The sequence below is a fragment of the Osmerus mordax genome, chromosome 19, assembly GCF_038355195.1.
Source record: "Osmerus mordax isolate fOsmMor3 chromosome 19, fOsmMor3.pri, whole genome shotgun sequence".
NCBI classification, from domain to species: Eukaryota; Metazoa; Chordata; class Actinopteri; order Osmeriformes; family Osmeridae; genus Osmerus; species Osmerus mordax.
Window position 1 is genome coordinate 10,134,864 of NC_090068.1, and position 70,939 is coordinate 10,205,802.

At 52.4% G+C, this 70,939-nt stretch overlaps 2 protein-coding genes across 3 annotated transcripts in view; both read right to left on the bottom strand.

Annotated features, from left to right (window-relative positions):
• Nucleotides 1-6,094, bottom strand: part of cdc42ep2 (CDC42 effector protein (Rho GTPase binding) 2) — a 7,944-nt gene extending 1,850 nt beyond the window's left edge. Inside the window, exons 1-2 of one of the 2 annotated variants that reach the window (XM_067257798.1) lie at nt 5,888-6,094; nt 1-1,594 (exon numbers count right to left, since the gene is read on the bottom strand). The exon at nt 1-1,594 is cut by the window's left edge and continues 1,850 nt beyond it. In XM_067257798.1, the coding sequence (XP_067113899.1) occupies nt 523-1,281 (759 nt within the window). In that variant the 5' untranslated portion in view covers nt 1,282-1,594; nt 5,888-6,094 and the 3' untranslated portion in view covers nt 1-522. Of the gene's footprint in view, nt 1,598-5,887 lie in introns of both variants that reach the window. The other variant, XM_067257797.1, reaches the window with a different exon arrangement.
• Nucleotides 6,095-11,143: 5,049 nt separating this feature from the next.
• Nucleotides 11,144-44,874, bottom strand: sptbn2 (spectrin, beta, non-erythrocytic 2). Its single transcript, XM_067257624.1, has 38 exons — nt 44,724-44,874; nt 30,530-30,681; nt 29,921-30,094; nt 28,273-28,364; nt 28,037-28,117; nt 27,121-27,236; nt 26,591-26,703; nt 26,260-26,447; nt 25,967-26,084; nt 25,697-25,855; nt 25,064-25,366; nt 24,097-24,250; nt 23,397-23,791; nt 23,026-23,289; nt 22,705-22,916; nt 22,324-22,461; nt 21,994-22,213; nt 21,271-21,807; nt 20,921-21,123; nt 20,685-20,775; nt 20,433-20,579; nt 19,981-20,244; nt 19,425-19,649; nt 19,100-19,189; nt 18,667-18,957; nt 18,388-18,518; nt 18,018-18,222; nt 17,542-17,916; nt 17,196-17,440; nt 16,904-17,042; nt 16,687-16,771; nt 15,770-15,966; nt 15,436-15,560; nt 15,147-15,222; nt 13,387-13,565; nt 13,045-13,218; nt 12,792-12,834; nt 11,144-12,666 (listed from the first exon to the last, which is right to left on the bottom strand). The coding sequence occupies exons 1-38, from the start codon at nt 44,827-44,829 to the stop codon at nt 12,448-12,450; spliced, it is 7,026 nt and encodes a 2,341-aa protein (XP_067113725.1). The 5' UTR covers nt 44,830-44,874; the 3' UTR covers nt 11,144-12,447.
• Between the last annotated feature and the right edge of the window lie 26,065 nt (nt 44,875-70,939).

The window sequence follows — 70,939 nt, forward strand, 5'->3', positions numbered from 1 at the left end:
ATCCCCCTGTCTTTGAGAACAATAGCACCAACAGAACCAAGCAGAGCTTCGAAAATGGGTCCCGACAGAGCTGAGCGAGCTGTGTGATGCAGCACAGGCCTCTGTGTTGCCAGGGTGCAGACAGGGAGGTTAGGAGCTGTGTAGCGTCTTTACACGCAGTAAAAAAGACACATGCTTGCTAACGTTTCTGACCCGCAGTGCACTCTTCGTAGTTGTCTGTGAGGAACGGGAGAAAGGACATACTGTACTGCAACCGTGTCAGCTCAGTCTGAGTCATGTGTTTACCGAAGACATTTCACATGAGGGAAAAGTGTAGAAGATATTTAGCATCGCTTAAACACTAACAGTAACTAAAGCAAAGTGCCAGGTGAATGCACTTAATATGAGTGCTCTATTACCCAGCCTTGTGATCCTGCAAGGGTGTCTGACTTCACAGTCCCTTGTCTCATCTACACTAAGAAGGACTGGAAGCAGACAGTGAGCAGAGGGGGGTGCAGGCAGGGAGGAGGAGGGTGGATGTCGTCAGGTGTAGATCCCCTGCAGGCCCCCCTGCAGACAGGTGCTGTTGAGCCCGTTCAGACGGTGGCTGTCCATGATCTGCAGGACATCGTCAAGGATGGAGGGGCCCAGGTCGAGGTGCAGGGAGAGCAGGGAGCCAGCATGGGACATGTAGGAGTGCTCCTGGCTGTCGTCCTCCACATAGGGGTCCTGGATGCACACGTCATCCACCGAGGAGACCCTGGGCAGGGGCGGGCTGAACCTGGCCGTGCTGCAGGGCGACTGGGTTGACGGTGAGGAGGGACCCTGGCCAAGGGGGAGGGCCCTGTCGTCCAGGTGCAGTCTGGGGGGTTTGGGCGGAGGGGCTGCACTCTGAGGCGACTGGGGGGCAGGGGGGGGTGCGGAGGTGAGGGGCAGAGTGATGGCCTGCACGCCCCCGATGACGGGCAGAGAGAAGGCGTTCTTCAGCAAGGGGGAGCTCTCCGAGGAGGGCAAGTGTCCGCTGACGCTGGCCGTGCGGCTGAACTGGAAGGGCTCTCCATACATGCTGGAGCGCTGGGACAGGCTGTGGCCCTGCTGGCCCGGGAGCAGGTGGAACTTCCCCTGCAGGAAGGACAGGTCCCCGAAGAGGTCGTCCTCGCCGCCGCCGCTGCCGATGTGGATGGTGTGGCGGAAGTCCCCCAGCGGAGGACTGATCATGTCCGAGGACAGGATGTCCCGCAGCTTCTCCTTCTTCCCCTTCCTGCTCCGCCGCTTCAGGTAGATGGGGGCCTTGGTGGACATGTCGGGACCCCTCCCTGGGCAGCAGAGATTCAGCCCTGGCAACAATGTGAGGGGCGTGGCTGGGAGAGGAGGCTCAGGAGGGCTCCTCTCACACAGAGCTTCAATAACTGGACTGGAGGACCGCACTGCTGCAAGCACCTTCCTCTGGAGCTACGTTCCCGGAGGTCGGTTGTTATTCTGAAGGAAGTCCACGAGAACCTACTCCTCTGTGAGAGATCTTCAGAGTGGAAGGAATGTCGGGCGGATACGCTTGACGGCTGGGAGACGTCTCTGTGAGGTCAGAGGACCGTCCATCCAGACTGCTCACCTCCAACTGCTGACAAAGGAGTAAAGGACATGTCACCATACAGGCCTCTCAGATCATCCAATTGCCATCACTTGAGAATTACAGAAGGAATAGTTATTTCCTAATTTACTATTAATATTTAAAATCATGCTTTGAGATGAAATTAGATCAAAAGCTTAGTTGTGTCTGAAGGAGAAGCTAACACTGGTGACGTACTCGAAAATCTTCACAGCCCAGAGACCGGTTTGATTAGCCTTTCTGAGAAAGCAATTTAACCACATCAAATACATCCAAGAGTTTAATGAGTTGAGCTAAAAGAAAAATAAATCCATATTTCCATCGAATCATTTGGGGACAGGACATAAAATAATCACACAGTCTATTGTTGTTGGCAGTGCAGTGTGGGAAAATACGCTCTTCCCCTGAGTAGTGTGAATCCTGATCCGCTGAACTGAAATCACACACTTTGCTGGAGGGTGACATGGTCACAAAGCGAGTTCAATCCCCACATTTTACTACTCCACCAGACGTGAATGAGATACGCTCCCGCTCCTGAAACGTCTTTGAGGAGATCATGTGGACCAGCCATGTGAGGCGTGGACAGAGCAGGGAGGGGGAGACGTCGGGACTGTGAAAGTGTGAATTAGGAAAGGACATTTGGAGGAGGACACCGGAGGGGGTTAGCCTGATATAAACAGCTTTGGGGCAGCTTTAGCTCGGCGGCGTGAGGAGCGGTGACAGGCATCAGGTCTGAGGGAGCCAGATTAGCCTCCATCAGGACTCAAGAGAGCCATGACCTAGGGGCATGACTGGGCTGGGCTGAGCAGCAGCACCTGGAAAACACAAGAGGGCCTGGCTCGCATGCCACAGACATGAACTCATACTTCTTTGGTTACAACTATGAGATAAAGCGCTAGAGAGAGAAAGAACGAGAGAGAGGGAGAGGAAGAACGAGAGAGAGAGAGAAGAAGAGAAAGAGAGGGGAGAGGGAGGGGCCGCTGAACACTTACACAGGCACCTAAGAGAGATTTCGCTTCAATACAAAGTGGGATGGTCCTTCACTGTGAGCAAGATCTCTCAAAAAGTAACAAAAGGCCAACGCCTCTTATCTGACAGCGCTCAGAAAAACCAACCCTCACCTCGGCGTGAATGGAAACAATGGTCGCCTAACTGTATTCAACCACAAAAGGTGCCCATATGATGTAATGTGATGCCAGCTGTGCTGAGCAGGAGGAGCTGGTCCAACCAACTTCTGGGTGTAGACAGATGCCTCTCACAATAGGACTGATATACATTGTTGAACAACAGAAATAAGGGGGGAAAAAGGGAAGGGGGGGGGTGAGGGTCAGAGACCAAGACAGACAGAGAGAGAGAGAGAGAGCAAGACAGAGAGAGACAGAGAGAGAGAGCAAGACAGAGAGAGAGAGAGCAAGACAGAGAGAGAGCAAGACAGAGAGAGAGAGAGCAAGACAGAGAGAGAGAGAGAGAGAGAGAGAGAGAGAGAGAGAGAGAGAGACACACACAGAGCAGGACACAGAGCGACACGAAGGGAGTGAAAGAGAGAGAGAGATGAATCGCTGGTCTGTGGAGATAAGGAGTCGCTGTGGAACACAGGGAGCGCTGGGTCCGGCCTCCTCTCCTGGCTGCCCTCTCCTCCATTTGGCCGGAGCCTGGGAGCCTCTCTCAGGGCCACCATTGTGGACCTGGCCTGTGGACGTGAACACTTTGAACACTTTGTTACGGTCTGAAGCGCACATTCCGTCTCTTTCATTTGAAAGGGCAGGACAGAGGCAGCAGCATCTAAGCGGCTCGTCTGAACCCTGACAGTGTTCGTGGACTTCTACATTAGGCTACTTCTACACAGCCAAAAATGTGTCCACATGCCTCCACAAAACACTTTTTGTTAGTCTGAGCTGACAGATCAGTCTTATTAGCAGTCCATAGTAGCCTCAACACCTGACATCAGCAGGTTACTAATGGATGAAAGATTTAGTCTTTAAACATTCCTCTCCTCATCACACATACACAATCATGCAAGCGCAAACACACGCACACAATCATGCACACACACACTCCATCATCCGCACATGTACACACAATCACACACATGCACGCACACACACAATCATGGGCATGTGGATGCACGTGGACACACACACACACACACACACACACACATACCTTTAAAACTCTCCATGCACTCTCCTCCCCTAAAGAGGTGGTTTTGATGGTTCATTGCTTCATCTTTCACCACAACAACCCCAGCCCAGACCTCTCCAGCCCCTGGCTTAAACAAACTGGTCACATGACATTAATTGGTTGTTTTGAAAGAGCTTTAGACATGAGGGGAGACCACTGGTCGAGTGCAACGGTCTAGAGGAACAGACAGACCACCAAGGTCGTCAACCCAGATCTGGATACCACAGGCATGGGTCATATTGTTTAGTTGAGGCGTAACGGCTAGGTTCATCGCATTTTATTCATTCAATTATCAGAGAATGGGAGTCCTCACATGAAAGTCGTATAACATGCCTCAGTTTCCTCCCGAAAACAGTCCTCCAGTTAGTTTACTGATACCAAGGAACAGCACGTTCATCCACACATTCACCCAGATACAGGATAGTTCTGATGTATAATATACATCATATAATATATTTGTTTTTTAAGGTCTTTAGATGTTTTTGTGTATTAAAAAAACATTAACATAAGACAAAGAGTATGTCAGAGTACTTACATAGTCATTTTGTTTTGGTGCACCATATGTGACCTAATTTCCAGATATGAGACTATCTGACCTGCATCTATGGCTGCCGACTTTAACGACCATAATCTATACCCTAATGCTGGATGAAGCCCTTGAAAATCTTCCTTGTTTGTTACGTCATACATGGAACATACTGCCACAACATTTTGGGCTCGAGTATCCATTGAGAGCTCACACAAAGAGCACAGTCAGAGGTCTAAGGAGGACATTGTTCACTATGCACTACCGTTCACTGCGACTGAGCACTTTTTAAACAATGCCAGCACTGTCACTATTCAAACTCCTGTCACACAGGAGGGCAGGGATAGACACGGGCATGATGGGAGGATTCACATCGGTACTTGTTGGTGGGAATTTCACTCCACCAGGGCTGTTGAAACATGGTCTGGTTGAAAGATGTCAGGTGTTAAACCCTCCCCGAACCTGACCGACTTTCCTTTCACGAGCCTGTACTGAAAGTGATTAGTACAAGATCTGGATCTGAGATGTTTCTGGATGACATTTCACATTCCTTCCTCCTGAGATAAACATAACCCAGCTAATCATTTTGAGAAGGAAAAAAACACACCTTAAATAGAAATGGTAGAGCTTTTTTTGGGGCCAGAGGAGGAAAGGTTGTGTTTAGTCTAATGATATTTTACGCCAAAAACAGCACAATGTCATTTATTGTTTTGGGGTTACAAAACATTGTAGACTCTTTCTCCACAATCTGTGGTCCTGGACATCCTACAATGCCTTATGGACCTAGACAACAAGGCACATTTTGGTCTCTAATGCTCTCTGATGGACCACATGCCTACTTGACCATCCTGTGGCTTTCTACTGATCCTGTACTTCCCAGCACAGTAGCTGACCACTGCACACACTGACACACACCAAAGAGCACTGCAAATGCTCTCATTCATAACTCTGAATATATGTGTTTCATCATCCATTCACTTGGGCATTTTTACTGTTATCTCTATTCTCATTGCATGTTCAGCCTATGGTCTGCACCTCTCTATCACCAAACGTCTTTGGAAGAGGGGATCCCACACTGAATTGCTCCTCACAAGGATCCTTCCTTTTTGTCCTCTAAGTTTGCCTGGGAGTTTTTCCTTGTCTTCTTTTACGTTGATTTAGATGCAGTTCTATGGGTTTATGCGAATCTCTATGTGACATTGCTTGTAAAAACCGCAATGCAAATATATTGTTTTATTTTTTTGATAATTTCAAAGGAATGAGAAAACAAATGTAGGTGTATGCGTCATTTAATGACGCATTTACAGTTCCTGTGTAACCTGCTCGTGTAGCCTATCCCAGTCTTTTACATCAGAGGTAACATTAATAAATGCACAATACTTCGTCAACCTAATTCATGAACCAGCGGTCATGTTTTAGGAATATAACAGTAGACTAATGCAAGACCGCAGGTAGGCTAATTTCACATAGAAGTGGCTTACTTTTACCGAGGCGGCACCTCACAATACTGTACATGCGAGATAAAGCTTATCTTAGTAAGTTGTAGTTAAGGTGCGCTATTTTAGCAGCTAAAAATAACATAGTTAAAGACTTACCGCGTCTCTCCAAGATAATTCCGACATCCAGTAGTGTCAGTACCATAGGCTTGTAAAAACTTGAATAGGTTTATGGTACAGAATTATAAAACAATCAGGCCACTGAAAAAATAAAATGTTACGGCTGTTAACTAGGTCTCCATGAGTGCGGCGATGCAGAGGTGCCTGCACCACAAAAATAACCTTCTCACTTGAAACCGTGCTCCGCAGCCTACAGTGGATGTGCTGATACAGTGGAACCAGAGATGCGCTTCATATGACACCCCCTCGCGCGCTCTCCTGTACGCATGCTTTGCGGGTGCACCTCCTCAATTAGTGAGGAGTTGTAAAGTGCGGCACCGGATTTTTGCAGAAAAAGGCAAACGTGTGGAAACGCTCGTGGCAGGCTCGTAAATCTATATGGGTTCATTCAGGGTCTGTAGTCCACGCTACATCAGTGCTACATCAACTACCATACATCGTGGCCTGGTTTGGCTACGACTATTCCTCAGAGATGCAGTGATCCATACCAGGCTTTGTATGTCTCTATAGGAATATTTCTCTTCTTCCTTGTTGCTCCCAAATTCCAACCCAGGCAGGCGCTGCCGTAGATGGGCGCTGCCGTCGCTGTTCAAATGTGCACGCTTCGACGGGCGCGCGATTATTGACTCATCGCCGTTTACACCCCTAGGCAGGGCTATGATAGTTCTGCCAGAACTACCTTCCATGGAAACATGTATTATTATCTAGTTCACAGTCAAACGTGACAATCCAGAGGGGCATATCATGATTGAATCAAGTGATAGCCTACCATAACTTTGTTGTCGCTAATCGCTTTGTAATCACCTAATACAAGAGAATGCAGTAAACACAATCACAATAAAGTGCTTGAAGAAAAAGAGAGGGAGTGGGTAGTTGTCAAATTTATCTAAACTTTCTTGGCTTTTGCAAAAAATCAAGTCCAAAGCTCTATACCACCTGCATGGGGTATAAAGCACCGTGGACATTGAATTAGAGTTACAATAGCACGTGGCATCAAGAAGAGAGGCACCATGACAACTTATTAAAAAGGCAGATATCCCTCACAGCCCCCCCTACAATCTCCTGCTAAAGCTATTGACCACTTTGAGTCAACAATGTTGAAAATCTGTCTCAAATTTCATCAACATTTAACGAGATTAACTTCTACCTAACAAGGGGTGTGAATGCCTTCATGTGTAAAACGTTGCGTAATCAACACTGAATCAAGTTGAAGCAGGTTTTGGTTGCGGGCCCACTGATCCAGCCAGAACGAGCAGTTCCGTACCGGACACAGGCACACACAACCATTGTCGTTATTCCTTCCTCTCCAAGCTCTAAATACGGCCCAGATGTTATGAATGTTTCAGAGACCTGTATATTCCTGAGATACAACGAACTTTAGTGTTATGAGTTCACTTGCACCGTGTCCTTGGACTGCTAAGTGGAAAAAGCAGACTGTGCAGTCAGCTCCCCAGTGTCCAGGACGCATCCCCCACAGCCGGCTGTCATGCATAATGCATGGGGCTTAAAAAGCAGGGAATCAATGCAATACTACCTACAGCCTCCTTCAAACTAGTTCATTAGTTATCTACTTGCATGTGGCAGAGCAAGGGGTGTTGTGAACTAACTATTTGGTAGATAACATTTTATTAGGCAGCATTCAAATCACCAGTTGGAATATGAATGAATATGGGTGACTCATTCGTGTTGCCTTAGCATCTAAGCAAAAGAACAACCTAAAAATACTAACAAGATACAAGAAAACTTACCAAATGGGACATCATCCTTTATCTTCATTCTAGTTCATTCTAGTTAATGAATAAAACAACACTGTATAAAAATTTTACTCTATCCTGATATTAGACAGAGGAGTAGTCTAGCATGTCAGAGACACTTGCTACTGAAGCGAAGGGTTCCTAAAAGCATTGTGAACTCCTTGTCTTTTCTCTGGGAGCTTCAACGGTCGCTGGGTAACTGGCTATTGTTAGGTTAGCCGTTAGCAGAAAGGGGAGCCTATTGAAAGGGGGCTCTGACGCTTTTGAAAACTGCTTCAGTATATCGCAGTTGCCAAGTTGTCCAGGGAACTTGATTAATTGAGGTCTGTGAGGCCATTTACACTTCTTGTGCAGAGAATGCGGATTTGAAAGTGTCCGTTACTATTTAGATCAGAGTATTTGTCATTCCTTCAAACCGTGACAACACCACATACGTGCTTTCTATTGAAGTTATAAAGCAGGGAATGACATTTGAAGTCATTTGAAAACACAAAAGGTCACACCAGCATCCATCCTCTGTAGTTTAATGTTACGAACAAGCTGCTAAACAAGGAACATTTGCATACCCTCCCCTCCCCCCTTATGTAACATGCCAACTACCATTGAATCAACTGAGATACAGGGGATGATGATGTGAAGGATGCCAATGCCTTAGCAGGGTGTGGTATAACACAGACTACCTGGCCCTTTAACATGTTTGGAGAATGATCTGGGCACGCTTCAGACCGCACATTAGAAGCACTTAGAGGAGGCCATGTGCAGCCAAGTTGGAGAAAATCAAGAACAAGACCTACTCGCTCAGAGCTGTTTGTTCATGTCTGGCAAACGGGAGACAGGATATGCCTGAAATGCCCTTCCTCTCTATGCCGTCGATGTCAGGATAGGCCTGAGAATGTGACAGTGTGTTCCCACGGCTGGCCCTCGGAGCTGCACGAAACGTTTTCGAAGTGCCAGTTTGGATCACCCAGAAACCAGGCAATGTAACTGAATATCGTAACTGAAGGTTCTGCAGTGAACGTTGCCTCACTTGTGTGTTTAATAGATTGGTGTTGTCGGGGTCATGTAAATTATTTACTGGTTACCTGGCATCAGCAGGCCCCCTGTCAGCATTTAAGAGCTTCTATTTCCGACATGATCACTGAGACGAACAGGATTAGGAAATGCATGTAAAGTCGCATTGTAGTTTCAAATCCACAATCAAAGAGACACATTACAAATAACTACACATGCACAAGGCATGTTTTTCTTTTAAACCATGTTTTATTATTCCTAATATTAGATGTAGATACACAAGTCAACAAACATTTCGATTCGTAATGAAAATGCTCCACAGCACACGGACATCTTGTGGAAGGGTCTGGTATTACAGACAAATACCTGAAAATGGACAGCAGTTATAGTTATAAGGAAGTTGCAGTAGTAACAGTAGTAGTAGTAATAACAGTAGCAATAATAAGAATGATAATCATAATCAATCATAGTAGTGATATTAACAACTCGAATTAGTCACAGAGGAAGGGACTGACATTCTTTAAAAGTCATGAAAATGAGTTTGCATGGACAGGCTTATCAAACGCTGCAGAACCGATCACCGGATGAGAAAAATACAAGCCCCTGTAAAACAGCACATCCCCCTTGCTGCCTAAAGCTAAAAAGGGAAGCTCAAATTTGCCATCTGTCTTCTTGTCCACGTGTGTCTGTTCCTCTTCAAGCAGGAGACATCCCTTCTTCATACACGTTTGTCACTCAACAGCATCGCCCTCTAAGCTCTTACCAGCCCTCTGCCATCAATGATAAAGTCTGGCCTTTTTCGGTCATCGCTCACCTCAGACTGAACATCATCAACCCAAGTCTGACACCAGTTCACAGCCAGGAAATTCAGGGGTGTGTGTGTTTTGTGTCCTAGAGAGAGATGGTGTTTAAAGCATTTGAAATAACGGCATCCATTATTTTGCATCACATGACCAATTTGGCCAACCTACTTTTAAGACATCAACATTCATAAGAGATCCAGAGATTCACCGATAACTTGCCTGGGCTGTTCATTGTTCACACCTGCACCTACTTGAATCTGGCAGGATTTCAAGAGGGTCACCATAGCACAAGTACGTCCATGAGAGGGTACTAGAACCTAGCTTCGGAAGTTGAGCGTCCATTCAAGCTGGTTTTTAACGTTTGGGTGTTTCTCTGGTGGTTTGGTAGACAGGAAGTCCTGACCAAGCCAGCTCTCAGCTTCGCTGCTTAACACTTAGATCCCTGACTGAACCTTTTAACAGCTGCTTCCGTACTCTAAACAGAAGCTCAGCCTCAAAGCTGGTTCTGAGAACCCTCGTAGACAAAACAGTCAGCCGCCAAGCAGTTTAGGCCGGTCGATCTGCTTAGTTTATCTGAAATGTTCTTTAAAAAGTCCATGAAAGCTCCTACGACTATTGGCAATGAGAGAGCAACTGGCAAAAACATCCACAAGGGTAACACTGTGTGTTCCCACTTCCAGCCTTGCACTATTAATAAACAAATATTACGTTCCAAACGTGTCTGAGTTGGACTTAAACATCGTTATTTAAATTACCGTTTTCAATGAACTGTTCTTTGTATTATTGATCTTTAACTGTCAAGAGGTGATAGTTTGACTATTTCGGTCCAGTGTAATTCTCCGTCCTACCCAGTGTGGGTTTCATGGTATATCATGCCATGCTAGACATTGCTTACATGGAACCTCACATACCAAGAGAACGTCAAGTAGATGGGACTAGGAGACAACGATGACACATATACAAGTATAATCCTATATGAAGCCATGCCACATACGGAACAGCACGCAGCTCGCCTAGAAAACCACTGAAACTTTTTTTCCCCTCACTGTCACAATCAAACGCGGAGAGATCGCCATCGTTAACGCTCTCATTCACCTCACGTCCTGAAGCCGTGTCGGCGGGACTGTCTGAGCCTGCGTATAGTACCTGGGTATTAAGGCCATACATGAAGTCAAGGCCAATGGGCAGCATTGGAAACATTCTTTTGAAGATTTGTACCAAACGATGCGTTATCAATGATAAAGCTCACTTTGTGGTTAAGCACTGATTAAATTAAATGGATAGTCTGTGCTTGTGAAAAGTTCAAAGTAAACAAAGCTCGCTTTGTGGTTAAGCACTGATTAAATTAAATGGATAGTCTGTGCTTGTGAAAAGTACAAAGTAAACATGGGCTTGAGTAAGGCTCAGCTCTCTCAGGCATCATCATCCTGCACTTGACATCACACATTCTTTACCCAGAATCCCATCTGCCACCTCATCATTCCTTAGCCCACCTATAATGACCCCCCACCACACACCCGATCTCTCTGCCGTGCTTGCCCCCTCTCCGAGTCTCTCAGAGGAGTGTTCCCCCGGCCCAGATCCTCTCCTCTCCTGAACCGTGTTCAGACACACTACACCACTACGTGTCTATACCTGGAGAAGGTATTTGAAGAGGGAAACTGAAGTCTGAAAATCATCCCGGAAGAACGTTTAATCAATTTAGCAGTGTCATCTACATGTTCAAACCAAAAAACATTTTTTTTTCCTTTTTTTTCAAAGCCATCCCATTAACTTCCGTTGGTGTGAATGTGTGTGAGTGTGTGTGTGTAAAGATAGAACAGTGGCACCCAACTTGCTGCCTCTGATCAAGAGTTACAGAAAACGTGCAAAACCAACAGCACCACAACTCACACTCACCCTTACTAGAAAACTAACCCTCTCTGCTTTATAAAGAAACAACTCCAAATCAATGCAGAATTAATCCCTCAGAAGAAGAATAAAATCAAATACAAGTAAGAGTTGAGATAAAATTGAAAATAAAACCACTTTAAATATATATTTGTCATTTTCCCCACTGATGATCACTTACTGCACACTGCTAAAATGTACCGTTTTTAAAAACGCCTCAGAACTTTCCTTCCAAGAAAAAAAAGAGATAACAAAACAAACAGAATCCAGACCAACGTGGTCTCGTACGCTCATCCAAAACTCTCTCTCTCCTCCTCAACGTTACTCAAGATTTCTACTGACAAACTCTTTTTAAATAATATCTTTTCTCAAAACTGCAACAGCAAAAAAGATAAATAAAATAACAGCAATAATATTGGTAAAGTTATTAACATCAATACCAAAACAAAAACAAATCGATGTGGTCCTTCCGAAGGAGAAAGAGAAGGAGAGATGAGAGAACAGGTATAGATGGAACCTGCCATAGCACCGTGTGCCATGGTCGCTCTCTCGGTTGCCACTTAAACAGCATTGAAGTAAGCTGCCTGTCTCCAGACAGGCTGACACAGCTAACTCAACCCAAACCGGATCTAGAGTGTGTGTGTGTGTGGGGGGGGGGGGGGGGGGGGATCTGACTGGAGGGAGCCTCCCTCTCTCTTGGCCAGAGACGAGGTGACTGTCCCTGCTTCCACCAGAAACCCCTCGTTATCTACTAGTGAGTCCGGCCAATATAACTCTGTTGGCCCAAAGCCTAAAACTCCCGAAAGCCATGGACAGAGAAGTACTAGGGGTGATGCTGGATGTGGAGACGGTTCCAGATAGCTAAAGGGAAATAACGGACAAATGAATAGAGATAGAAAGAGAGAGCAAGCTCTGCCTGTTGTAGTTGTTGAGACTCCTCAGGACTGAGGCCGGCAGCAAAGCGTTTTATGCGACAAGCGCTTTTTCCTTTCTGCCCTGTTTCAGTTTGTTGGAATTTTTTTGACAAATATTGTTTGGGTTGAAGTCGGCGTGTTATTTCCCCCCTCGACGCCAAATGTTTTTATTTCTTCTTGCCGAAGAAGCTGAACCTCTTCTCGCGGTCCTTGTCCTTGCCGTCCTTGTTGCGCATGGTGACGCCCCCGGTCTCGGCCGAGCTGGGGGAGATGGGGGGCATGGTCATGGCTCGGCTCAGGGCCCGGGGGCCCACGGGAGAGTGGTCCCCTGACCCCACCGGTGGGATGATGGCCTGGATGGAGCGGATCCAGGAGCTCATCTCCCCCTGACACACACACACACACACACACACACACACACACACACACACACACACACAGGTTAACTCCGACTGACAGACAGACAGGCATGACAGGAGCACCGTTGTGACCAGTGTGTGTTTTCTCTTACCTCGTCCTTAGCTTGGAACAGATACTCTCTCCCATCTCCTAGCCTGCATGGAGCATGGAGAGGACAAAGCTCAGTGTTAAACACATCTCTACTCCCCTCTGGATCACCTCTACAGCATTAGGACCGCAGTGACTGTGCTCTCTCTAAATGTCACCCGGTGAACGAGCGATCGGGCTTATCCAGCCACCGAATCAATCAACCGACAAATCGACCACCCTTCCCCCGACCTCCTCCCCTCTTGACACGCTCCTACCGAAGCTTGAAGACGTGTTTCCTCTTCTTGTAGTCGTTGGCCACCTCGCACACAGCCTCCCCCAGGCTGATGGGCACCTCCCCGTGGTAGGGGATCCCGTTGGACGCGCTCTTGTTGTCCTTGTAGAAGCCCAGGCTTCCCTTCCGCAGGACGCAGTACACGTTCTGCCAGGACCTGAGGGAGGACGGCTCAGTCAGAGATCACGAGGTGATCACGGCCTCTCTTTCACTCTCCTCACCTCCATTCTTTAATGTCTCCACTCTTCTTCCCTGTCCTCATTTCTGTCCTTCCCTCTACTCCCCCCCCCCGCCCCCCCTCCCCACACACTCCCCCCTCCCTTACCTGGTAGCTGCCTTCTTGTTGTGTGACTCCATCTCCTGCTTGCGGCAGAGCATGCCCTCCATGGCGTTGGGGCCCGGCTCCGCCCCGCCCCTGCTGGGCAGCGTGGCCGACGGGTCCAGTCTGGAGGAGGCCAGGCCGCTGTCTCGACCCGGCCCGTTCACAGAGTCCGTCTCAGAGCCCTGCAGGGGGAGAGACGGGCTAGTCAGGACACGGCTGGACGGAGCACATCACACTCTCACTCTTACTCTCTCTACAGAAAGACCACAGAGCAAGCAGCCATGATGACACCACTGGCCAACAACAACAACAGCGTGTCGTTGTTGATGAACTCACGATGCGTTCAACGTGACAAACACAGGAAGACTACACAGAAACAGACATCCTCACACAGAAACACCCTCACACAGAAACACAGACATCCTCACACAGATACCGACTCACTCTAAACAGGGGTGACCCGTGACACAGCACCCCTCACTGCCAGGAGGGGAGAAGCAGGAGGCCAGCCCAGCGTCTCAGACACACACAGCACCACACACACTCATGCAATGATGTTTCCACTGAACGACTCCAGACACGATCCATAACAAGGCAGCAGGAAGTGATGCGGCTCACTGCGACCCGTAAGGGACAACACATGGTTGACTACGTTCCCTGGCATCAACTTGGATTTGAGAGGAAATCTTGAGTTTCCGCCTCGGTTGAAAACCTATTCTCCAGTCGGCCTGCTGAACAACAGCTGAATGCACGCTGACACACAGGACCACTTGGGCGAAGCTACTTTCACGAGCCAAGACGACACATGGGTTCTATTCGCTAGCTTCAAGCTAATGACAACAATTGCTCTCACGATCACTCATGTTCTGGACAGTTACCGACACAGACTGAGAGGAACTCAGGAGAGGGACTGTTCCACTCACGAGCAGAGGGAGGTGAGGAATCTGTAGCCAGGAGAGCCTGGGGGAGGGGGGGAGGGACAGGACTGGACAGCAACATTGGGGGGGGGGGGGGTTGTGCGTGCGCTCAAAGAAAGCAATGATGGCAGCCGTGACAGGGAGCGATGGCGCCCTCTGCTGGGCCAGGCTGAGGTACTGCGGCGTGACCAGGAGCAGGGTGCAGGCCAGGCATGGGGGAGGGGGGTGGGGGGGTGTGGGGGAGGGATGAGGAGGCTAGGCTAGGACTACGCCTGGTCGGGTACTCACACGCTCCAGCTGCTTGGGCTTAGAGACGGGCTTAGGCTGGGCTTTCTTTCCCACTGACAACGACACTGATAAGGACTGCAGGTAAAAACGCAACAGGAAATGGGAGTTAAGAGGTCCTGGAGTGTGGAGTGTTGCTCGCCAGTGTTAGTGAAACATGACAAGACCCTGACACACAAACAAGTAGATCATACAGAGACACAGACACTGGTATCATAAACAAACTCCCACAAAGGACTGATGTTGAACCGACCGTTTAGGTCTTCTTAATTGATTACTGATAACTTACAAGATAAACATATCGTCACAGGTACAAACAATGACAACACATATTCATCATACATGAACAAGACGACGTAGAGAAGACCACGACATTAAACATCCGACCTGTGAACACCAAAACGACGACTTGTTCGGGTGTGTTAGAATCCCTGGTCAAACATCCCTGAGACTGGATGTGACTGGATGTGACTGGATGTGACTGGATGTGACTGGATGTGACTGGATGTGACTGGACGTGAAGAGCATGAGCATGATGAGACTGTGGGAGGCGTGTCTCACCTGGGACGTGTCCTGGTCACTGTGGACTCCATTCACGGATACGGACTGGTTCAGGGTGGTCTGGTCCAGGCTGGTCCTGGAGGGGTACACAGGGGCGGGGGGGATGAGAAGACGACCCAGACATGTCTCGAAGATGTGTGTACATAGATTATAACCCTAACCCTTTTATCCAAAGCAACACAGGGAGATTCGAACCTGGAACCTGTTGATTTGCAGTCAAATTGCTCTGCCCCTGCTCTCTACCCCTCCATTTAGCAGCAGCCTGGGTCTCCAGGCCTCCCAGACTCACCTGGCAGCAGATTCATGTGCTTGGCTCTCGGCCTCGGACGGGGCCACTTCCGTGGGGGGCGGTGTGGGGGGCCGCCTCGCCCTCTCCTCCTCCTCCATCCTCCGCTGGCGCTCCTGCTCCTCCAGCTGACACACAGAGGGATGATTAACGGACGAGCGCGCCAGCCGCTGTCTGAGAGGCCAGACAGCGGCTGTGGTCGGAGGAAGGAGCCAGACGCATCACTCCACACACTCTGGCAGGCAGAGGAGATGCCATCTCTGATACACCTCTCACACACACACACACACACACACACACACACACACACACACACACACCTCACACACGCCCTCACCGTGGTGAGCTTCTCCAGCAGGACGAAGCGCTCCTCCCAGCCGTGGGCCAGCTTCTCGAAGGCCTCGTGGCGTTTGATCAGGCTCTCCACCTCGTCCACGTTGGCGCCCAGCTCCCCGGCCCGCACCAGGGGCTCCTGGCCTGCCAGCCACGACTCAGCCACAGAGGCATCCCGGCCGAACTGCAGCACCTCCAGGACTGACGGAGACACGGCGAGGGCCAGGCGAGGGCCAGGCGAGTCCCACCGGGAGCGTGAGACACGAGGGAAAGGCGATACACGCCGACAAACGTACTGACACTGGTACCTCACATGCTACTAGTTTTACTCATCCAACCTTCCCTCACCCGCCCTGCCCAGAGAACATACCCCTCACCCGCCCTGCCCAGAGAACATACCCCTCACCCGCCCTGCCCAGAGAACACACCCCTCACCCGCCCTGCCCAGAGAACACACCCCTCACCCGCCCTGCCCAGAGAACATACCCCTCACCCGCCCTGCCCAGAGAACACACCCCTCACCCGCCCTGCCCAGAGAACATACCCCTCACCCGCCCTGCCCAGAGAACATACCCCTCACCCGCCCTGCCCAGAGAACACACCCCTCACCCGCCCTGCCCAGAGAACATACCCCTCACCCGCCCTGCCCAGAGAACATACCCCTCACCCGCCCTGCCCAGAGAACACACCCCTCACCCGCCCTGCCCAGAGAACATACCCCTCACCCGCCCTGCCCAGAGAACACACCCCTCACCCGCCCTGCCCAGAGAACACACCCCTCACCCGCCCTGCCCAGAGAACACACCCCTCACCCGCCCTGCCCAGAGAACATACCCCTCACCCGCCCTGCCCAGAGAACACACCCCTCACCCGCCCTGCCCAGAGAACATACCCCTCACCCGCCCTGCCCAGAGAACATACCTATCTGGAGGTGGTCCATCTTGTCCTGCCACTTCTTGTTGGTCTCAGCCCTCCGTCCCTGGAGCTGGTCCAGCTTCTCCCGGATCTGAGACGTGGTCACATCGCACGGGTCAGGACAGCAGTCCAACAGCTAACAACTCTGTATGTGTATGTCTGTATGTGTGTGTGTATGTGTGTGTGTATACATGTGTGTGTGTGTGGTGTGTGTGTGTCATACCTCATCGGCTGCGTAGTGGTTGTTGTTGATGAGAGTGTTGCCCATCTCATAGCAGGCGGTGAAGCTGTCCGCCCGGGTCTCGATCTCAGACTTGATGTCCTGGTGGTTGGCGATGACCAGTCCAGCCGAGGACACATCCCTGGAAGACACAGGCAGGGCACAGGGGACAGACAGGTCAGGGAGGGACCAATCATTCCCCTTCACTGGATAAACTCCAATCCCCGGACAGATCTGGTCGTACTGTACTTGTACGCCGGCAATCAAGTTGAACAAGTGGTGGGCGTGGCTTCACCTGGGGCTGTCGTGGGCGTCGATCTGCAGGTTGACCCCGTCCATCCACAGCATGAGGTCGCGCACCATGTTGGAGAAGCGGAACTTTTCCACCGTGTCCAGCAGGAGGAGCCGGCGAGCCTGGCCGGCCCCCAGCAGGCCCTCCCACGCCTCGGTGACGGAGCGCTCGCTGCGGTGGATCTCCTCCGCCTTCTCCCCAGCATAGGCCTTCTGCAGGCGAGCCGCGTCATCCTGCACCTGGTTCACCTGCGGGTGGGGGGGCGGAGGAAGACCGGCTCAGCGAGGGTTGGGGGGGGGTCGGGTGGTGTAGCGCGTGTGTGTGTGGGGGGTGGGGGAGGCGAGCGTACCTGGCCGCTGAGGGCCTGGATGTCGTGCTCGTAGGCCGTGTGCTGCCTGTGCAGGTGCTGGACGGTGTTGAGGTCGCGGCCCAGCTCCGAGGGCAGCGCCTCGCGCTTCTCCCTGACGCGGCCCAGCGCCTCGCGGCCGTCCTGGTGGAAGCGGTGCAGCTCGTACGAGGCGGCCAGCATCTGCGTGCGCGTGTCGATCAGCTCCAGCAGGTCGGCCCACGCCTCGTTCAGCCCGTCCTTCCACTCGGCCACCGTGGCGTTCTCCGGGTGGCCCGACTCGATCAGGTCGTCCGCCTGCCCGTTGACGCCGTCCACGCGCTCCTGCCCGATGTTGCTGGTGTCCCGGGCGAACTCCCGGAACTTGTCCCTCAGCATCTAACACAGAAGGGGAGGGGTTAGCAGCCCTGGTCTACGGTTGGCTGAATGCCAGGCTGGTTACCCAGGTGTGGAGGGGGGAGGTTGGAAGCTGCTCTCACCGTGACATGCTCGTAGTCCTGGCCCAGCTCGTGGGAGCCGGCCACCACCTCCCTCTCAGCGATCCACTGCTCCAGGTCGTCCACCTCCCTCTTCAGCTGGGTCAGCCTCAGCCTCTCCTGCAGGCGGCCGCGACGCTCCTCCGCCAGGTCCTTCAGCCCCGCGTACAGCTTGTCCACCTGGGCTTGCCGTAGGGTGAGCCTCTCACTGAGCACAGGGAACCAGACCACACATGACCATCAGTCCCCAGCCGTATAACTCAAACATACACAGTACAGTCAGCTGTCATACGGTTTTTGGGAACCAGTTGGGATATTAGGTATTGGGTTATGTGGCTCTCTCTGGCCTGGTTGCCCCTCTATGACCTCTGACCTCTCGGGGTGCTCGCTGGTGACCATGAGGCGGCTGCTGTTGGCCAGCTGGTGGATGGTCTGGGCGTAGTCCTCCAGGGCCTGTTCCAAGATTTGATGCTTCTTCACCATCACCATGGCACTCTGCTCATCCTGCAGCACACACACACACACACAAACACACATGTATGTACACACACACAGAAGGAGGAAAGTGCATCGATTACACAACGACGCTTGAGAAAAAAACACATCTTGGCGCTCCGCTCATCGTGCCCACCCGGGGGGGGGCCGGCCTCACCTTGGCCTTCTCCTCCGACATCATGTGCAGCTCCTGCTCCCCCATCCAGGCCTCGGCCTCGGCCGCGTCCGTGTAGAACTGCTGGGCGCGGTTGGCCTCCACCAGGCGCACGTGCCTCTCGTCCGTCTCGGCGATGAGCTGGGCCCACAGGTCCCTCAGCTCGGCCAGGCGGCCCTCCAGGGCCGACCGCCTCTCCCCGTCCACCTCCTCCTGCCCCGGGGCCAGGCTCCGCCGGTGGGCCTGGATGTCGTCGATGCGCGGCTGGTGGCCCTGGATCTCCTTCTGCAGGGTCTGCGTGACGGAGGGGGGGGAGAGCGGGGAAGTTTGTTTACAAGTGGGGTTGCGGATTGGAAAAGGCGACGCAGCCCTGCCTCTCCTCCAGGAGACGGCCCCTGCACTCCTTGGCGTGTGGTCGTGGGGACAGGGGGTGTACCTGGTTCTTCTTGATGAGCAGCTGCACACTGGGGAGGTCCTTGCCATGGTCTGTGGAGTTGGCCAGTGGCATCCTCTCCTTCACCCACAGCTGATGACGACCAGACCCACGCAATGAGTTACACAACCTACAGCTATACAACCTTGATGAAACTAAAACGGAAGAATCTGCTGCGTAATGTAATAAAAATGTACTATCAATGTATTCATTTAGCCTTTTATCCGTTGAACCTCCAAACTCTTGATCTGCAGTCACATGTTCTACAACTGAGCTGTCCGCACCCCCCCCCTGCTATAAACCATCTCTCAAAACACCCGCCACTCACAATCTCGTCCTCCAGGTCTCGGTTGAACTGGTGGGCCTCTTTGGAGGCGAGCAGCCTCTGCTGCCTCTGCTTGAGCGGCTCCTGCAGCTGGCCGAAGCTGTCGGTGACGCGCCTCTGCTGGCCGTCCACCTCGGCCAGCCCCGCGTCCTCCTGGGCCAGGGCCAGGGCCTGGGACTGCAGGGACTGCACCTCCTTCTCACGCACCTCCATCTGGTGCTCCAGCATCTGCGGAGGCACAGCCAGGAGGCTTCGTCAGACAGTGGACCCCCCTCACATGCACTACTAATCATGTAGAAGGGGGGGTCAAGATGGCTGAGCGGTTAGGGAATCGGGATGTTAATCAGAAGGTTGCCGGTTCGATTCCCGGCCATGCAAATTGACGTGTCCTTGGGCAAGGCACTTCACCCTACCGGCCTCAGGGGGAATGTCCCTGTACTTACTGTAAGTCGCTCTGGATAAGAGCGTCTGCTAAATGACTAAATGTAGAAGTCTTTTTGATATAGTATGTTATTTTTGCCCCTCCTGGGGACAGAACTAAAGTCTTCCTTCAGTTTACCTGGTGCTTCTTGAGCAGGATGTTGACGCTGGTCAGGTCCTTGCCGAAGTCGTCGCTCTGCAGCTGGCCCTCCAGGTTCTTCAGCCAGCCGTCCAGGGCCGAGCAGCTCTGGGTGAACAGCTCCGCCCTGTTGGCGTCGAACAGGCACTGCGCCTTGGTGCGCGTGGTGCTCTCCAGCTCCTCCCACTGCGCCTGCAGGCCCTCCACCGTCTGCTGCACCACCGGCTGCAGCTCGGGCTTCTCCTTCACCAGCGCCTGGCTCTCCTGACGGGGGGGCACGGGGGGGGGGGGGGGGGGGGGGGGGGGGGGAGGTGGGAGAGTTGAAGGGGGTGAGGAAAAGGGGTGTGGAGGAAGGAGCATAAGAGGAAAGTTGAGCACGAGAGCAGACAGATGGACACAATGCCGGACCGCCACAGGCAGTAATGTCACACAGACCCAACCATGGCCTTTACCTTGTCCATTTTGTCCAGCCAGTCCTTGTTGGAGGCCAGCTCGGCCATGAAGGCCTGGTGCTTCTGCCACTTGCTGTGGAGGTTCCTGGCTTCGTCGTACGACATGTCCTGGGCGGTCAGCATCTTCTCGTTGATCCAGAGAGAGAGCTGTGGAGAGCACAAAGGGGTCAACCAATACCAGGAGACGGCTAAGTACTGTGGGAATGACAACAGTTCAGAGCTGCAGGCTATAGTGATGCGGCCTGTGTTTACCTCCTGTCCGTCTTGGAGGAAGTCCTGAAGTTCACGGTTGTCCTTCAGTTTCGCCAGGAGCTCGTTAGCAGCCTCCTTGTTCTTCTGATGTCTGATGACGAAACAGAGCGGACACAGAATGAGACGCGACTCAACGAGGAAATGTATTTGGGTTTGATCCCTCACGCAAACTCTTTCCCTCCCTCTCCCCCTCCCTCTCTCCCCCTCCCCCCCCTCTCTCTCCCTCCCCCTCTCACCTCTCCTGGATGGAGTCGGCCTTCTCCTCGATCTTGTCGGAGTTGGTGTTGAGGTCGCTGACGAGGCGGCGGCCGGCCTCCACCACGCCGGTGATCTTCTCCTCGCTGGCCTCCATGGTGGTCAGGAAGTCCTCGTGCCTCTTTATGGCCTCCTCTGCCCCCTGCAGGCTGGAGGGCATATCGGTGTGGGACAGCACATACTCCTACAGGGAGGCAGGGAGGGAGGAGACGGAGACAAAACGAGAGAGATAACAAGGTTAGAAGTACGTCTTTCACAGGCATCATTTCCACACGCGACCTCACCCGGAGAAAGCCCCGTTTCCCTCTGGCCCTCTCCGCCTCCGCCTCACCTGGCTGTTGAGGAAGCTCTCCGCCTGCTTCACGTCGCGCAGGAACGTCTGGAAGTCGAAGGCCTGGGCCAGGAGGCTGTGGCGGTTCTCCCACATGCGGCGCAGCTCGTGCCAGCCCGTGTCCAGCGCCTGCAGCCTCTGCGCCAGGAACATGTACTGGGCGTCCGTCTGGCCCTGGGTCACCTCCTCCCCCAGCGCCCGCATCTTCTCGTAGTCCTCCTTGTAGTTGTCCACCTCGTTCTTGATGCTCTCGTGCTGGGCGAGCAGGCGCTCGGCCTCGGGCAGCGACGTGGGGATGTCCTCGGACGCCACGGCCGTCTGCGTGCGCGACAGCCACGACTGGAAGTCGTCCAGGTCGCGCAGGAAGCCCTGCAGCTTGCTGGCCTCGCCCAGCGACTCCTCCCGCCGCTTCATGGTGGCGTTGAGCTCCTCCCACACCTCCTGGATGCCTCCCAGGCGGGCGTGGATCTCCTCCGCCTGCTCGGGGTGTTCCTGGGCCAGCTTCTCCGCCTCCTGCCTCAGGTCATCCAGCTTACCCTGCGCACACGCACAGGGAAACAGTGAAAAAAACAAGATTACCTTTTTTTTTTTTTTTTACCCTCAGGAAAGCACGCTAGCCCAATGAACGACTCCAAAAGGATGTCTGGGTACTATAAGCCTAGATTATTACTCTTGCCCCTCCTCACCCCACATCCCCCTTCCCTCACCCCCCCCGTGCCGTACCTGAATGGCCTCCAGGTCTCTCTCCATGCCGGTGAGCTTGCGCTGCAGGGCCATGACCCCAGCCAGGTCGTTGCCCAGGCTCTGGGTGGACTCGATCACCTTGGTCTTCTCCCTCATCCAGGTCTGGATCTCGTTGCACTCCAGGTGGTAGTTCTGGATGTTCAGGGCAGACTCCAGGTCCTGCTTCTTCTGCTCCGCCAGCCGCTGGAACTCCTTCCACCTGGGGAACGACAGGACGGAAACCCTCAGCTACCTCGCTGTCCCCACCTCACACAGGCTTTAGTCAGTCTTTACACAGTAATGTGTTGACTCCTGGTTGCTGCCTCTGACCTGTCGTTGAGCTGGTCCTGCGTCTGGTGAATCTGCTCCTTGCTGCGGCTCTCCGATCCCAGCAGCTGCTCCACCACCTGGTTGACGTCCGTGATGCGAGTGCCCAGGTTGTTCATCTCGGGCTCCAGCGTCTCAAACCTGCACGCGCAGCAACAGCTCATGTTCACTCTCATTACACACACACACACACTCTGGAGGACAGGACGGAACCGCGGTGTGCTCCGATGATGACACGTACATACACGCCGCAGGAACGGACTCAAATATCAATACTGAACCAATAACAACACCACACGTTAAGTAAAAATATCAATTGTGTCAATTGTAAGTGAGACTTCACTGTCTAATATTCCCTCCGCCCCCTCCCTCCCCCTGCCTCACCTCTGCTGCACCACCTCCAGGTCCTCCAGCTTGGTGGGGATCTCCATGCTGTCCAGCCACTGCTCCTTCTCCCCCACCCACAGCTGGCAGGCCCCCGCCTCGCTGTACATGCGGTAGAGGGCCAGCGCCCCCTCCAGGGCCTGCCGCCGCGACGCCGACAGCGACGCCAGCTCCTCGTAGCGCTGCTCTATGGCGGGCAGGCGCCCCTCCACCTGCGGACGGCCAGGACGACCGGGTCAGACCACGGAGCAGGGCAGAGCCAGGGGGGGGGGTGGGAGGGCTCAGATTTAGGGAGGTGGGGGAGGCAGGGAGAGGCCTGACCTGAGGGGAGTGCGTGTAGGCCTGAGGCAGGCTCTGGGCCTGCTCGTGCAGGGAGTCGATGAGGGGCCGGTGGCTCTGGACCTCCTCCTCCACCTCCCTCTGCTTGCGGGCCAGCGTCTGGGTGGAGAACTCGTCGTGGCCCACCTCCTGGCTGGACACCTGCCGCAGCGTCTCCATGATCCACGCCTCCATGTCGTTGGCGTCCGTCTGGAACTGGTGCATGGCCGACGCCTCCTTCAGGCTCTGCTCCCTCAGCTGGGAGGTCTGGGGGACAAACACGGTTTACTTCCTGCTGGTGACGTGGCAAGAGGATATTACAGGATGCACTCTCTCTCCTGACACTGGTTTGGGTCCCTCCCAGGCTCGCTCACCTCCTCCAGGTGTGCCCACTGTTCTCGGACGTCCCGGATCCTCTCGGTGACCTCGGCCGCCCCGACGTGCCCCTCCTCCACCAGGGTCTCCCCGGAGGCGATGCTGTTGCTCAGCGGGCCGTAGCGCGCCGCCATCTCGTCCCTGAAGGCCTCGTGCTTGCTGAGCAGGTGCAGGGCCGAGGTGAGGTCGCGCCCGCAGTCTCCCGCCGCCAGGATCTGCTCCTGCTCCCGGATCCAGGCCGCCTCCTCGCCCAGCTCCCACAGGAACTGCCACAGCCGGCGGGAGTCCTCCAGGCGCTCCCGCCGCTCGCCGGCCAGCTGGCCCAGGTCGTCGTAGGCCCGGCCCAGCAGAGTCACCTTCTCGTCCACCAGCGCGGGCTCACACGGCTTGTACACTGAGAGAGAGGGAGAGGGAGAGAGAGAGGGGGAGAGAGAGAGGGAGAGAGAGAGGGAGAGAGAGGGAGAGCGAGAGAGAGAGAGAGAGGGGGAGAGAGAGAGGGGGGGAGAGAGAGAGGGAGAGAGAGAGGGAGAGAGAGAGGGGGGGGAGGAGAGGGATCAAACTCAAATAATTCCTCACTGAATACCTAAAGCAGAGACAGAAGAACAACTACCAAAAAAGCAGTTTGCGATACTAGGCCTTTAATCACTTCAAATCAAGCAATTTCAACTGCTACGTGTGTGTGTGTGCGCAACGCCTCACCCTGCTCGTCAGAGGTGAAGCGCTGGGCGGCGCCCTGCACGGCGCGGACCCTCTCCGCCTGGGCCGAGATGTCGGCCTCCACCAGGGTGTGCGTCTGCAGGAGGTCCTCCACGTCGTGCAGGTGCCTCCCGCTGTCCTGGGACTGCAGACGGCCCTGGGGACACAGCACACAGCAGGGTTCAACACATCCACCCAGGACCCCGCTCTGCACGCGCGGCTGCCTCCGAGCAGCAGTCCCTGGCAGGGCTGGCAACACGCAGTGACACTGGAGACCGTGATGGCTGGGAGGCAAGATACCGATGGGCGCAACAATCTGGACGGACTAGGAGACTCGCATTTCGTTCCTGCTTAGTACAATGTTTGGATTTGAAACATTTGACGGTGTCTAATTAGAGGGTAAATGGCAGGGCTGAAAAAAACGATTTATTCTCCCCACTGCTACTAGAAGTTATCGATGAAGCCAGCAGGGTCAATAACGAGATGTAGCCTTGGGAGAGACAGATAATAAATGAGACTTATTAACTTTAGACAAAAGTGGGTTCATTGAGGGCTTATCGACGTGTTTGCTGCGGTCGGGGTGGGGAGAGGGGTTTTCTGAGTGTCCCTGTACTTACTGTAAGTCGCTCTGGATAAGAGCGTCTGCTAAATGACTAAATGTAAATGTAATGTTGTGTATGCATCAGCACCTCATTCCATTTAGGAGATCAGAGGTTTATGTTCTGGCTACACAACGACTAAGACTAGAGGGACTAGTGAGTCTGTGGGAGCAGTAAAAGTTTCCTCCACGTTTAGTTTCTCAGAATGTAATTCTTTTGATCCTTTTCTTCTTTGAGGGGTTTAGGTTGGTTATAGGTGCTGATCTGTGGGCATCCGTAAAGCCCTCTGTGATCCTCTGTCAGAAATGGCTCTACAACTTCAATCTGTCTGGGTCTAACATCTGTACGGCACTCATCGCCCGTGTCTCTACCTTCATGTCTCCCATCCAGTCCATGATGTAGCGCATCTCCTGCAGCAGCCTCTGCAGGTCCCTGTGGGCGTGCAGCCTCTCCCTCCTCGCCGCCAGCAGCTCCTTCAGGTAGTCCCACAGCCGCAGCACGTTATCCCTCCGCGCCAGCACGCGCCTCACGTCGTGGTACCCCTCCGCCTCCAGCTCGCGGGCCACCGACTCCACGGTGGCCACGCGCTCGCCGTACGCCCCGATGTCCGTCTCGATGGCCTCGTGTTTGCGGGTGGCCGCCTCCACCGCCCCCAGGTCCACGCCGAAGTTGTCCTGTGGCGGGGTCAGAGGTTAGCGCTGGAACGGGCTGGTCTGTTTGAGACCGTCGCTGCTTCCCTCCCTCAGACTAAATCCCAAAGGTTTTTCAGCAACGTTAGACTCGTGTTTGAGGAAGAGGGCATAAACACAGGTTATTAACAGCCACACTCAGGTAAATCCCTCCCACCTGCACTGGAGAGATAATTAGAACAGTTCATCTTCCGGGCAGCTGCGGGTACATAAAGCTGTCCACTCAATCAACACGACGCCATCGCAGTCACTGATTATCCTGGCTGTAATAGCCAAGGGGATGGACGCCACCCTCCCGTGTCTGTCGTAGGTTACCTGGGAGACGAGCCTCTGGTTCTCGCTCAGCCACGTCTCCCTCATGGCGGCCTTGCGGTCGAAGCGGGCGGCGAGCATCTCCAGCTTCTCCTGGCGAATCAGCTCGTTCCTCAGAGCCAGCTCGCGCTCGTGCTCCGCCTTCTCCAGGCGCTCCCAGGCCTGGCCGGCCAATCAGAACACAGATAGTCAGAGAGAGGCGGTTCATGTACTGGGAGGAGGGTTTGTGTTGAGGAGGCACCACAAAGCTAGGGTCCGGTGGCAGGATCCTACCTTGTTGATGTCAGTGATGAGCTTGCCCTCTCTGGGCATGTAGACCTTCTGGTTGTTGGCTCTCATCTTGCTCTGGATGGTGAACAACAGCACCTCCAGGTTCCCCTTCTCTGTGAATCTGAGGAAACACACACACACACACACTGGTCAGAAACCTCACTGTTGACCCGTTTTGAAAACCTCTCAAACGTTGATCTCGCGTTCTGGAACGTGTTAACGCTTCCCTCCGCTAAACTCCCCCCATACCCCCCCCCCCAGACCAGGAGTGCTCCCCCCCCAGACCCCTCTCTTACTTGGGGGGCTTCTCCACGGTGCGGTAGGTGTTGAAGGCCTGCAGCTGGTTCTGCACGGTGCTCAGGGAGTTGGCCAGCTGCCGGTCGTTGAGGGTCAGGATGGTCTGCTCGATCCACTGCAGCAGCTCCGACGCCAGGGTCTCGTACTTGTCTATCAGCTGGTCGGCCTCGATGGCGTAGTCCAGCACCTAGCGAGGCAGGCAGGAGGTGTGAGGGTCACAGGTCACACACACACTATCTGTTAGCACCTACACACAAACATGCATGGAAGCACACACAGTCTACATGCACCTACACACACACACACACACACACACACACAGTAGCCCACCTTGCCGATCCTCTTGCCCTCCACGGCCAGGGCCTTCATCTTGGAGAAGTAGTGGTAGTAAGTGGCTACGTAGGTGATGATGGACTTCTCATCCGGCTGGTCCACATTCACATCTGGACAAAGACGGCACTGTCAGCCTGCTTCACTGGAGCGCCATTATCCCTCTCATCTACTTAGCATGCACACACACACACACACCCTGTCCAAACTCAAACGCATCCCATTTCCTTTAAGAACACGTGGGCCTCGTCTTCAAATCCAGCTCAGGGCTCAGAAGGGAAGCCAAACCATCACCATATATGGACTTCCCTTTCAGACCGGTGATGTCAGAAGGCATCCCTAAGACATTGTGCCCAGGCTGGCCTCCCATCTCCTATTCTCTCTTAAACTGTAATTCATTCTGGAAATCCATCCATCCCTCCCTCCCTCCCCCAGTCCTGCCAGCTATCCCAGGACAGAGGCTTCTCTTGGTGGGGGGCCCCAGGGGAACTCCCACGTTCCCTGGTGTCCCTCCCCGGGATCACACTCACCTTCTGGGTCCAGAAGCTTGGTGACGCCCAGCTCTTTCTCCGCCACGTTGAAAGCGTTCTGTAGGTTGTAGTGGGCGTTGGACCGCTTGAGGGTGTCGAACTCGATGAGGTCCGATCTGGAGAGGGGGGGGTGGGAGCTTGTTAACGACAACACATCTCATGGCTGGGAGGACTGCGATAGAAACGACTGAATTAAGTCTGACTAGTAAACAAAGTAGAATACTTATGGTCTAATTATATATATTTTTTCAATTTGTTCCAAAACAAGGGCTGTCCTATCTGTGGTCTCTGTCCACTTTTAATGGGATTAGATCATGTAGAGGTGAAGGTGCCGTCTTGTAGCCTGAAGATTTAATCCCTCCTCATTGAAAAGGACTTCTGTACTCTGGTAACCCACAAACATACGAACAGGCAGCAACGCTGCAGGCATTCGTCTCAGTTCAACTTGTCCCTGTTCAACAATCGAGGGGAAGCAACTGACAATCAACCTGTTAACCCGGCCGTGTCCTTCAGCAGGCTACCAGCAGGGGGCACCAGTGAGCTGCCGGGCGCGCTCTCGCGTGAAAATCGAGTTCCGTTATCTAGGTCAACTTACTCCAATTATTTAGATTTTTTTTCATCCACGTATCCAAACTGCTGAAAGTTTGTAGGAGAGGAGGGTTGAGGAGACCCACATAGAAAAACAGGGCACCCCAGAGATGAGGTGTCATGGCAGGTGGACCTCATTAGACAAGAGGTCCTGATAGGACAAGAGGGCGAGGCGCTGGAAACATCCTCAGCTAATGGAACGGTTATTTCTACTAAATATAGCTCTTTATAGAGAGCAGAGCGGGTGATGATGGCACACAGCGGCCGACAGACAAATGGGCTGACTTCATCTTTACGACGGTGTGGTGCGCAGGGTCAATGTGCCGACCTGTGTTTGTGCACGATGGCGTTGAACGCCAGGCCGTCTCTCCAGCTGGTGGTGAAGTTGTGCACGTTCACGTTGGGGTACCTGCAGGGAGAAGGGCAACAGGGATTAATCATCAACTACACACCGGACCAGTTCTCTCACAGTGCCAGTGTTCTCGCACACGGACATTGGGAAATGTCTCTCCGACACTGCCCGCCCTCCCTCCCCTCCTCCTCCTCCTCTCCCCCGCTCCTCACCCTGCGGTCTTCATCTGGCACCAGAGCAGAAGGGCTTCCTTGGCAGACTTCTTCTCCTTGTTGTCCCCGGTCTCCACGCTGATGTCCTGGATCTGTGAGTAGGAGGACGAGAGGCTCCGCTCAGTCACACAGACACAGGCCCACTTAACACTCCAACGCAGCCCCGGCTCGGCTAATTAAACATCGCTCGGCATTGATTACATAAATCACAAACATAATCTTGTCGTTCTGCACAGGGGCGGAGATTTACGCGGATTCATCAGCAATGGAGGGAAAACAGCTGACGGGTCCTAATATTAATTGTGTCCTTGGTGAGATAAATTGAGTTCAGAAATTGAATCAGAGTATTAGGATATTACGAGAGCAGAGTCAGCCCTGAAAAACACAGCCTAGCAGTTAATTGCTTCCATTCATAGTGGTTAGCCTGAGGCCTCAGGACAAGCAGGGACCTGAGGCCTCAGGACAAGCAGGGACCTGAGGCCTCAGGACAAGCAGGGACCTGAGGCCTCAGGACAAGCAGGGACCTGAGGCCTCAGGACAAGCAGGGACCTGAGGCCTCAGGACAAGCAGGGACCTGAGGCCTCAGGACAAGCAGGGACCTGAGGCCTCAGGACAAGCAGGGACCTGAGGCCTCAGGACAAGCAGGGACCTGAGGCCTCAGGACAAGCAGGGACCTGAGGCCTCAGGACAAGCAGGGACCTGAGGCCTCAGGACAAGCAGGGACCTGAGGCCTCAGGACAAGCAGGGACCTGAGGCCTCAGGACAAGCAGGGACCTGAGGCCTCAGGACAAGCAGGGACCTGAGGCCTCAGGACAAGCAGGGACCTGAGGCCTCAGGACAAGCAGGGACCTGAGGCCTCAGGACAAGCAGGGACCTGAGGCCTCAGGACAAGCAGGGACCTGAGGCCTCAGGACAAGCAGGGACCTGAGGCCTCAGGACAAGCAGGGACCTGAGGCCTCAGGACAAGCAGGGACCTGAGGCCTCAGGACAAGCAGGGACCTGAGGCCTCAGGACAAGCAGGGACCTGAGGCCTCAGGACAAGCAGGGACCTGAGGCCTCAGGACAAGCAGGGACCTGAGGCCTCAGGACAAGCAGGGACCTGAGGCCTCAGGACAAGCAGGGACCTGAGGCCTCAGGACAAGCAGGGACCTGAGGCCTCAGGACAAGCAGGGACCTGAGGCCTCAGGACAAGCAGGGACCTGAGGCCTCAGGACAAGCAGGGACCTGAGGCCTCAGGACAAGCAGGGACCTGAGGCCTCAGGACAAGCAGGGACCTGAGGCCTCAGGACAAGCAGGGACCTGAGGTCCAGATGCCAAGTGGAGGTTTCAGAGAGGAGAGAGAGACGGGGAGGGAGGGAGAGAGAGGGGGGGGGGGGAGAGAGAGAGAGGGAGCTGGGGGAGGGAGGGAAAAAGAAAGTGGGAGAGAGACAGAGAGAGAGAGAGGAATAGAGAGAGGGCAAAAAAAGTGAAAGAAAGGAGAGATGATGCAAGAGATCAAGAGAGCCATACAAAAAGAGAAAGAAATAAAGACCAATGTCGAAAAGAGAGAGAGACACAGAGAGAGAGAGACACAGAGAGAGACAGACGCAGAGAGAGAGAGAGCGAGAGAGAGAGAGCGAGAGAGCCAGTGTGGCAGCCAGGACGTTACCTGGAAGCGCAGGATGATGGTCCAGATGAGGCCCAGGGTGAGGCGGTGGTTTCCGTCCACGATGTCGTGGGAGCCCATGTTCTCCAGGTGCACCTTCTGCTCCTTGAGGAACTGCAGGGCCTTGTCCACGTTCTCCAGGCAGTGGATACGCATGCGGCCCTTGGTGGGCTTCGGCTGGGGGAGGGAGAGGGGAGAGAGGGCGTCAAGAGAGAGAGGGGGAGTAATGTACCGTAGGCAAGACAGTGTGTGTTGGCAGAGAGGGGTAACTCGAAGAGGAAGAACGAGAGAAAGCAGAAATAAGAGTTTCGAAATCAGCTGCCGCTAAAACCAGAGGCCAAAACCAAAGCCAGGTTATGGCCTGGGTCAGGGAGACTGTCAGGGTCAGGGCCAGGAGACTGTCAGGGTCAGGAGACTGTCAGGGCCAGGAGACTGTCAGGGCCAGGAGACTGTCAGGGTCAGGGCCAGGAGACTGTCAGGGTCAGGGTCAGGGAGACTGTCAGGGTCAGGGCCAGGAGACTGTCAGGGTCAGGGCCAGGAGACTGTCAGGGTCAGGGCCAGGAGACTGTCAGGGTCAGGGCCAGGGAGGGGTGGAGAGGATGAGGTACTGACCAGCTGCTCCCCAGACAGCACCTCCAGGAGGCGGATGAGCATGCGTCCATCCCTCAGGTCAGTGTAGAGGTCTCCTATGCGGCAGGTGACGCGGCCCAGGTGGGAGTTCACCCACTTGGTGAAGGTCTTCTTCTGCACCGCCTCACGCTCATCTGCAGGGAGGAGAGAGAGAGCGGGGGGGGGGGGGGGGGGGGGTTAGCACGGGTCCACCAATCACAAGGCAGCCCCAGCTTCTTGCCGGACTGTGATCGTGTAGTCATCATCGTTCCCCGATATTTCAATTAAGTTCTCCTCCAATAACCATCCTGTCTATAAACACTTCCAGCCCCTATTACAGACCCTCAATCACTCCTGAGCCCAGACTGATTACGATGCCAGTAAATCATGTGGACCAGAGACCCGGTGTGACGCGGCCCATTTCTCAGATGAGCTACGCCACGAGGTCATTGGGATCATTGATTTGACATCGAGTTCTCAGCCCCCCCTCAGCCTAAAGCTGACTGACAGAGGTGTGGGGGGGGGGGGGGGGGGGGGTGAGCGACTGCTCTGTTGACGGGGGCCTCCCGCCTGCTGCCGCGCCTGGACGGGAGCACGGCCGACCGCTCACGAAAACAAACGCTCCCCCTGGAGAGGAGATCTGGGAGGCTTCGAATCGACGGTGCCCTACTGGGGGGAACTGGCGTTGGGTTGGAGGGGGGGCGGGTCGTTCCAACGCTACGGGAGGAGGTTAGAGGTGGCCGGGACACAATGCATTAAGCACGGACATATGGAGCCAGGAAGTAAGAAGCTAAACCTGCCTCCTAACGAGGTGACCTCATTTCCAGGACACGGGGCTGCAGGAGAGCTTGATCTGGTCTGAGGGGGAAAACACTGCGGTCTGAGGGGCTGTTATCTCTCCAGGCACGAGCCCACACCCTCACACACACACTTCCCTCAGCGGGGTGACATTAAAGAAGACACAAGATAAGAACATATCCACTGCCAAACAGCAGGAAATGTCGAGGCGGAGTGTGTGTGTCGCGATACTGCCTCGTCTATAAGCTACTCAAGGCTATTATTAGTCCCGAGGCAAGGGTCAGGTCTCGCATTAAACCAACCCAGAGAGCGATGGGCATTGAAGGTAACGACCGGTGAGGAGACGTGAAGCTGGCCCATCTGGACAGGACAACCTGCTGACTCACAGCTCCTCCCTGGAGCCCCAGGGCCACGAGGCTGAGGCTCGTCCCACCTGGGCCCAGGATGGCAGCCCCACATTGGGGCAGGGGCCGAGGACAAGGAGCAGGGAGGTGGGAGGGAAGGAGGACAATGGATAGGGAGAACTCCCAGAACTGAAGTCACACAGACTTGGCAATATATTATTTATAGATTCTCTGGGATTCTTAGAGGTGGGTGGTGTATTCTGGCAGAAGAGCCTGACTGAGAGGTGATACGGTGACTGAATGACAGGTTGAGGGACTGGGCAACTCCCCCCTGCCTGGTGGTGGCCACTCTGGGCTGGCCGGAGAGAGGAGCAGGTGGCCTTGTGGCAGAGCACCGGTAATCCTGAGCTGATTTATGGTTGTACTTGAGGGATTAGGTGGCCACTTTGCAAGGTTTAAGTAAGTCCCCCCCCCCCCACTGCCCGCTGGAGAAGCCTTTCAATCAAACGCTAATGGGTTTGTTCAGACCAGAGGCCCAGGAAGTGAGGAGAGAAGAGGAGAGTGGAGGCCAGGAGGAGAGGAGAGTGGAGGCCAGGAGGAGAAGAGAGTGGAGGCCAGGAGGAGAAGAGAGTGGAGGCCAGGAGGAGAAGAGAGTGGAGGCCAGGAGGAGAAGAGAGTGGAGGCCAGGAGGAGAAGAGAGTGGAGGCCAGGAGGAGAAGAGTGGAGGCCAGGAGGAGAAGAGAGTGGAGGCCAGGAGGAGAAGAGAGTGGAGGCCAGGAGGAGAGGAGAGTGGAGGCCAGGAGGAGAGGAGAGTGGAAGCCAGGAGGAGAAGAGAGTGGAGGCCAGGAGGAGAAGAGAGTGGAGGCCAGGAGGAGAGGAGAGGCCAGGAGGAGAGGAGAGTGGAGGCCAGGAGGAGAAGAGAGTGGAGGCCAGGAGGAGAAGAGAGTGGAGGCCAAGAGGAGAAGAGAGGCCAGGAGGAGAGGAGAGTGGAGGCCAGGAGGAGAGGCCAGGAGGAGAGGAGAGTGGAGGCCAGGAGGAGAGGAGAGTGGAGGCCAGGAGGAGAGGAGAGTGGAGGCCAGGAGGAAAGGCAGGTGGGCGGGCAGGTGGGTAGTCAGGGGTCTGGAGACCAGGATCAGACCCAGGTGAGTTCTCTCTCTCAGCGTTAGTGAGGGAGGTGAGAAGCCATTGGAAGGTGCTCTGACGTTATCCAAACCTCAGGCTAGGGAGGGCTCAAGTTCAGTTGAAAACCCTCTGGTAAATTACATGTACTTCAAACCATATTGTTCCATACAGTGTGTGCCTATTTTAGACCGCTAGTCCTACGCGTTCAATAGCTTCCTTGATGAATCAGACAAATAGGCATGTGAAGCTGTGAGCTGTAGCCCCTCGATGATTGCAATGGGTGGGCTCTTAAGTACGCAGGATTAGACTACCTTTTAATTAGGTTTCTTATCAGAGTAGATACTTGAAACCCAAGAGGATAATAGTACTGTGGCCTTGCCCTGGTCGTTAAACCAAAATGAACTCCCCATTTTGCCACGATGGCACAAGCGTCACATGATAAGAGGTATGTCTCACCTGAGGAAAAGATCCCAAACTAGTTTTACATGGTCACACCCTGATGCTAGCGACGTGATAACACATGACATTGACAAATCATCTGTGTCTGTGTCTATAGGAACTAGAAGGAGGGACGGTTTGAGATCTGAGGACCGACTCTCTCTTTCAGTGACATTCCTCTGGGGCCAACAGGAAACACACAAACACAGGTCAAGTGACACTCTTCCCTTGATGTTAACCAGGGGATCAGCTGAAAAACATCCCAATTACCCCCCCCCCCCCCCCACACACCCATATCTCCGGAACGTGTAGTTGGAAGTACACTGTGGCAACTTCACTAAGACTAAGCTTGATTTGAAAAAAAGAGCATGAAAGTCAATAAATCAGAAAAGTGGAGATTAAAAAAAGTGCAATTAACCCGTTAAGGAGTAGCGTCACACATATGTGATTCTGAACATTCCATAAAATAAACTGAATTCCTGGGCTGTGAATCTTCCTGCTTGTTAAGGCGGATGGATTAAGCAATAGACCACTCACCCAGTTTATCAGGAAAAATGCCTTAAGAAGACTAAAGTGCACAGGCTATGTGCATGTCTGTGGTGCATGTGTATGCTTGAGTTACACAAACTGTCTGCTGTTATCTTAGTAAGGATAGAGGAGGGTTAACTCCCCCACGTGAGGGGGTTCTTGCCTGGATCTGGCAACCTTGAGCATGACAGCGTCCAAGTCTAGTTACGGTGTCCGAGCCAGGGCGATCTAAACCTCACCTCTCTCTGCATCACCTCGACACAGAGTCACCCAAGGCCACCCCCAGTGCCACCGTGTTGGTAAATAAACAGCTCGGCAGTAGATTAAAGAACTAAGCTGGTACAAATGATTCCAGATAGAGAGAGAGACAGAACCAGGTCACAGTGACATACAACAGTGGAAGGAAGCAGTCGGGATGTGAGAGAGAGAAGGGCAAAGCGAACACTGACTCCTTGAGAAGGACGACGCTGGACAACACAACAGACATACTGCTGCCTGTAGCAGACATGTAGTTAGAGCCTGGATGAACACGACACAGACCTGATAGCTCTGCTCAGGATATCTACCCAGTTGAAACCCTGTTGGGGTTCTTTGTCGCTTCAGTTTGATCAGTTACCCAGAGTACAGAGTACAGAGTTACAGATGATTAATCATCTGTTAGCTAATCATCTGACAAGGTTCATATTTTGCGGTAGACATCAATGCACCAGCTAAATGTCTGGTGGAGAGAGTGCAGCTTTGAGGACTGCGGAACACGAAGACCAACCGACACAGAGGACTGATGTTCCGGAGTGTTCTACAACATTCCAGCAACACATCAGGGAAACGGAAGACCTGAAAACATTCCGTGCCAAAGCATTAAAGAATTGTAAGAATGGCTGATGGGGAGGGGGGGGGGGGGGGGTTAACAGCATTCTGTATCCAAACACCTTGTCTGGAAAACACCTGACCTTGGAGGCATGCTGTATAAACAAACACTCCTGACACGGATTAAAGACACTGGACAGAGAGAAATGTTGATACAGAGGAAATTGCAGCACAGCACGTTCAACGGTTGCAGGAAAGGCTGTGATATAAGTGTCATCATCGTTATCTCTCAACCGACAACAGGTTCTTATGAGGAGCACGTACTGTGACTGCCTTTACACAAGACTGCTGCTCATCACAGCTATCAATAGCCTACATATTAACACAGACACAGTGACACCACAGCATGTGACACCGCAGCATGTGTCAGAGCCACGCCTAAAAAACGATCTGGATTACAGAACAGTTAGGAATACACACAATCATCAAAAGAACCACTTTTATAAATCAAAACACCCTGAAAATAATGATGTGACGTGACATTCGTGTGAACCCAGAGTTCCCGTCGGTCTCAGAGAGAGAACGAGACCGAAGCGCACACTAATTCCGGCAGCTACAGCTCACTAACTTCGGTGGGAACAATTCCATATCTCAAGGTGACCTTTCCTTTAACCCACGAGGAGCCTCAGAGCTTGGCGGACTGGATTTCATGCGCTTGTTGAACAATGAAGTATAACTTTCTCCAGCTCTGTTTCTCCAGCCCCATCTCTCCCTCTGTCTCTCTGCCGTCTCCTGTGAGGCGGCCTTGGGGCTTGACCGTGAGGAGGCAGAGGGAGGAGGACAGGGAGAGGGAGGGAGGGCAAAGAGGAAGCAGAGGGAAGGGTAAACGAGATGAAAGAGAGAGAGAGAGAGAGAGAGAGAGAGAGTCATGGCAACACGCAACAGTGTGACACTGCGGCAGATCAAAACACACAAGGGAGAGATGGGTATCTCTTGACGGTTATGTCCTGACTTCACACGCAGGCACACAAGCACAAACGTGCAAGGATTTAGGCCTCTCCAATACCCACACACACCTGTAAAAGAACTTCCAAGCAAAAAAAGAAAGAAAAGAAAAGTGAGAAACAGAATGGCTGGAGAGAAAGAGAGATAGTGAGAGCACAAGAGCGAGGGCGAGCGAGATAAAGGAGGCGCACATCGTGGGGCTTTTATCTGAGCTCCAGGAGGAACACAGCCTTCTCTCAAGGCCGGGCCACATGGCCACAGCCTTCATCTCCACGCATGCAAACACTTCCTATTGACCTGTCAGCTCTCAAGGTGATCAGAGTGATGGCACAGCAAAGTACACTGGCCCGAATTCGGCTGGAGACCGCACAGCACAGCACCAGGGAAAACCTCTTTCACCTCAGTCCTAATGGGAGGACACGGCTGATCCGCTGGTGGATCTTTATTAAAACATCGACCATGTCCCCCTCCCACACACCCAGACACCAGACCTACACTGGCAAAGGCAAAACACACACACACACACACAGGCAACAACAGCCAGTCTCACTCTCACTTCTTCTTTCAAGCACACAAATAGCAGGTGGTTCCCTCCAAGCATGAGGTTACCTTTCCTGGCAGAAGGGAGGGAGAGAGTGGAGGAGGGAGAGAACGGGGGATGGAGAGAGTGGGGGAGGGAGAGAGAGAGTGGGGGATGGAGAGAGCGGGGAAGGGAGGGAGAGAGAGAGTGGGGGAGGGAGAGAGCGGGGGATGGAGAGAGAGAGAAAGTGGGGGAGGGAGAGAGAGAGAGTGGGGGAGGGAGAGTTGGGGGAGGGAGAGAGAGTGGGGGAAGGAGAGAGAGAGTGGGGGAGGGAGAGAGCAGGGGAGGGAGAGTACGGTAGAGTCCTCATCAATGATGCAAATCTATTTTTGAACAGAAATCTCAAATAATCTTCAACCTTTCAAAACCTTTTTTCAAACCTTTCAAAACGATTGCCAAACTCTTTTTCGAAACGAGTATCAAAATCATTTATGACAATATCTGTTCAATCTTTCAAAACCTTTTTTTCCGGACGGTACTGGAACCGTGAGGAAAACGGTTGGTTGCGAGCCCTGGAGGGTTAGTTAAGGAGAGGGAGCTGCAGGGTGAGGCTGGTCAACGAGGGAAGGCAGGGGGTGGAGACATTCCTCCTGGTGCCTGGTCGTGTTGTGACAGCACCTGGCCCGAAGGAGGCAGAGAAGGAGGAGGAGGAAGAAGACTTGTCGGGGGAGACAAAAAAAATAACCCAGGCTGCCTCCTCGTCCAGGCTGCCTCCTCGCCCAGGCTGCCTCCTCGCCCAGGCTGCCTCCTCGTCCAGGCTGCCTCCTCGTCCAGGCTGCCTCCTCGTCCAGGCTGCCTCCTCGCCCAGGCTCACTAATGACAGGGCCGGAGACGAACACGGGACACACATGTTGTGTTTGCTCGCCGTCATACTAACCACACAAACACACCCAGCTTCTGAGAATGCAATGTCTGTGAGCAAACAGCCATTAGGACAGCCTGTTCTGCCCCAGGCTACAGTATTACTTCTCTGGAACGGTTCCTGTGTGGTTTCTACTGCATATTAGAGGCAGGCATGCTACCTTCCAATTGAACCCTCCACAGCCGGTCTGATGGCATCTGTGCTGGCCTGATGATAATGATGAGGATCTTAAGACAGGTAATCCGGGCAGGTATGCCGCCAGTGTTTATCCTGCGTCTGTGTTTGTCATACAGACTGAACCCCCGGGGACTGAAGCCATGCGACTGATGGACCAAACATAACACACACACACCTAAGTGTTCATGATGACCGAAGTGGCCGCCAAAGAGAACGGCGTCTTAAGAGGGTGACATCACGGGCGCCAGGGGGGCATTAGGGCCCTGAGGAGGGCAGCACGCTGGCCCGCCCCATGGATGGGGAATCGAACAAGCAACCTTCTGATTACTGGCCCGATTCCCTAACCGCTCAGCCACCTGACTCCCGCCGCCAGCTTCTCAGAGGAACAGCCTGCTTCAGTCAGCTGGAGCCTGCCCTCCTCCACTCCACTCCACTGAAGAGGCCGCTCCACCCCAGGAGCTCCACCTGAGCGCGTCCGAGCCGCCTCAACGCCTGGAGCCCTCTCTCCAGCTTCTCCCAGGGTCCTGGCGGGCCTCGTGACGCACGGCCTACGGGCTGATGAGTGGGAGTCAGATGGCTGAGCGGTGAGGGAGTCGGGAAAGTAATCTGAAGGTTGCCAGTTCGATTCCCAGCCGTGCCAAATGATGTTGTGTCCTTGGGCAAGGTACTTCACCCTACTTGCCTCGGGGAGAATGTCCCTGTACTTACTGTAAGTCGCTCTGGATAAGAGCGTCTGCTAAATGTAAATGATGACTGGCACTGTTGCTTATTGACAGAAAGAGAGCGCTGTGTACACAACGTCTTCTGCCTGGCCCGGTGCAATGTCAGCACTGATGTCTCGTCAGGGAGGGATGGTGAGAGATGGAGGGAGGGAGAGAGATGGAGGGAGGTAGAGAGATGGAGGGAGGTAGAGAGAGAGATGGAGGGAGGTAGAGAGATGGAGGGAGGTAGAGAGAGAGATGGAGGGAGGGAGAGAGATGGAGGGAGGGAGAGAGATGGAGGGAGAAAAAGCCTATAAAAGCCCCATTCTATGGATGGTCTGTGGCAGCCAAGTGGAGAGGGTTGTGGGAGTTCTGACAGATCTGACTAATCTAATGACTCCACCAAGCAAACCCTGCCCTTTTGCTTTCATCCGTCTCTGAAAGCACTCCTGGGTCTATGACAGAGGCGCTCACATTTCACCTGACAAACAAATCAACCCATAAAGAACGTGGTGCCCTTCAGACAAACACACCGAGTTAGATTGGACTCTTCCTCTGTGTGGGAAAGTCAATCCTACGACTGCATGTAGCTGTTGGGGCTTTGCTTGTCTCCTGATGTTAAGCCCCATTATTTCAAGTCTTTGTTACCTTTCAGAGCAGAGACGTTTAACTTTCAAAAGGTCTTATCCTGTGTTCCAGCAGACGGTACGTGAGGACAAGTGAGGACACGTGGAAACAGAGAGCCACCTGTGCTGAAGTCAACTCTGCGCTAGGAGGGAGGTGAGGAGGAGGGAGGTGAGGAGGAGGGAGGTGAGGAGGATGGAGGTGAGGAGGATGGAGGTGAGGAGGAGGGAGGTGAGGGGGAGGTGAGGAGGAGGGAGGTGAGGGGGAGGTGAGGAGGAGGGAGGTGAGGAGGAGGGAGGTGAGGAGGAGGGAGGTGAGGAGGAGGGAGGTGAGGAGGATGGAGGTGAGGAGGAGGGGGGTGAGGAGGGAGGTGAGGAGGATGGAGGTGAGGAGGAGGGAGGTGAGGAGGAGGGAGGTGAGGGGGATGGAGGTGAGGAGGGTGGAGGCGAGGAGGACGGAGGTGAGGAGGAGGGAGGTGAGGAGGAGGGAGGTGAGGAGGAGGAAGAAGGAGAACTTGGCTGTGAAGGAGAGGCCTCAGCCCAGAGACGTGTGTTTTGGTGTCGTGAAGTGTGCCTGTGTGCTCCCGCGTAACTAGGCCAGCGACCGTGCAGGTCTGTCTCCGAGCACCAAACGGGGGGCAGGCTCTGCCTCCCCATCCAGCCCCCCTCCAGCTGCTTCCAGCCAGCCTGTGATTACAGCCCAGTCAAGGTACTCATTAACACACACACACAGGAAGCTTTTATCTCCAGAAATGTATAAAACAGGCGCTCGCGGTGCCATCAGCAGAGCGCGATGACACAAACGGCGTTGTTTTTTTACGGAGGGGCTTTCCCATCTACGGTTCCAAACCGCCTCTCACTTCCTGGCCAAGCGGATGATGTCACCCCTGCTTCACCCCTCGCTCTCTCCATGTCAGAAGACGGCAGGCCAACGGGGCCTGCAGCACCTGCAGCCCACAAAGGACTATAAAAAGAAGCCAATCAGAATCCTCCTGAAAGTACCGACAAGAGACACACAGAGGTCCAAAACCAAAGACGAGCTTAATACTTCTGAGGTGAAACACACACACACACTCAAACGTCTGGCCCTCCCAAAAATATCCACCCAGGAAATGAATGATGGGTACAGAATATCAATTCTCTGGGTTATTATTCTATGCGCACACACACACACACACACACACACACACTCAAAGCAGCATAATACTCCTCTGTGTTAGAACAGTGTAACCTCTGTGGGTGAAGCCAAGGACACCAGAGCAAGATGGCTGCGTCGCCACAGTGCAGCAGGCCACACCACAGCGGAACCAGAGCGTAAACGAGAGCTCAGTCTGCAGGGAGGACAAGACGCAGCGACAAAAACACTGGGTCTGCGCTCCAATAACAAAACGCCCATACTCTGAAAAAGACTTGAGAGAGCGGGAGCGGGGCGAGGCCAGTCTGGCCACGTGTGACGCTGGTTATTTTAGACGCTCAACGGTTTGTGGGCTTAAGTGTAAAAACTAATTGAGCGCGTCGCTTGATCTGGAGCCAGCGCTCTCCGGGGTAAACCCACGTAAAAAGGCAGAGGAGGTAAACAGATAGAGAGGGATCGTAAAAGACCGGGGGAAAGACTCAAAACATTTCCGTTGAGAGCGGGACTGACGGGGTGAGTCGGCGATCGGTGTGAGCACGCGTCAGGCACGGGGACATTTCTTTTAAAAAAAGATGACCAAAAAGGCCATAAAAAGACATTTTGATTGGGTTTCACGGATCGAAGACGCCCACAGGAGAGCAAATCAAATCTAAATGTATTTGTATAGCTCTTTTTACACGCAAGCATGTCACAGAGGGCTTCACATACACCCATAGAACTGCCCTCAGGGCAGGATGTAGCCAGGCTGGCTGGGGAAGGTGGACCCAGTCTGGGGGAAGTCCCCCCCCCCCCAGGCCACCTGCAGCTGCTCCTGATAACGAGGGGACGGAGGGGGGGGGGCTGGAGAAAGAGGCCCCCCTGCCCTCAGCCATAACATCTGGACACTCACAGAGTGTGAACAGGAAGGCTCTAATTACCCCGGAGCCCTGGAAACTGCACCGTTGCGCTACTTTCCCAAGTAGAAATCAGTAAATAATAGTCAAGCTGTGTCAACAACAACGGTATTGATAAAGGTATTATGCGTGTACGGTCATGGTAATCCACTTGGAAATGGGAATATGGACCCTGAGGCCTTTAGACCCAGTGCTTTCAACAGGAAGCTTAGTAGTATAGAGTTACTGTAGCCAATTCAGAGTCTGCTACCAGACCCGAAACATGACCCATAGACGGACATGGATCTCCACAAGCGCCCATTCACCTGCTTAAATAAAGTAGAGGAACTAAATGCTAGAGCCTGTAGCGAGTCTAGGGCTTGGACAGGGAGGAACGGCTCTCACGTTCCTTAACCGCTCAGCCCCGATGGCTCAAACACTGCACCAGGTCACCATGAACACGGGGGCGTCAGAAGAGTGTGGACGTTTGAAAACAGGTAGTCTGAAAGAGTTACCGTGTCCTGTCAGTACTGTCGGTGATTATTAGATGCCTTGGTATCAAACGTCTGGTGACCCTTAGCTCGACTTTCCTTCACACATCTCGTCGGTGACCGTGACAAGGATGACCTTTGGGCCTCCGTGTGTCTGCCTTGGCACACACACACACACACACACACACACACACACACACACACTCACACACTCACACACACTCACACACACACACACACACACTCACACTCACACTCACACTCACACTCACACACACCCTTCTGTCCTCATCACGCTGACCTACATAGGTGAGGTTAAGTAAGAGTGACAAAGTGAGAACACATTATGAAATCAATACCCCAGGTGTGTAATGAATGACCCGTATCACCGTCAACAGAGCCAACAGACCCTCTAGAGGTCTCTGTTGGTTTCACCTGCCGGGCAAACTAATAAACTCTTATCAATCCCTGGCAGTTGAGCCCAGAACATGGTAAACTAGCTGCAGTCTGGACATGTGGGTTGCATTCCAAACGCTTCCTTACTGTGTTGCCTGGACGGCTTCTGACAGGACGTAGCCTAAGTGGCTCCTGCTCTTGGTTAGTGCGCTGTTGCCCCTGTGTTTGACTAGAGCCACGCTGCTAATGGCGCCTTGCAGCCCTCCCTGCTAAAGCACACAGCAGTGTTTACACAGACGGCAGGGAGGTAGAGGTGACTGGCCCCAGTGATACTGACCCTTCGGACCAGGATCCAACTCTCACCAATCAGGCCTGATAAGCCGCCTGGACTGGAATAAACAACTGGAGGTTACATTACATTTAGTCATTTAGCAGACGCTCTTATCCAGAGCGACTTACAGTAAGTACAGGGACATTCCCCCCGAGGCAAGTAGGGTGAAGTGCCTTGCCCAAGGACACAACGTCATTTTGCACGGCCGGGAATCGAACTGGCAACCTTCAGATTACTAGCCCCATTCGCTAACCGCTCAGCCACCTGACTCCCGCTAGGTTTGGGCCTGCTGTAACCTAGCATCTAAAGGGAAGCCTCCGTCTAATGCCGGAGAAGCAAAAGGTTCTGTCAGATATTATAAGAGAGCTTCAGAGACGTGATAACAGGTGTCAGCAGTTGTCGTTACTTTAATTCCTATGAGAACTGCCTCGAGCGTCGTTGGTCCATAAAAAAAAAAAGAAAAAAGGAAGAAGGCGGACAGACAGGAAGCTGTAGAGGCTGACATCATCCCACACTGCTTCCACAGCTACCGTCTCTCCTGCCTAGACAGGTCGCAGGTCGGACAGTTACACAAAAACGTTAGTTATGCAAATCCACCACGGTGGCTAGCTCTTCCTGGTTGTGTACAGCGGCCAGGACGGAGGAGGTGCTGGTCTGCAGGGCCGAGGTCTACTCCCTTCAACGGCTCCCCCTCTGCCAGTCAGCCAACCACAGGCTCCCCTCTGCCAGTCAGCCAACCACAGGCTCCCCTCTGCCAGTCAGCCAACCACAAGCTTACACATTCACCCACCTTGATGGTTTTTTTCTCTACCCGGCTGGGTGTGTTTCACTTCTCCTTACGTCTAAAACAACCCTTGAGGCTAACTTGGGGGTCATGTGACACCATGCTGATATGACTGGTTAGCCAGAAGAATTCTGTCAAGAATTCTGGTTATCCAGGAGAAATTCTGTCACTTGACCCCTGGAACAAGGCGAGCGCTAGTGATGCGTTCCACAGATGTGGAACCATCTCCTCGATATATCACCACCGTCCCTGCAGACACAACAGCTTCCTGGGTCTCCAGACTACCAGTGAGAACAAAGGAACAAAAACATAGCGAGCGAGGCTGAGAATGAACCTCAAGGGCAGTCAGACCGGAATTACTACTGTGTGTACGAGTGTGTGCAAGAGAGTGTGTGTGTGTGTGTGTGTGTTTGTGAGAGGGACGTGTGTCGTCAGCATGTGTGCGGAGAGCTAAGCCCGTAGGTAGAAGAGAGGTTAGAGAGGAGCAGGCTCGATCAGGAACAGGACATTTTTGCATCCCTTCACAATGAGACGTGTCCACCCGTACCTGCCTGGGTTCACCTAGACGACAGAGTAACCGTCGGTAAACAGTTTGCTTTGCCCCCGTCAAGTTCAAAACACTCTGTGTGTCTGACAGGGAGGAATCAGGAGATTAGGCTTCTGTTCCATCAGGATGACTGGCAGGCCCTGACTCACTGACTCACTGACTCTCTTCACTCAGCCTCCTGACTTGTACACAACACAGACTCAGGCTGAACTTTGACCGTGGCACACATTGCTGGGCATTAGGGGTATTGTTTCTTATCAAGTGGAATTTGATCAGATAACCTTAGCCCATGTTGAACCATGGGAACGAGGACGCAGCCCGTGTTACTAAGCCCTGCGGAACCTGCCAACCGCCACCATGACACACGACCAGGAATGTGTTTCGAGCAAGATCACAAACAATGGCTTTAAGTCTCGACTTTCTTTGAACACATGATGGGATCTCATATGTGGGTCTTATCCAGGAGAAAGATCATAGTGTCTTTTTAGAGGGAGGACAAATCTCACACAGACCTGCAGACCTGCACACACACACACACACACTGTCTGGGTGTGCGACTGAGCTGGGGGGGAGTTAGTGTGATGACACCCAGGAGGATAAGCAGTAAATCACCCTGAAAGCCTGCCCTCTCCCTCGGTGACACTGGCCGGATTGCTTCATCGGGGACACACGGGTGAAATATCGTTAGCACAAAGAAAGAATGTGAGACGCGTGAGGGTGTGTGGACTTGCCCCACGAGTCAACTCCTTGAAAGCTCGGCACTCCAGAAGATGCATGTTAAATCTTTGAGACAGCGGGGGGGGGGGGGGTATAACATTATGATCTTGGTGCGCTCTGTTGACTGACCGCCCCCCCCCCCCCCCCCCCCCCCCCCCCCCCCGCCCCCCCGCCTGCCTAGTGGGCCATGACTGAAGCGCCCCAGCGCTCCAAGCAGCGGCACACACCTGATTACACAAACCACATAAAGCCTTCTAACTACACATGATACGACGAGCAAACATACACTCCCCCCCAATCTGTTACCTGCTCATTGCAGCAACCTCCCCCTGCCCCCCCCACTAAAACTAAAACCTATCCTCGAAAGAGGGGATTACCACAGTGGCGGGAGGCTACTGAAACGAAACTGGTAACAACTCGTAATTGGTGAGGGGGGGGGGGTGAATTCTCAGGACCGGATCATTCCATCCTCGGAATCTGAACGACAACGTGAGCCAGCGCTGGCTTGTTTCACCTGAGCGCCTCGGAGCATGTGCCTCGCGCGGCCACGGCCACTTCCGTGCTTGGCGCCTCACATGGCCGAGGCCTGTGTTGTTGTAATAGGATAGGGAGGAACAGGTGGCCTGGTGATCAGGTGCCACGGCGGGGCTGGAGCTTAGCGGATGCCCATCTCTCCCCCGTGTCCCTCGGGGACACGACAGGGGACGAGGACTGGAGGAAGCCTGGAGGAAACAACCCCTTTTCCACTCTCCCTTTAAAAACAGCCCCCGCTCCTCTAGACAGCGCTAGAGCCTTTCAGCTTGGTGGGCACGACATCTAGAATACATTCTCAGCTGTAAGCTTCTCTCTCGTTCTTGAGTCCTGGTTGCAAAGGCAGCAGGATGGGTGTTAACCCCTCCCCTCCCCTATCCCCGGGGGCAGCGACTGCGCCTCTCTTACCTTGCAGCTGCTTGAACCTCCCCTCCAGGATGTTGGAGTACTGCACCTGGTTAACGAAGGCAGCAGGGGAGAGGCAAGGCTCTCGGTCTCGCAGGTCAAACTCCATAGTTCCCCCGGGAGAAAAAGCTCAGAAATCTGTCCGCCTAAACGACTCCCTCGGGTGCGGGGGCTCTGGTTTTAGACCCAGGGGGGCTTTCCAGCATAGCACAGCAACAGCCAGGCGCAATACCTGTAGAGTGTGCTCTCTCAGTCAGAAGCGGGCGTGGGGAAAGATTCGACAAAGTCCACCTTTGTCTGTTTAAAATCCCTGTTGTTGTCCTCTGCTAACGCATATCAACAAGGCACTCCAGGGTATCAAAGTTTGGAAAGGATTTTTTTTTTTTTTTTTTTATCTCACTCCCTCTGTTCTCCACAGAAAAGGCAGTGCTGTGTGCAGGGGTGGCGGAGTTTTTCCCAAACAAAACTAAGAAAAAAAAATTCTACTTCTTTTCTTCTCTTTCACCACCTCCTCTGAAGTCCATGACAGTCTACTTTGCCTCGGAGCAAAGCAGAAAACCTGTAGCTCTCCGCACCTCCTCCCCGCCGCTCACACGCTCACACGCTCACACCAGCACTCGGCGCTCCTTCCCTTCGCTCCACGGTCTGCGCTCGCGTGCGGACTCAGGCGCGGTGTGTGTGCGGCCAGTAGGAGAACTGGCCGTGCTCGGGTGGCTGTGTAAACAGAGCCCGCTGCTGCTCCTGCAAAGCTTGGGACATTTGCATAAGGTGTGTTTAGGGAGGAGCGTGGGGGGGGGGTGGAGTGTGTAAAGGCTCAGAGTGGAGGAGGGGCGGAGGAGTGCTGAGGTGGACGAAACCATTGTGAGAGGCTCAGTGTGTGAGGCAGGGGGTGGACTGAACCACTCCTGCTTAATACCAGGGGAGTGGAGGGTGGGGCCTGCTTGTGAGGTGTGGCACAAGCAGCAACACTGTGGTGTTCCCCCCCTCTCATCCTCTCGTGTGGGTGTGCCTCTCGCTTTCTTTTCTTTCTCTCCGGCAACAAGCGAAAATAAGGCGTTAAGACAGGAAGGAAGTAGTTGAGAAACAGTCAACAGCAACGAGTTCCTTCCTGCTTGTGCAAGATATCAGCATGTGTGTGTTTTAGTGAGCAAAACAAACATCACATATTTAGATAGAGAGATATGCATAGTAATGTGTATTTCAGTTGATCAAATCCAGTAAGTGAATCTTTGGTAGCAGGTGTGTGCAAGGCTGTACCTGCCGGCTAAATGTGGTTACCTCCCACACGACCAGGATTGCGCTGTTTAATAAATGTGAACAGTCTTGCTTTGGTGGATTTCCATAAACCAACCTAACCATCTAAACCAACTCCATTTCTCACATTCCCGGTTAATTGACTCTACGGAAAGAGAATGCTTAATACAGACCAGATGAGGGGTCTTCAGAACGGTGATGTTCCCCCCCGGCACATAAACACCAGAGGTCAAAGGGCGTCGTGGCCGGAGGGGGCGGCCAGGCCTGGTCTGCCCGGGGGGGGGGGGGGGGGGGGGTAGAGGTGTCCAGCTCTGTAGACTAACAGCATGCTGAGCGTGGACCCTGTTAGGAGGGCAGGGGTTGTTCTAATTAGAACCATGGGCTGGGGTCTTACGACACGCTGACCAGGTCTTTATGGAGGGAAGGGGCCTAATGGGCCCTAGAGAACCAGCGCTTCTCAACGGGGGGGGGGGGGGGGGGGGGTCGAGGGGGGGCTAGTCACGGTCGCTGGGGGTGATGAGATGAGAGACGTGCTCGGTGCTGCCATTACTAAATAGTGTGTGTGTGTGTGTGTGCACGCGCATGCCTTAAGATTAGTAGGCTTTCATCTTCTATAAACAGTTTGTGCTGGCCGTTCTGATGGAGAGATGCAGAGCTGGGGATAAACAAGCTGCTCATGCTTCTGCAGATCACAGGGGTGAGGAGAGTTTACGAGGAGCTGGCAGGAGCGCCTGCAAGAAGCACACTGCAATTACAGATAATGGTCCAGTCTGCTGGTCCAGGCTGCCTGGTCCGGTCTGCTGGTCCACAGACGCAGGCAAGACGGTGTCGGAGCAGGGGAGAGAGGAGGGGGAGGGAGGGAGGGAGGGAGAGAGGAAGGGGGAAGAGGGGAAGTGGGATTGTGTGGACTGGTCGGAAGGGGATAAGAGTGATCCCCGGGCTGTGAGAGTAAACACACCTCAGCAGTCCCACCACTCCTCCACACGGGCCAGGGGAGGCCGAGAGCCCCCTGACATCCCCCCTGACGTCCCCCCCTGACGGAGGCCAGTCCTGGCCCTGCGCAGGATCAGGCCCAGGCTCTGACCTCCAGACAGGAGGACAGGGCAGAGGGATCACCAGGATGAAGCTGTGTGTGTCCTTGTGCCGGGAAAGACACATTCCTCTCCTCACCAAAGCCAGGGTCACTACCGTGTCAACGTCAAGTTTAAATACATCATTTCAGCAACGTATTTATCCAACCTGGAAGGTATTTTACAGCTGGCAGCTTCCTCAGGGTGTCTAACAGCGCCGGCACAGAGGCAACACACACAGGAGGGGAACAAGGGCTTCATCTACGCAAATGACAAAGAGGGTTCATTTGCAGGAAGTGGAGCAGGAGAATACAATAGCTCATGGCAGGGAGTCAAGAGGGCCAGCTAATACAATGGTACATTAAGGAGAAAAGGGAAAAGAGAGAGGAAATAAAGTGAGACAGAGAGAGACAGAGAGAGAGAGAGAGAGAGAGAGAGAGAGAGAGAGAGAGAGAGAGAGAGAGAGAGAGACAGACAGAGACAGAGACAGAGACAGAGACAGAGAGAGGTGAACAGCAGTGTAGGAAGGCGGGAGGTGCTGACATGAGGGAGGGGTTAGAAGGAGGTGCAGAGCTCCTGGGGAGGAATGCTGCTCTAGCCTGTCCAAGAATGTTCACATCAAGCCCCTGCTTGTTTAAAGGAGATACTATCGGTTGCATTATGGTGCAGGAAGAGTAAATGGTACACATGGGCACAAACACACACACACACACACACCACAGGCCACACTGGTTTGTAAGTCAGGTGGGTGTGAGCTCTTTCAGGGGTATGTGAAGCCATGCTTAGCTGGTGACAAACACACAGATCTGGGCCCATGTGTGGACTGGCCTCACCAGCCACACAGCCACACATCCCCCAGCATGCAGCTGGGAGCGGGGGCCCGCAGAGCTCTCGCTGCCAGCTGGAGCGAGCGTGTTAGCCCAGCGAGCCTGGCTGCTACTGGGCCTGGTGCTTCCCAGTGCTGCAGTATCACCAGCCTACATTCCTACCGGCTCAAGCTGGGCTCTCTCTCTCTCTCTCTCGCTGCCGTTCTCTCTCGCCCCAGTCTGAAAGCTGTGGTGTGTCTGTGACCACAGAGGGATGTGCATGTCTAAGTGGGCCAGAGGGGAGGGGGGCGCCTGCCTGGCCAGCTGCTTCCCTCTGCTGGGTCCTCCATGCTACTACAGCCTGGGTGCTGGAGGGGCATTCCGGCACGGGATGGTGAATGCCTGACAGCTATCCACACACACACACGCCCACACAGACACACACCCACACACACGTCCACACACATACACACCCACACACGTCCACACACACACACGTCCACACACCTACACACCCACACACGTCCACACACACACGTCCACACACACACACACACGTCCACACACACACGTCCACACACACACGTCCACACACACACGTCCACACACACACGTCCACACGTCCACACACAGCATCCTACCTGCCAGGGCTTTGATGCGCGAGCGCTCGAAGAGACGTGCCGAGCTGTTCTCGTTGTCCCAGTCGGTCTCTGCCGCCAGGTCCCAGCGGTTGTTGATGTCATTGTACTGCTGCTGGATCTCCAGGCTGTCGAAGTCGGTGGGCGAGATGGTGCTCATGGTGACCGGGGGGGGGCAAGGACCATCCAACCTGCAGCACGCACACACAGGAGGGGGGGGGGGCGACAAGATCTGGTCACACGGCTGGACAGAAGAAAAAGAGGTCCTTTGAAAAATGAAAAATAAAGATCTCAGAGCTGTGTGCCCGGGAACAGTCGTCCAGATCAGGGCCAGGTGGTCAGGACGATCCTGTGGCTCTCACATCTGTCCACTCTGTGGAGAGCTGAGAGAAGAGGCAGGTACTGGGAGCATCGGTCACCTGGCTACAGTGTGACGGGCTTTAACTCCCAGTCAAACCAGTAGCCGGTTAGCGCTAACAAGGCTCATGTAAATCTCTAGGCCAGGAGTTCAGATAACACCTGTAAACATATGAGATGTTGAAACGACGGATAATACCTGGGAGGTTAACTGCCGGTCATTTGCATAGCTGGCAGTTGTTTGCATAGCGACAGTATTTTAATCATCTTGGAAATGACTAACCTGACTATAGAGAGCCTAGGCTCTGCTGTCACATTGGCGAATAACTTCACACCCACCCACACAGGCGCACTAACACACACTAACACACACATACGCAGGCACACTCACACACACACACACACACACGATGATGACGTGAGCAGATACTTGTTTAACCACGACGTGTCTCCTACTGAGAGCCTGTTTGAAGGACGCAGTCAGACCTGCTTCATCTAAGGACACACTCCTCACCAACAAAGACACAGAGAGGGTGTGTGTGTGTGTCGTGGGTGGGGGTAGTGGGTGAGCTCTGTCAGCGGCTCCCTGGGGACGGGGACGGGGGGACGGGGGGGGGAGCTGAGGAGCCAGGGTCAGGAGAGACTGCCGATGAATATTTTAGTGCATGTGAGTGTTCGAAGCAGGGAACGAGCCCAAAGGAAGATGGGAAGGCAGGTGGGGGAGAGTGGCATGCATGCCCACAGCCCACAGCCCAGAGTCCACAGTCCACAGCACAGAGCCCACAGCACAGAGCACACAGCACAGAGCCCAGTCCCCTGTCTCCAGTCCCCTGTCTCCTGTCCCCTGTCTCCAGTCCCCTGTCTCCAGTCCCCTGTCTCCAGTCCCCTGTCTCCAGTCCCCTGTCTCCAGTCCCCTGTCTCCTGTCTCCTGTCTCCTGTCCCCTGTCCCCCATCCCCTGTATTCTGCTGGGGGGAGATGAACGAGGAGAGGAGGAGTCAGGGGAGGGAGAGAGGAAGAAAGGTAGGAAGAGGAGAAGACGAAGAGGGAGAGGGGAAGAGCAGAAGGGGGGGAAACAGGGGGAGAGAAACAGGGAGGGGAAAGGAGAGGAGAAGAGGACCATGTGGGGGAGGAACAGGAGAGGAAGCGGGAGTGGATAAGGAGGAGAGGAGGAGGAGGACAGACTGAGGGAAAGGGAGGGTTGAAAGACGTGGGGGTGCTGTCCTCTGAGAAGTGAACAAAGGGGTTTCTTCCTGGCTCCAGCAGACCTCTAACCCCCTCCTCTGTCCTCGCTGACAGCCAGGCCGACAGGCCCCAGCCAGGCCGACAGGCCCCAGCCAGGCCGACAGGCCCCAGCCAGGCGACAGGCCCCAGCCAGGCCGACAGGCCCCAGCCCTCCTCTCTATCAGCCTCTCCAGGGGGCATCTATTCAGATTAAACCCACACAAGCCCCATTAACTCCACATGGCCTGTTTGTTTAAGTGCACGGGACACGGATTACAGACTGGATCTATTGTCTGTTTATCACCGGCTGTTTGTTTATCGGTTGTTGTGTCTGGCTCTGTGGCCGGCGGAGGGGTGGAGTGTGTGTGTGTGTGTAGGTGCAGGGACGTGTGTGTGTGTAAGGGGGAGTTCATTAAGGGGGCGGGGGGGGGTATTAAAAGGTTTGGGGGAGTCAGAGAGGCTGCCCCAACTGTCCCTCCCATCAGCCTGCAGCCTGCAGCCCTGGACTCTCTGGCTCCTACACCAGCCTGCAGCCTGCAGCCCTGGACTCTCTGGCTCCTACACCAGCCTGCAGGGCTGCAGCGCCGTGCACATCCACCTCCGGCACGCCTCCAGCTCCCTCCCGGCGGCCTCGGGTCTCCATGACGCCGGCCCTCCCGTGGGGGCCACGCCATCGTCTCTGCACATGTACTGACAGACAATGTCGATGCGGAGAACTTCCTGTCACCTGATATCTACCTAACAGGACTTGGATTCATAAACACAAACCCATCTCTTCATTCACGGAAATCTAAAGGACATTCTAGACTTTTTAATGTACACACACACACACACACACACACACCCCAGCGGCCTCATGCCTGAGTGATGGTCTAGGAGATATGGTTGAGGAAACCAGAGACAGCCCAGATACTTAAGCTTGATATATTCAGCAGAGGCAGCTAAATGTGATGCCTTCCAGACACGGAGCACTCCCAGCCTTTCCTCGCCTCGGCCTGCCTTCCCTCAAGCACAGGCCTGCCTGTCTGCCTCGGCCTGCAGCAGCTTCCCAGAGAGGTTCCTCCTCACCCCCCTCACCTCTTCTTTCTCACCCCTCCCCCCCTCCCCCATTTCCCTGGCCTCTACCTGAGGAGACGGGAGCCAGAGAAGGGGATGACGTAGAGAGAGTTGGATGGAACAAGGTTGACATGTTCCGTAATACTGGGTGACACTGCCAGCAGAGGGAGGGGGGTGGGGGTCAGGTTATCAGGTCGGGGTCGGGGTTATGAGAAACTGTGGCTCTGGAGCAGGGAGGGAACACCCTGCTCCTGCGCTCCAGCGAGAAGGGGGGAGTTAGAGATGACTGACTGCCCTGCAGGACCCGGTGATAAGGTAATGCAGTTACGGGGCCTCTACACAGCCCAGTAAACACGTAAATATCAAAACAAAACAACAACAAAAAAGCACTGCAAATCCCATTAGAGGCAGATTAAGAGGTGGCCTGGAATAGAAATGCAGCGGAGTAATTATCCCTGGATTAGGGCAGAGCTCCGCCTCCTCTCTGCCCCAGCGACCCTCCCCCTCCCTGCCACCCTCCTCCCCCCTGCAGAGGGGGACGTGCCGGGCAGCCATGGGCCCTCTGGGCCTGACCATGACCATGGGGTCTGGGGCCTAGGGGCCTTGAAAGGGCCTGTGTGCATGTGTGATGTGTATCCACTGCATGTGGTGTTTGTGGTGTGTATGTGTTGTGTGTAGTGATGTGTATATATTGGTGGGTGTGTGTGTATCGTGAGTGTGTGTGTGTGTGAGGTGTGTGTCAAACTAACAGATGGCTCAGTGTGCAGCGCTCCATCCCCAGCCTGGAGTCACCATTACTGGCTCACATCTAAGCTCCAATTAATAGAAGGGACCACTAGTACGATCACTTCTACGTAATTAGTTTGGGCTGGTTTGCACTTCCATTGAAAATCCCCAAATAAGATTAAACATACTGTTTGGTCAATTATCTGATCATTGCTAAAACATTACCGGTGCTTATTTCCTGATCTTTGCCAAACAAAAACTAAGCTACATACTGGGAGAGGGATACTTGTGTGAGAGGGGACTGGGGTGTGTGGTGGTGTGTGAGGGGACTGGGGTGTGTGGTGGTGTGTGAGGGGACTGGGGTGTGTGGTGGTGTGTGAGGGGACTGGGGTGTGTGGTGGTGTGTGAGAGGACTGGGGTGTGTGGTGGTGTGTGAGAGGGGACTGGGTGTGTGGTGGTGTGTGAGGGGACTGGGGTGTGTGGTGGTGTGTGAGAGGGGACTGGGGTGTGTGGTGGTGTGGGGTGTGGCTCTGCAGGGGTTAACACTGGGCTCCATCTGTATGCTGCTGCTGTCAGCTGGTCCCCACAGCCCTGGAGGCAGTCTCAGCTAGCACACACTGCTGCAGGGGAGGGCTGGTGACCATGGCGACCAGCACTTCCTGTGTGTTGGCGCGGGGTGTGGGGTGTTGGGGTGGGTAATGGAGGGAGGGCGGAAGGGAGGGGGGTGGGGAGAGGGAGGGGGGGTAATCCCAGTTGTGGCTAGAAAGAGTCTGGCCTCAGTGTCTGGACTAATCACCCCTGATTGGCTCAGACACACAATCCTCTGACCAGGCCACTCCTATGGCCCGAGCCCCACTACTACGCCAGGCCGGTTCACGCCAGAACACAGCCTTCAGCACACAGCCTTCAGCACACAGCCTTCAGCACACAGCCTTCAGCACACAGCCTTCAGAACACAGCCTTCAGAACACAGCCTTCAGCACACAGCCTTCAGCACACAGCCTTCAGCACACAGCCTTCAGAACAAAGCCTTCAGAACACAGCCTTCAGAACACAGCATTCAGAACACAGCCTTCAGAACACAGCATTCAGAACACAGCCTTCAGAACAAAGCCTTCAGAACACAGCCTTCAGAACACAGCATTCAGAACACAGCCTTCAGAACACAGCATTCAGAACACAGCATTCAGAACACAGCATTAAGAACACAGCATTCAGAACACAGCCTTCAGCACACAGCCTTCAGAACAAAGCCTTCAGAACAAAGCCTTCAGAACACAGCCTTCAGAACACAGCCTTCAGAACACAGCATTCAGAACACAGCCTTCAGAACACAGCATTCAGAACACAGCATTCAGAACACAGCCTTCAGAACAAAGCATTCAGAACACAGCATTCAGAACACAGCCTTCAGCACACAGCCTTCAGCACACAGCCTTCAGCACATATCCTAAATACGACTGCTCATTATAACACACACCAGATAGCCTACAACCAGCTGGCTTCGAATACAACAGACCGGGCAAAAAAAAAAGGCCCGGTCTTTCCAAACGCACCCAGGACCCGACGAGCCGTCCTCCGTGGTCGGTGAGCGGGCGGGCTGTGCGCCGCCGCCCACCCCCATGTTTGTCATGGACGCAGCATCCTAGCAGGGCCCAGTCTACAGGTATTAAGAAACAGCAACATGACTCTGCTCTACAAAGCTAATGAGGCAAAAAGTAGGCCTTCTGGTCTGCCATTACTCATTGTGAGGCCCGTCACCCAGCAGCACGGAACACGACCCTGGACTGACGACCTGCAAAGTGGAGGAAGGAGTTGGAACGCAACAACTCGACTCAGAAGTAGAACATCTAGCTCTGGATCAGAGAGCCATTCTGTAATGTCTAATGGCATTATTTTCTCATTAGCTTCCCCTTGGTTGCCAATAAGGTGGAGGGTGGAAGGAGGTATAAATCAGCTGGTCTCAGAGAGCCCAGGGGAGACAGATAGACTGGGCTGGCTGCAGGGCAGAGAAAGGCTTTGTTAGGACCGGCTGCTCCATACACTCAACACAGACTGGAGCCCCGGGGTCTCTTTACCACTCTCTCTCTCTTTCACACACACACACACACAGACAAATTAACCAACCATCCAACAAATCTCACACAAAGACCAGTCCTATTGACATTTATCTAGGCTAGATGTTTTGCACCACACTAATGTATAGGCCTGGAGGATTTGGGGGTCCTCATCCCTGCAGTGCAACCAACCTCATCATGATCAGCTTTACCCCCCCCCCCCCCCCCTCTCTTCCAATGCAGGGGTCTGCTCAGGAATAATGCTGCCAGACCAGGTTTACATCTCCTGCACCAACCCCCTGAGCCCTACACCCCGACAGCCACACAATGGAGGATTTACTAAATGTGTCAAGGGGGGTCCGAAATGTCCCCGATATGACCTGAATATTCATGCCCCTGACCTTTTACACGAGTCATCGAGGTGGGGAGTGGGAGGGGAGGAGAGGAGAGGAGAGGAGAGGAGAGGAGAGGAGAGAGAGAGAGAGATCATGATCAAACTGGCATGGCTGGTCACTCCCAGCTAGATTGGAGGGCTGAGACAGAGCTTAGAGATTTAGAAATCCAGATGCCTTAATCTGGAGAGCGTGTGTGTGTCTTTGTGTGTGTGTGTGTGCGTCAGGCGTGCTGGTACAAAACACAACTGGGTTTGTCTTTCTTGATTGAGCGAAGTACTCACTGTGACTGAAGAACAAAGTTATTGCTCGTATTGGTTAGAATCACATAACCTTGTTATCCTCACGGAAAAATATAGCTTTTCAGTTAAACTGTTTGTTTTTGAATAGCAAGGTAAAACATACCGAAGACAGCGTCGCAGCAGCATGGAAAGTGATCTGTGAGACGTCAAACAGACCACATCAGGACAGACTGATAAGCTTCCCAGAGCTCTCATCCTGTCCTGTCCAAAACAATCCCCAAATTAAACCCCTGATAAGAGGACAGGGGGGAGGGGGTAGGAGGAGAACCTGGGGTGCTGTGACACACACTGAGGACTAGTGACACACAGGAACACATCTGTCTGTCCGCAGCCTGCTATCTCTAGGGCCTGACTGGAAGATGGCCTGAACGTGGGCGATAAACGAGGTGGAAAACAGAATGACCTACCCCCTCTCATATCTGATGACATCTATCAGACATAATGTAAAGAGCTCATCGGTGTGGTGGTTCAGAAGAATGACTCTTTAGAAGAGGCAAGGCTGAAGAATGCCTGAGGGCCGAGACTTAAGTCTAGCTCTGACCTGGCAGACACACACACACACACGTGCAAACACACACACACACCATCACTTCCAGTCACGGGAGAAAAACAGGGGCAGGGAAAAGCAGGCCAGAGAAACCTAAGCAACATCACAGGCAGCATCACCAAAACTACCTCCCCCCGCTCCCCCCCCCCCCCCATCTCCCTCCTCCTTACTCCTCCCCTCCCTGACCTGCTTTCCTCTCGTCTAACTGGTCTGTTTTTTACTGCACCAGTTAACTGGGGAGAGAGAGGGAGAGAAATGGAGCCCAGTGCCATCGCCTGGAGGGAATCACCCCAGCACTGCACACGCCAGACGGGCACGAGCGCACCCTGCACCGGGAGGAGGAGGAGGAGAAGCACACTTCCCTCTCTCGCCCAGCCACAGAAGGCTTGCAGTGCCCCCACCCACCCACACACCACCCACCACCCCGCCCCCTCCCCCCGGCCCCAAACAGAGATCAGGAGCTGAGGTTTTGAAGTTGTCAGTTGGAGAGAACTGGACCACACACGTCGCAAACCTCGTAGTTTCCGCTGCCAATCAACTGTGGAAAACCTCCATGAAAGGCTGAGCATTGACCTCCACCACACCACAGCATAACATCTCTGTTTGACTATGTGCTAATAATTACGAATGCTAATCAGTGCAGCAAACCTCTCAACTCTACATACCACCTGATGCCCTTTCAAGGGGCCATGGCTGGGGCTGAGGCCGGGGCTGAGGCTGGGGCTGAGGCTGGGGCTGAGTTCGGGGCAACCAGTTGGGTTGCATGGGGCTGAGTTTGCAGGAGGCAGTGGGGTATGTGTCCCACTGCCCGTGGTACCCAGCTGAATCAGGCAGGCAGCAGTGGATGAGGGCACCCAGCTGAACCAGGCAGGCAGCAGTGGATGAGGGCACCCAGCTGAACCAGGCAGGCAGCAGTGGATGAGGGCACCCAGCTGAACCAGGCAGGCAGCAGTGGGGATGAGGTTCCAGATCCCAGAAAGCCAGGCACAAAGCCTGTCCCGCCACACACAATGGACGAGTCAGCAGAGAGAGGGGGCCAGGAGCTTGCGCCTTTCCTGTTTGCAGAAACGAGGCGGCCGGAGACACACATGTATCCCAGCCCCGCTCGCCGCCGCTGATCCGGGCCTGAATGCCCCTGCTGAATAGGACCCCACCGCTCCATTGTTATCCTGTAGCATCACATTCATCAAGCACACCAGCGCCCCACGCCTCCCACCTCCTAACCCCTCCGTCACCCCGCATCCCCTCCGTCACCCCGCATCCCCTCCGTCACCCCGCATCCCCTCCGTCACCCCGCATCCCCTCCGTCACCCCGCATCCCCTCCCTCACCCCGCATCCCCTCCGTCACCCCGCATCCCCTCCGTCACCCCGCATCCCCTCCGTCACCCCGCATCCCCTCCCTCACCCCGCATCCCCTCCGTCACCCCGCATCCCCTCCGTCACCCCGCATCCCCTCCCTCACCCCGCATCCCCTCCGTCACCCCGCATCCCCTCCGTCACCCCGCATCCCCTCCGTCACCCCGCATCCCCTCCGTCACCCCGCATCCCCTCCCTCACCCCGCATCCCCTCCGTCACCCCGCATCCCCTCCGTCACCCCGCATCCCCTCCCTCACCCCGCATCCCCTCCATCACCCCGCATCCCCTCCATCACCCCGCATCCCCTCCATCACCCCGCATCTCCTCCATCACCCCGCATCCCCTCCGTCACTCCACATCCCCGTCAACACCAACCAGGCCTCCTTCACACGTCAGAGACCTCAGCCCTGCCACTGACTTCTTTGGCTCTTCATAGATTTAGCATGTGCCCACTCCTCCCGTCTAAGCTGAAGGTCTATTCAGCTAAGCTCTGAATCAAACGTCAGCCTCGCTCATCAGCGGCAACACAAACCCACATGCAATGTGTACGTTTCTCATACAATGACACATGATTGGCACTTCACAAACGGCACGCATTCGATTACTAAACGCGTGCGCGCATACTGGCGTTCAAGGCCAACCATCCATTTAAACTGTCAACACTCCTCTGCAATGAGACCTAGCAATACTGTTCAAAGAGTAAGAGTCATCTTCTAGAACAGTCCACAGGGATACAGTAAAACACATAAACGGGCCAACAATGACTCACCAAACACACATCAGTTTGTACAGACCCACGCTTTCATTTGAGATTTAAATACCATTCATCATTCACGGTTAAAAGAGAAAACCCTCTTTGCGAAGGTGTACGATCATGACGACTACAGCTACAGAACGTCACCTGCGATTTATCAGCTGTGCAGAAAAGGGTGACCGGAGCGGGTCGATAACCGTGCTGGAGGACAGGCCTGGCTATACATAGAACAGCTCCGCTCTCACAATCTATTTTCCCTCATGAAATTAGAAATAACAGCACTGAAGGCATGTTCACGGCTCAATACAGGGGAGCAGAAACGGCACGAGTCTGCACAGACAAAGCGGTGGCTGGATGAGATCGGCGACTTCCAGTTTGACTGTACTTCTGAGAGACGACGTCTCAGCTGGGCAGGTCGACTCTCACCTGCTGCCTCTCCAGCACTTCCTCCTCCACTTCCTCCTCCACTTCCTCCACCACTTCCTCCTCCACTTCCTCCTCCACTTCCTCCTCCACTTCCTCCTCCACTTCCTCCTCCACTTCCTCCACCACTTCCTCCACCACTTCCTCCCACCTTTGTTTCCTGCGTCTGATTCTGGGATGCTGCCAACTTGGCAGAGGCAGGCCGATCAATGCGCTACCTCATTCTTCTTCTCCAGTCTTGTGACACGTGGTACTAGCCACGGGGGCCTGGATCATGGGACGCACCGGGAAGGTCAGAGACCAGGGCTGACCCTCTTCTGGGTAGCCAACCTTCCAGCTAATCACAGCCAGTCAGCAGAGACTCCAGGACTATGTCCCAGGCTCATTTAGCCGATATAGCCACAGTTAATCACCCCCCAGCCAGGCCCTGCTACAGGGTGGGTCCACCTTATGGACCCACACAGCTTTACATTTACATTACATTTAGTCATTTAGTAGACGCTCTTATCCAGAGCGACTTACAGTAAGTACAGGGACATTCCCCCCGAGGCAAATAGGGTGAGGTGCCTTGCCCAAGGACACAACGTCAGTTGGCATGACGGGGAATCGAACCGGCAACCTTTGGATTACTAGCCCGACTCCCTCATCGCTCAGCCACCTGACTCCCCTTTCTCCATGTATGGCTATGGAGGACACAGCTCCCACCTCCTGCCTGCCTTGGATCCACCGGACAAACTGTTGCCTCTCTGTTTGAGGTGGATCATCGGCGCTCGGTCGGACTTTGGTCGAGTCCATTCTCAAGGCCGCGCTAAGACCAGAGAGGATTTAGAGGGAATTCCTCAGAACCAGCGTGGACTCCGGAGGGAGAAATCACGAACACGTGTTCGGATATGGGAATCACATGGCCAGAAGAGGCGTAGGGGCAAACAGATGTGACCACAAGAGCAAAACACTCCCCATCCGCCCCGCCCCTTCACTTCCTAGGTGGCAAAACCCCCACGTCTGTGTGAATTTTGTATCTCTGCAGCACATGTGCACTGAAATAATACTGAACACAGAAAAGTCAGATGGCTGAGTGGTGAGGGAGTCAGGCTAGTAATCTGAAGGTTACCAGTTCGATTCCCAGCCGTGCCAAATGACGTTGTGTCCTTGGGCAAGGCACTTCACCCTACTTGCTTCGGGGGGAATGTCCCTGTACTTACTGTAAGTCGCTCTGTATAAGAGCGTCTGCTAAATGACTAAATGTAAATGTAAATGTAACACAGTCCACCTTTATGCAAAGCAAACCTGTCAAGCACTAATAACCAAAACTAGACTATAATTCCAGAGGCACGGGAGAGATGAATCTACGTAACTTTAGGCAAACAACAGGCCTTGCTCTGCCTGCAGCGCGATGTGTTTCAGAGCCCTTAATTAAAGAGAGAAAGAATTCACAGCCTAAAAATAAGATGAAACAGCTCCCAAGTACACATCATGGTGTTGTGGTTCCAGCCGTTTATACGCATATGAACATAGGGATCCCAAGAACCAATGTGGAAAGCTGCATGGCTCCGTTGCCATGGTCGTTATTATTGATCGTGTCAAATTAATCTTGCGTGGTGAAGAGACACCACGAATAAGAGCAGACACTCAGCCAGGGATTCTATTCTGTCGATTCACGAGCCCCTTAAGACAACAACAACAGCAGGAGAAAAAGCATCACAACATCTACCTTTAAAACACTGGGCAATTCGGCCTTAATGAGGAATGTTGCCTCAAGACCGGCACATCAGATAACCGTGCCGGTTATAATGGTGGGGCTTAGCTTTACTGACATGGTTCACTGCAGCACAATGAGTATGTGAGGGGTAGGAGCTGAAACAAGCTTGTATGGGAGGGATTGTGAGCATCAGCACTATGGGGGGGGGCCCCCATTCACATTCCCCAGACTCCAATGCTTGTGCTGTCCATCCCTCATGTGTTCTTGCTGCCTATTATGCTGCTGGCTTTTTCCTGTCAACATCAGTGGCAAGGCTCTACTTCCTAAAAGGCACAATTCTTGATTTCGTTGAGTAAATCATGAAGTGGTTTGTGTAATAATACAGAGGACAAAGGTCGGAAGTTGGCTTACAACTGAGTTTTACAATTAAAAAACTAGTTTTCTATACTGATAAACTGCTAAAACAATGGAGGATGTCATTTATAATCGCGGAATTCTACTCTTGATAAATGAACGAGGAATGAACGTTGTCTGGAGTGAATGATAAATGAACGTTGTCTGGAGCAGAGATAACAGACCACTAACACGGCCCTGTTTTCATTGCACTAGTGCCCATGTTGCTGCTGTATTACCTGATGCTTCTTATACCGACCACACTGTGGCTGGCTTTAACCCACTTAGATGAAGCACATCGATAGACTACACACCATATTAAATATCAACATCGAGTTATCTGGCAAATGATGACTTAGTTCTCACAGTTTGTAGCACAGGCAATAGCCAGCTAGCTCACCATGCAATGGCGAGGATGCAACGGCTACAGTATACCTGCGCGTGCCCCCCAAATAAATAATTCTAGAATAATTCATTTGGGCTCTTCACCAGTCATGAACATATCCAATCCAAAGTGGTCTAGACAAGATAAATATGACATAAACCGTATACTGTGAGGGCATAATAAACTTAAATCCGACGTTAATGACTGATTCAATGGGACGTCACACAAAGTGACTCAGAGCCAGGTTGGGTAGCAGCAGCCTAGCCGGAGCACAGAGAGCAGCAAGGATGAGGATGTGTCTGTACTGTAGCATGCTGCCTAGCCTAGCTGGCCAACACCGACTTGAACAAAGGCAACAGACAGCAAGGCGTTTAGCTTCTATAATGAATAGCTAGCTGGCTGTCTTGATAGCCTAGTTGCGATAATAAACGTATTGTAATTTGTCTACGTTTTTTTATGATTACTAACGGTAAAGGCATTTAAATACCTTTACCTGAGTGTTAGGTTTTGTATGCATTCACTAGCTTGGCTTGGTGATGTGTTTGTGCTGGAGAGAAAAAAAATCACGCTTACCCGTTCTCGTGGTATTCACCTTCTTTTTGAGGAGGCTCTCGATATTTTTATGTTACCGCGTCACTGGTCAGATGTAGCACTAGCATAAATAGCTTTTCTGACTCCTAACAGATGTGACTTAATTCAATGTCACTGTTTAAAATCCCATGTGACACACCATTTCGATTAAATCCGCATCCTTGTAACAGATTTCTTTCACGCTGCTAGAGCAGCACCGCGTGTTACGAAACATAAGCACTCCTCTACATAAACATAGGATAAGAAATGGTGGGGATTGGTAATGCTGTGAAAATGGTTAGAAAGTCAGCATCAGACAGTCGCCGCAGCCTCCGTTCTTTCAGCCTCCGACGGTCGTCCCCTACTCGTTCAACAGGGAGAAGAATGAATGTGATGATATTGGGGGGGGGGGGGGGGGGGGGGGGCTGATCTCCCTCAGTCAATCACATTCGAAAACGCGTAGATAGAATCGAGCCTGCACACACAGTGCGCGAGGATGCCCTTTTCTCGGTGCTGTCCCTAGTGCTGCTGGTTTGATTCCTACCAGCAGATTTTCACAATCTCAAACGGCTACTTCCCACATTAAAAATATCCAGTGAGCTGCGGGCTTGCTAAAACGGCACAAATGTGTTAACAGAATCCAACAGGCTGGCGGTGGTCCACAGGCCAATAGTGAGCATGCGATTGGGCCAGTAGCTGCCAGTGAATCACACCGCGCTGGCACACAACCCTGTTATTTTTGTCTGATGGAAGGGAAAATGCTCCATTTGTTTAATGAAAATTAAATCAGCATCAGGCCCTTTTGAGCTTTTGAGAGCTAAAAGCCCACCACTTTAAGAGGTTTCATAAAAAAATGAATCCAAACAGAAGGAAGTGTCAAACTATTACCATGCAACAGTTTTATTATCTAGCCGTTTTACCATCTTTTTGTTGTTGTTGCTTTACAGTTAAATGATGGTCTGGTCACAGTGCTCCAATACACAATTTTTCAACTCGAAACCTCTCATAATCTTCCTTTCCATAAAAAGGACAGCTTATTGGTGTGCGCTGTGCTTTGTCTGAGGTTGGGTTTTGGGGTTGTGATGGAGGGGTTAAACTAATCCGTTGGAGGACAGGGGGCAGCAGGAGAAAGGCCTTGGGACTCAAACCTCACCCTCTGAACACAACCTCTGGATCAACACCACTAACACACCATGTCAGGAACACACCCAACTGGTGTGTGTGTGTGTGTGTGTGTGTGTGTGTGTGTGTCATGACCGACTGTGGAGGATGGCTGACAGCTGGGGATGACGTTAAAGGATTATAAATAACTGCTATAAAGCTGCTGATTGACAGTGCTGATTAGTAAGATGTAATGTCTGTCGGTGTCTTCCATAGAATTGCCTCACCACGTCATCTCAAGGATCTTTACCGCCTCCAACAGTCTTCTGTAAATGTGCTTTCAACTGAAACAACTCTGACTATTTTACCAATGAATTGAAAGCGTCCACCCAAAGCCCCTCTCCATTCCTACCCCGGTCCCAACCCCTACCTGGTCCCCCTCTTTTTTGACAGAGGGCCCATCCACAATCCACCATGACAAAGGGAAATAGCTGAGCGCAGGATATCAGGGTGCTACTGACCGCCAGACTCTGGCCTGCACAGTGCTTACACAGGGGTGCTTTCTGCAGATTGCAGCAGTTTGAGCTAAACCCCCCTCTGTCAAATCACTATGGACAGGACCTGGAGGGGGAGTGGGAGGAGGGTATCCCCATAGCAGGCCCAAGGGTGGGGTGGAGTTGGATGTTGGCAACCATAGACAAGCATGGGCTCTTCTTATGGGGATTCATGTTTTAAACCGCATTTTCACTTGCCGTCCTTCATAGAAGATTCTCATGCTTGCCAGGTTTGAGCGTCGGATTAGAACATCAGATCCACGCATTTATTGTTGATTTGTAATTATATTCCTGGCCTCTTTTCAGGCCTCTCAAACCATGACATCATCGTAAGATGTCGATGATCATTTGTTTGGTTACGGAACGGTTAGATAAGAACGAGGAGGATGTGTCGACGGTGTCTGTGGGTTTTTGAGGGTGAGCAGTCGATAATCCCGCCCTGAGGGATGAAGCATGTGACCTGGCCGTGGCAGAGCCCTCCATGTTGCCCCCCCCCCCCCCCCCCCCCCCCTTCCTGCTGCCTGTCACCCTCACAGCTCTGGCCAAAGACAAAATGAAATGTGCTCTTTATAGAGAGAGGCAGACAACAGGGACTCCAGAAAGAAGGGAGATCAAAAAGGTCACCGAAGCCTGTGGCAGTAAACATATGGTCGGCCATTACAATGCTCAACATTGTTTACACCTCACTTTGCCGACTGGGAACCTTATCTCAGCAGCTCTGAGGCAGCTAATGAGAGGGTTACATAGTAGTCCCTGACAATATCACGGTTGTATGTTGATTCGCTCTTCGTCCCTACAGTTTCTACTGTTGTGATTAACATTTGATGTCCTCTCAAGAGAAACGACAATGACGTATTGTTTTAAAGCCTGTTGATTTTTAGTGGTAGTGAACTATCCTATACAAATGGTCGTGTGGAGACCGATTGTGATATTGTTAGGCTTTGGTAAGCTTTTGTTTAGGTTTACCAGTTGATTTATCAAATCAACATTTTGTCTCAGTAGTATTACTGACTTACATTTGCCACCTCTTGGACATGACCAAAAAGAAACTTTCAAAGTCGCAGTATCCAGCCAACTGCCGACAGTATCCAGCAGGGTGCTCTCTGGTCGATACGACCTACTAAAAGATATTTATATTCCTCCCACCGCTTTTTGGAGTCATCTCCTAGGGATAGCTAGCCTATTTCTGGTATCTTTCTTGCTCATTCTCCCTCTCTCCCTCTCCTCCACACATCTCTCTTTCTCTCCAAACTAGTTGCTGAAGGTCACCCTCCTGTTCCAGTTAGAACTTAGCAAATAATTAGACAGAATGGAACCAGGACAGAGAGGGGAGCTGGTGCCACGGCAACGTGACTCAGTGAGATCAGGAGGATGAGAACCGTAGGTCTGTTACATCACCATCCCCGAGGAACACATAGTCTAGAAAGTAACAGTACACGCTCAGTCACACACACACACACACACACACACATGATCATCAAACAGACAGCTGGTGTGACGAGCTGTACACCATCATTGTCTGTGTTTGCAGGTCAGCCAGGAGAGGACAGCATAGAAGTCAATGCTATTTGGAAGGTGAAGACGTTGTAGGGGGGAAATTACAAACGGCATTTTACAAAATGTAACAAATGATATGGTACTGACAGAAAGTCAATACAACATGGCATGAAACCACACCTGAGTAAGGTGTGGTAAAAGAAAAGGCTAAATCATTGGTCACACTCCTGTTCCACGCAGGCAGCATATACAGATAACAGGGCTGCCCTTCTTTGGGGCTCAGCAGTGAATGGCAAAGACAGATTTAGTTTCAGAGTGCGAATACAGTAGAGATATTGCATGGCTTTGACCTGATTTGGGAGCATTGTTACACTTGTGGGTGGAAGACGTGATTAAATCAGGTCACAGGGGAATCAGCACATTATGGAACAGAACCTGAAATACTGACACCGTCATTACCCCCACAAGTTCACCAAAGGACAGTTTCCAGGACAGTTCATACAATGATTGTTTCATGTGTTCCCATGGTGAGACATGTTCTGTGGGTTACAGTAAAGCTTAAACCGGTTGTAGCTCCAAAACCAATCTGCTTATTTGGTTCGTCCTTGCTTGTTCAGTCCATCTCAATATCCTCTGCTTGCTTTGATGTGGACCACTGTGTAATGATCACAGAACACTGGGACACCTCGGATATCGTGTGAGAAGAAAGCAGTCAATGATGAATGGAATCGATGAAGAAGAATTATGAAGGAATGCCAGTCCATTTTCCCTTTTTTTAATGGCTTCCAAATGACTAGTTTATGTGTGAGTGTTTTACAGTACACTATTACTGTTAATGTAAAGATGATCCACCATGACATAAAGTTTGACTTGAGTGGGTTCATGTGAATATAAATAGATAATGGTCAGTGTAGGAGTGAGATTGCGTAAGAGTGTGTAGGAGTGGAGTAGGTGAGCTATTGTGTGGAAAGTGTGAAGTGTGTATTACTAGGAAGAATCCCGACACGGTCCCACACATCAAATGCCCAGCCCCCACTCCTACGATAGGCCTGGCCTATTGAGATATGCTGTCTCCCCCTCATTTGCAAAACCTCGCTAATTATAGCCTAACGAGGTGCCGCGCCTACGGGGCCTTAATCACTTCAATATTTAAAGAAAGAAGTCTCCATGGCTTCTTTATCTAATTTGAGAGCATAACAGTGGACTGGGAAACAGGAAGTGACACGGTATGCAGCGAGACCCACCGCTGCACTGGTTTACATGCCAATGGGAACTGCTTTAATGTCCGACAGTATTTTTTTGTCCTGCAATTTGAATGAGAACTAGACATACATGGATCCTGTTGCTATGCAACTATACTCTCATTCTAATTTTCACCAGCTTCACCACAAGATAGTACATGAAGCTTCTCAAATCAATACAGCCATCTAATGCAACTCAAAAACTGTGAAAGGTTTTGCACTGCTCTGACAAATAGGGTTTTACTTTCAGGTAAATCATTGATCACTTACATTTGATACATTCTCAAAATCTATGACTGTTCCACTGATGAAATACGATAATAGAATGTGTTCCATTAAGTGACCCCTTGCTGGCCAAGGCCTTTGATGAGCTATGACCCCAATCCCTGTCTCTAAAACTTCCATACCCATACCTACATCCATGTTCCAGGAAGATAGTATTTATTGTCCTGGTATCCCAGGAGACTGTTGAAGGACTAGTGGACCATGAAAGGCAGGTGAAACAAGTAGGAATAACAGATCAATAACATGTAGAATTCAACCCTTAAGTATCGGTACATTTTACATAAACTTAAAAAATGGCAAGACCATTAACAACATATCTCTCAATCATTTGTGTTTAGTTCAGCATTTCTTGTTTAGATTCCAAGCTCCTTATTTTATTAAACAAGAGGTCCCCCTAGTGGATATTAAAGATTAAATAATCTAAACTCCTCAACTACAGCTTCCTACAACATGTGTAACAAAAATAGTGAAACGTAGAGAATGTAGAGAAAATGTAAGAGTGTATATTTAAGTTTATAGCAGTATAATAGTAGTAGTGTTAAATACCTGTTGAATAGCTCTTTGCAGTTGGTGATCAGAACAGATCGTTCTCCAATGATCAAATTTATCTTGTGCCACTCCATACTTCCACACAGAACCCCCCCCCCCCACCCCCAAAAGGGGTTCATAAAGTATTTACAAAGAAGTCTTCAGATTCTGTATCAGTAAGGAGATGTGCAAGTTCCTGTGGGAAGAAGTGGAAGGGAACATATGTTGAGTATCTGGCATCATGCAAAGCAGGCAGTGCCACCTCACTCATATCCAGCGGATACTACACACTGAGAGACCAACTGAATATAGTTCAGGCTCAGTACTCTATTTTACTACTCATCACACATCAGGTAAGAGCCACAATTTTATGGAAATGCTATTGGTAGAAACTGGAGAGACTGACAGATTGTCAAATAAGTTTGGAGCACAAATCTTGTTTATTATCAAATATCTGAAACATTATAAACACAGAGTATTTCAATGGATTGGTAGACTGTTTAATACTGAGAGTTGGTCCTTGTGTACGACTCCTTATTTGTACTAAATAATGAATACAGTTTTGATAGAGTACTAAAAACTAAAGATAACACTAAAAGTCGGGAAAACAGGCTGAGAGCATTGTGATGAGCTATTATGTTTCCTAAATCTTCAATATCTCAATTTACAGACAGATGAGATCATGTTACAGTATCTTTGGCTCATGGACATTGTAGCAATATATAGCCTCATAACTTAAAGAACAACCTAACTCAACATTTCTAATACTACAATACAAGGCATAGTTAGTTTAGGCAGGTTTTGCATGCCTACAGTAGATGTAACATTTGCAAGTCCAACTGTTCTCTTTCAGGCTTTCTATCTCCTTCAGGCAAATGCTGATGCCTTTTACTTTTGGGGGAGTAGGTCATTAATTGCTGTTGAAGTAGATGTATTGTCTTCATGAAATTGTTGATCTGTTTTAGACAGATGGGAGTTCCTGTATGAACAATGACTTCACAAGACTTCAACAATGATTTCTAGGAACCAAAAAGTTAATCTCTTTCTCATCATCATGGGTAAGGGAAACTCTTGATTCAAATGCATGTTCAATAATTGCCACACAAAAATAAGTATGTGTTGCTGATTGGACAGTGAAGCACATTTTTCCATTCAGACACCTCTGTTTTGTTACAGGCATTGCCCTCCACTCTGTTTTGTCATTTCCAGTCAGGTAAACAAAATCTGTGGTTTGTGAATTGTCTACTTCTGAAATAAATGATGTTATCAAAGCGAAACCACACACAACCCTCATAGCTAACCTGACAACATCTCTAAAAGTAACAATGTGTGACCTCTTTAGATTGGATGCAGCAGTAGCAAGTGGCGATGCTGACACGACAAACCCCATCAGTGATAATGGACTTCCCTCGACAAGCACAACTCAACCAGTCCTTACAGATGCGACATCTTCAGCAGGCGTCCCAGAGTCAGCAGAAGCTTCTGACTCGTGCGAAACAGCTTCAGATCTGACTCAGACTCCTAAGGAGACAGTGTCCGTTTCAGATGAAACAGCAGAGGAGAACTCGGAGACAACACTCACAGAAGGCAAAGAGATGGTATCTGGAATCAAATCAACTGCTGAAAACTCAGTGGTGAATATGCCTGCAAAGTCAACCAGTTCACCAGGGTCCCTCTTAGAAGTCACTGCTGAAAAAGCTTCCATCCCACCTGTCAGTTTATCTGCACTTGTAACCTCTTCTTTCACTGAGATTCCAGAAATGTCTTCTGTTTTGGCCCCTCTTGCTGTAGCAACTTCTACGTTAGAAACATCTGCGAAACCAATGGACAGTTCAACCATTACCGTGGGTGAGAGAAAGTTAAATTCAGTACCACCCTCAACAATCTCCTCTGAGGAGACACTTGCTCAGACAGGAACTGGAATCACAGCGACAACCTTACAAATTGTCTCCACGACAACTCAAAATTCTGCCTTTTCATCATCATCATCATTAATAACTACACCTCAAACATCTGACAGTACAACTCCGTCTTTACAATCTACTGCAATGTTATCTATAGGCTCTCTTTCACCTGATATTACTCTCTCAACAACTGTAATAGCTACTACATCATCTCATTCTGCCTACCCAACTGAAACCAAATCTGCAAGTGGAACTGAGAGCTTTCAATCCATCAAACCTAAAACAACACTGATAATCACACAAGAAACACCTGCACCACCAGATGGAACCATCACAGGCTCTCTGGAGAACCTGGCTATATCTCTTCAGACTGCAACTGAGACCAGTGTGGCCATGGCTTCAGACACTTCTGTGGACTCTCTTTCCCATGATACCTCAGTGGGGACTGCAGTCAGTGTTCCGGCAGCCATACTGGCGACACACATGGTCCTGCTTACAACATCACTAACAACAGCCTATGAATCTGAGCACCTTTTAGAAACCAAAACAACAGACGCAAGCCAGAACCCAAATGAAAACACAGAGACAACCTCCTCTGGGATGCCAACAACATCACATGAGGAATTAAATGAAAGCAAATTGACCACAGTCCCAATATCGACTTCAGAGAGGGAACCAGCTGTGATATCTTCAACCTCAACAGAACCTCCGGTCACGCCCACACCTTTCACTCCAAGCTCATCACCAGCCTCTCCTGACACATCGGACGCCTCAGCTACACACACCTCTGCAACCAAAGAAAACCTTCTGGGACCATCAGAGATTTCATCAACAACGTCACCAGCATCTGAGACATCAGCTTCACCCCCACCTCATTATACGACACCCTTTACGACCACACCTGAGGCCACAGAGGAAACCACCTCCCACACAACAAATACCCCTGCCATCTCTACTGACCGAACGCCACAACCTATACTTGAGACATCACCAGTTATCTCATCAGAAAAGGTAGCAATGGCCCCAACACTGGAATTCACTTCAGCTCCAAGTGGGACTACTATACCCTCTGTGGCCTCTCCTTCCCATGATGCATCAGCCACAATCACTGCACTGGGAACCATACAGGCTACATTTACAGGTTTGTCGACAGCAACAGTCTCTGTAGCTGCGCCTGCACACCCAACAGAACCCCAAGCTCCCTCTACAACTGAGAGGACACCTGATGCGACAGAGAAAACCACACAAGGAGCTTTTATGACCACAAATGATGGGACCGTCTCAACCTCATCTGACAACCTTCCAGAAACCTCCTGTGACACAACCTCTGAAAGCACAACTGCAGTTGAGATGTCAACTTTGACATTACATGAAGCACACGTTACTAGTACCACAGACATCTCAACGTTTGCTGTGCCTCAAACAGTGGCAACCGTTATAACTACACCCTCAGACAAGACACCCCCATCATCAACCAATGACATCACAACAGAAAAAACCTCCTCTGAAATACCCCTGACTTCAGAAGGAGAATTAAATGAAAGCAAATTGACCACAGTCCCAATATTGACTTCAGAGAGGGAACCAGCTGTGATATCTTCAACCTCAACAGAACCTCCGGTCACGCCCACACCTTTCACTCCAGGCTCATCACCAGCCTCTCCTGACACATCGGACGCCTCAGCTACACACACCTCTGCAACCAAAGAAAACCTTCTGGGACCATCAGAGATTTCATCAACAATGTCACCAGCATCTGAGACATCAGCTTCACCCCCACCTCATTATACGACACCCTCTACGACCACACCTGAGGCCACAGAGGAAACCACCTCCCACACAACAAATACCCCTGCCATCTCTACTGACCGAACGCCACAACCTATACTTGAGACTTTAATCACACCAGCTACAATATCCTCAACCTCAACAGAGCCTCCTCTCATACAGCCTCCAGTCACACAGCCTCCAGTCACACAGCCTCCAGTCACACAGCCTCCAGTCACACAGCCTCCAGTCACACAGCCTCCTCTCACACAGCCTCCGGTCACACAGCCTCCAGTCACACAGCCTCCAGTCACACAGCCTCCAGTCACACAGCCTCCAGTCACACAGCCTCCAGTCACACAGCCTCCAGTCACAGAGCCTCCAGTCACACAGCCTCCTCTCACACAGCCTCCGGTCACACAGCCTCCGGTCACACAGCCTCCAGTCACACAGCCTCCAGTCACACAGCCTCCAGTCACAGAGCCTCCAGTCACACAGCCTCCAGTCACACAGCCTCCAGTCACACAGCCTCCAGTCACACAGCCTCCTCTCACACAGCCTCCTCTCACACAGCCTCCAGTCACACAGCCTCCGGTCACACAGCCTCCAGTCACACAGCCTCCAGTCACAGAGCCTCCAGTCACACAGCCTCCAGTCACACAGCCTCCAGTCACACAGCCTCCAGTCACACAGCCTCCGGTCACACAGCCTCCTCTCACACAGCCTCCAGTCACACAGCCTCCGGTCACACAGCCTCCGGTCACACAGCCTCCGGTCACACAGCCTCCGGTCACACAGCCTCCTCTCACACAGCCTCCAGTCACACAGCCTCCGGTCACACAGCCTCCGGTCACACAGCCTCCAGTCACACAGCCTCCAGTCACACAGCCTCCAGTCACACAGCCTCCGGTCACACCCGCACCTTTCACTGCAGGCTTCTCACCAGCTTCCTCAGAGAGGATGAATTCATCAAAATCAAGCTCCTTCCCAACTGTGACTCATCATATTTCATCTGGCATTAAATACACCCTGTCCTCTACAGGGAAATCGGTCAAAACAAATCCTGATCTGAACAAGACAGTCACACCTCGACCCAAAATAAAAATTGCTTCAACCACACCCGTGGTACTTGACAAAAATCACATTTATGTGACTTTGACCTTGATTATCCTTTTACTGTTGTTGATTGTTGGAACTGCCGCTATTTTCTTCTTTGATCAAAAAAGAGGGGGGTATGACCTAACTTGATTACTGCTTGCTCTGTGAAATACTCCAGAATGCCCAGTACGTACAGGTTTTGTCTGTGTATCCTGCAATGCAATAGTATGCTCGA

Excerpts from the sequence above, each read along its gene's own strand:
- sptbn2 (XM_067257624.1), bottom strand. The coding sequence starts at position 44,829 with ATGGAGTTTGACCTGCGAGACCGAGAGCCTTGCCTCTCCCCTGCTGCC. Across the intron at positions 30,682-44,723 it reads GAGGTTCAAGCAGCTGCAAG|ATGAGCGTGAGGCGGTGCAG; the intron begins GTAAGAGAGGCG and ends TCCTCCCTGCAG. Across the intron at positions 28,365-29,920 it reads CCATCATCCTGCGCTTCCAG|ATCCAGGACATCAGCGTGGA; the intron begins GTAACGTCCTGG and ends TCCTACTCACAG.